At 49.7% G+C, this 71401-nt stretch overlaps 1 protein-coding gene across 1 annotated transcript; it reads left to right on the plus strand.

Annotated features, from left to right (window-relative positions):
* Positions 1-17477: 17477 nt before the first annotated feature.
* Positions 17478-51004, plus strand: TMEM88B (transmembrane protein 88B). The gene is made up of 2 exons (XM_065421177.1): positions 17478-17747; positions 50735-51004. Exons 1-2 carry the CDS (start codon positions 17478-17480, stop codon positions 51002-51004), a joined length of 540 nt encoding a protein of 179 aa, XP_065277249.1.
* Positions 51005-71401: the final 20397 nt, after the last annotated feature.

A 71401-nucleotide genomic window follows, 5' to 3' on the forward strand; every position in this document is an offset into this window, starting at 1 on the left:
CCGTAGAGAGGAAAAATAAGTGTTTTATCGCAAGCCAACGGCTCATACATTATTCATGGCCCCAGTGCTATTATAGACAGATTGAAGTTAGATTTAGAGCCCTGATGCTGTCCTGGGCTATGTGACAAAGTTGCAGATTGTGGGCAGGCTCATAAGCAACAACTGACACCTACAAACCAAGCCTGGGTCGCGTTCACAGCTCGAACTGGGTCTCGGCAAACACGTGGCCAGCTGGAGATCACTGATTTTAAACACCTTCACTTACGGCCCCTCAGTCCAGCCTGGCCACCTGGACGGCAGTGCTAGCAGACAGCCAACAGAAGCAGATAGTCTCCATGTATTGGAAAGGAAGGAATACAGCAAAACTTTCCCCGGCCATTGCTGCGTTCCTACAGGTTCTGGGAAGGCAGCTGAACTGACCTTGATCCCCAGAGCCGCATGTGCTAAATGGGTCTGTTCACTGAGCAGTCAATCGCTCCTGCCCTCTTTGCGCCGTGACCGCAGGAGCAGAAATGGCCATCGCGATGCGTCTGATGCGCTGGGCAATGCACGCATTTCCTTTCACCAGCACTAGAGCAGCTGCCTTTCAGGTTAACAGGACGTCCCCTTGGTTTTTGTGTGATGGGAAACTAAACAGGGCTGGAAAACTGGGTTGGGAATCTGAGAAGAGCTTCCTCTGCCTGGTCAGGTCAGAACTGCCCGATGGGATGGCACTGCTTCTGCCTCGGTGCCGGCAGGAATCAGTACAGGCAGAGACTGCTGAAAATCAGAACCAAAGGGACAATGCTTGGCCCCTGATCAGCGCATCTGTGCACCGCTCTAGTGGCACAAAGGGGCCATAAAGCTGCCCTAACTGCACATGCTGCCGAAGGGAATCCTTAGGTGGTATACAGCTGGGATAGCCAGCTATATGCCGTTCCCTCCTAGGCTCCCCAGATTTGGGATGTCAAGGGCATGGTCAGGGGAAGGCGGCATTACCTGAGCACAGGGCCGGCGCAACCCATTAGGCGACCTAGGCGGTCGCCTAGGGCGCTAACATTTGGGGGGTGGAGACCGCGGCGGCCGGATCTTCGGCCGCCCCGGTCGTCGGCGGTATTTCGGGGGCGGGACCTTCCGCCGCCTAGGGCACCAAAAAAGCTGGCGGCGCTCCTGCCTGAGCACTACCATGCTCTGGCCCCTTAAGGCTGCTCTGTGTTGTGCTGGGGGGATCACACTCCAGAGATCAGGGAAGCATAAAGGAGGTGCACAGTGACCTTCGACCCCATCCTAAGCCCAGAGAGCTAACCAAACCTTGGAGACCTCAGAGCACCGATTCAGTGAGAATTTGGGAAAGAGGTTAAGGGGATCCTTGCTTTAGCCAAACCTGCCCACCTGGGCCTGGGTGTCTCGTCTGGGGATGGTGTCTGAGGTCAACATGTGAGATTCAATGGGGTGGTTTTTTCTCTTTGAATCCTTTCCAGGCATTGCATTTCTCTGCCTTCGGGAGCTCCTGGGCTGCATTGTAAACACAAATAAAGTCACACTTGAACTCGTCCATTACAAATGTAATTCCATTTCCTAACGATATCGATGGCATATATTTCCTTTCCCATCAAATAACATCCAGACGCCCTCCACTCCTAGATCTTAACTGAATTCAATACAACTAAATGCAGTTCTCTCTCCACAGAGCACTCTCATATTTTGTATATTAACCAATCCTCTCATTTATCGTGGGCCATTAAATCTCCCAGACTTTAATTACCACCCAATTGTCAAAGTCTTTGGAATTGTCTTTGAAACAGAGGATCCTCTTGGCTCTGAGTTTGAAGGTGTCCACAGTTCGGACCTGCATATTTGGCACAAACTGGGCTGAAAACTGGGCTGTAAATTTGGACCCACTTGATTGACTTCAGCGGAGTTACTCAGGATTTTCACTAGTGTGTGAGAGCAGAATGCGGCCCAATAAAGGCAAATTTCTCCTCCCTCATGAGCCTGAGGTATCTGTGCTACATATTCTGCTCTGCTGATGGTATGGCATTCTCACTAATGACAATGGAATTGCTTTAGCCGACCACTGCATGATACAATGTGCAAGAGAGAGTTGGAGTGGGGGTATCTATCTATCTATCTATCTATCTATCCTCTCATGATCTCCACATTCTGATCTCTCTTCCCTCCATTTCTACCTTCCTTAGTCTTCTCTACTTCCCCTCTTTGACCCTCTCCTTCCGTCCATTTCTTTCCAACCATGCTGTCGTCCCCTTCCGGTTAAGGCTGGATATGGGACGAGTGTGCTTGGGAGGGTGGTTAATTTATGGCTGTCACCCTCCAAATGTGGGTGATTTGTCATTCTGCACCTTAGCTGTTCTGAGGGTTGCTTTAGGGAAAACATACAATAAATACGTCCAAAAGTAAAGCCAGACACAGACACATGTGCAGACAACACCGACATATAATATACTGGTTAGTAAAGCAGTTCCTCCCACAAACTGAACCCGTCAATCCCTTTTGCAGTCAGTTTCCAAACTGCAGACGTGACCAGTTTCTTGAGTTCTAAGCAGTTTCAGGATCAGCGTCGATAGCAACGGTTACTTCCCCTCCTTGGAAAGTTAATTCTCGGCAGCAAAGCAAGCGTCTGGGTCAGACATTTGGGGTGAAAAATGAGATGGCAGCTCTGCATGGAATGCTGTAAAACTGCTGTGAACCAGGACCACCAGCAATGTATATTAATAATTCTCAGAGCCGGCATATATTAATGGCTCACGATCCCTGAGAGGTGGATTACTGTTCATTAACCAATATTGACTTGCTGGCCAGTGGACATAGGCTCAGAGCAGAGATCTTTCTGGGCAAGAGAGGAAGTTCTCTGTGTGTCAGTCTATGCATAACCTTGATTTATAAAGAGTCTCTCTCAATTTCAGCCCTTCCCAACTCTCTGGGCTATAAAATTCTTCATGTTCTTATACAAGCAAAGCTGCCTGCAAAGGAAGTGGACAATCAGGGAGCTCTTTAGTGAGACAAACTGCAGAGAACCTGGTTTTCTATCCTGTCCTGTGACCATCACCAAGGTATCTGAGCATCGTCTAGAGGGAATGAACTGAGTTGTCGAGACCTATTTTTTTCACTGGTTAAGTAATGGTGAGAGAAAGTTTGTGTGAATGGGACGGCATCTTAATCAAGACAAATTTGAATTCACCAAGGCATTCTAGTCAAGTGGCTTCTCCTTTCTATGGCAGAGAGCAACCATCCGCAGTTCCCCATTCCTCTTTGCTTCCCTAACTCCCTTTGCCCCTGCTCCAGACAGGCTAGCTTTGCATTATAGGCACCAGACCTGTTCAAATCAGTGCTCCAAAACTGAACAGCTACTTCCCATCTTTACTGAATAATCCATTGTGTCCATAGTTACTGCTGTCCTATCACCCCGGAGATGTGTAGAGAAATTTATACCAGCAGTGGCAGCAGCGCTCTGGGTTACCTATAAGATAGTTGTTGAATGCAGCCATGCGTTGGCATTTTTTGAGCCCATGAGTCCCTGTCTTTGGGTTCATTTTATAGCTCTCTGTGGCTTTTTGAGCCACCAATGTCTGAAAACAAAGAATATCAAACATTTCCTTGCTAGGCTGGTATCAAAGCCGCCAGAACAGTATGTATCCACGAGGAGTCACAACGCTAGAATGTATTCAGAGTGATTGTTGGCTTGCAGTTATACAAAGGAGCATCCAATCAGTGGCTGTTGGCTTAGAGACAGGAGTGGAGCTTTGATGAGCTGTTTCAGGCTAGCCGATCGGGCATCATTGCTAGAGGTGCCACTTTGCGGTGTGGTATTTACATTGCCAAGGACTTGAAACAATAAATTAAGGAGACCAAATAGAAGCTTTTAGCTCTACGGGGTCCTCGGTGCTGGCCACACACGAGGACGTCAGATAAGCACGATTGCACCAGTGACCGTCCACTTCCCGCCTTGAATTGTAGCTGCAATACGTTATTATCAATAAAAGAGACATTGGAGGGAACCAACTGTCTTTCTGCTGTGCTTGCTCATGCTGGACTTCCCAAGGCCCTCTCTCAGGACATGGTTGCCGGTTGCTATGGGAAAGATTATGATGTCACAAACACTCACAGGTTCCAGCCCCTTAGCATTAAAACAGCAAGGGAGGGGAATGGGAGCTCGGTACCTGGCAGATTCTATGCTCAGATACCACCTGGAAACCTCATTAGACAGAGAGATCCAAAAAATAGAGGGGTAAGGCAGGTTTGATTTAAGAATCCCGTAGTGGATACCTCTGAGTGGCTCTGCTGAATCTACCTGAAGAGGATGGGTAAGGTTTGGGGCCCTGGAAGAGAATGAAATTTTAAGCCAAGTTCTACAACTGCTGGGGGGAATGTGGATGTTAAGGAGGGAGATAGGTGGTCAGTTGAGATGGACCTAAACCTGGGGGAAGGAAACACACCTCACCCCCCTCCCCAAGGGGGAGTGAACACGGGAGCAGCTTTTCATGTTGTCATGAAGCTGTGTTTTGGTACGATCATTGGCACTGTTCACCGACTGAATGAGCGTCTGAAGCTCACGTTCATAAGCAATAACAGCAGATGCTCTGTCTGGAATTGGGATGCCCGAATATCCCTGGGGTACTTGTCGGGTGTCCCTGCACTGTTCTTTTTCTGAAAGGGGGAGCAATGTGATGATTTGAGGGTTCTAGCTGTACCATGTCTGAATTCCATGAAATTGTCTCATGGAATTACTGTGTCATAGAAAGCCCACATGGCATGTATGTGGATCCCCCAGGAGTTAGCAGGGGTCTGTCATGCCTTCACCAGGCCAGAGACAATGGTGAGTGATCAGTGATGCTCTGTTCAAAACAAAACACTTTGGGGCAATGGGTTTGCTCTAGCGGGGAGAAGACACTTCCCCTTGTCTGAAGGGAGGGCAGGTTGGGAATAATGGAAAGTTACCGGGAGCAGAACAGAAGAAGCAGGTGGCCCCAGCAGGAGTCTATAAAGGGACTGATAAGAGAGAGCTGGGGGTGGGGGGGAAAGAGCCATTTTGCACCGAGGCTGCAGGGGCAGGGTAGACAAGGAGGTGGAGGACCCGCCTGCCTGATCTTCCAGGTGAGAGAGCTAGTGAGAGACATTGCGTTTTATTTTGTATGATCTGTGCTCTCCTGGGCTTTACATGAGTAAGGATAAAAGAGCATAAGGATGTTAGACTGGGCAAAATGTGTGAGTGTGTGAGTGTGTGTGTGTGTTGTCTGCTTCACAACTGCTGTGTGCCCCTGAGAGAGTTGAACTATACACCAGACGCTTTACGCCATTGAGGTGGAGTTCTGGGAGAGGTGTGTGTTCAAGTATGGGAGAGTCTGAAGGGTCAGCGCTGCGCCCAGAGGGGCTAGGCAGCTGGACAGCGGGTTCCAGAGAGAAGGTCTGTGCCCCGAGAATGTGCCTAGGGATCTTGAGATTGGAGCGGTGGCTGGACTTTGTTCAGGCTCCTGAAGCTTGAAACCCCCCAGGGATCCACAGCACAGAGGCTTGGATTCCCTTCGCAGCAGTCCTAGCGGGTGGCCAGGCCAGGGTTAGGATCTGCGACAGAACGCTGGATTCCAGTTCATCCTCAAAAGCCGATGTTACTCATGTTGTTCTGACCTTCCTAGCCACCTAAATCACCCCAAAGGGAGATTTTGTAATGAGCTTGCACAAGCACCTGGCAGAATCTGATGGAAACAAAGGCTCCTCTTTCCTGGGGCTCCCTGGCTGACAGCTGGCCAATAAATCAACCCAGGAGTCTAGATTTTGTTGTTGTTTTTCCTTCCTTCCCCAGCCGGCTGCCAGGGGAGCTGATTGCATCACCGTGCGCATGCAGAGAGCTCAGTGGAACCTTTAGACACTGTATGGGCCATCCCAGCAGAAGTGCGACACAGCACTGCTAAGATAGTCTCTCTTTTTTAAATTGAAGCCAGTTGTCCGATGGGGTAACCGATCTAGGACTGGCGCCCTCTGTGTATGTGCAGAGCAGGTTCAGTACTAGCAATGGCAAGGCCGCCTTTTCCCGCGCCATTTCACACCCCTCGCACCTGCCAAAGTGCCACCCTCACCCCTGCCCTGGAGTGCCCCCACCCCCAGCGAAAAGTGAGAGTCTAATTCGTCTCCAGGGCTCCTTCAATCCACTCTGCTGAGACTACCAGCAAGGATGCCAACTAGTGGCAACCGCAGCAATTGATTTACCTGTTCCAGGATGCGGAACTCATTGCCATAAGGTGTTGTTGAGGCCAAGTGCTTTAGGGTGACCAGATGTCCCGATATCTAGGCATTTGTCCCGCGTGCCGACCAATGTTTGGTCGGGATGCAATTGGTCCCGATATTTCGCGGTACTCCGTTTTTTGGTTTTGGTTTTTTTTGCTCCGCCGGTGACCCTCCCATCCCGTGTCCCGATATTTTCTTCCTCTCATCTGGTCACCCTAAAGTGCTTAGAAGGCTTTACACCAGGTTCAGACACTGATATGACTAACAAGAATAACCCATTGGAATATTACAGATGAAAAACCAGCCAACCAAGACACAAGTTGTGGAAGGGATTTAGGCCCAGTCCTAAATGGTGTTTCGGACCCTAACTCCTATTGATGTCAATCCCTTTGAGGATCTGCATCTTAAACCCTCATGCTTCAGGGCTTCAGCCAACCTCTAACCATTGGGGTTTAGGAAGAAACTGTGTCTGTGGGCTGGTTATCCCAGAACAGCCAACCCAAAGTTTCTTATACCGGGCTATGAAGCATCTGATACTGGTCACAGGATGCTGGGCTAGATGAACCACGGGTCTGATCCGGTCTGGCAGTGCCTAGGAAGGGGAAGGATGCTGAGGAGAGCAGGTGACCACTCTCCGGAGCTCCCAGGCAGACGGGCTGGGGGAGAGCCCTGCAGGGAGCAGGGGTAAGTCTCATTTGAGGGCTGTGCAGACAGCGGTGAGAAGCTCCAGCGAGGGGGGCTGCAAAGGACTGTGATCCGGGAGGGAGGGCTATGCACAAAGGAAAGCCCCACTACACTGGACCGCGGCGCTGCAATACCACAGCACAGCAGAGGTGGTTTATAGACACAGTCCGAGCCACTGCGCTCTGCGTTTCCAGCCTTTCTTTGATTTAAGCCCGAGCCTTCACTGGTTCCCCGTAGTTTTTGCCAGTGTGCATATGAGCCTTTTCCACTAAACAGTTGTCCTGGTTAGAGGTCACAACTCAGCCCCAAACACTATTACACACTTAAATCACAGAGGGGTGTTACACAGGCACAGTAAACGCTCGGCCTATGCAATTCATCCTGTTTATTGCCCCTAACACCGTCTCGTTTTATGCTCTGATTCAGGGCAATATTAACGCTGTGCTGCTGTGCTCTGACTCTGAGCAGAATGTCTCGGATAGTCATTTCCCCCTGGAGGGCTGGATTGATCCGGGGAGATATTTTAGAGCCCTGCGGGTGAAAGAGCATGCAGCTGTGTTGTGCGAGTTTATGCTTCTCTCCACCCACCCATTCTGCAGGGCTGGGGGGTGAAGGGGGAGGGGGGAGCTGATTGCATCACAAGTGTACATACCTCGCTCCCTGCTTTAAAAGCTTCCTTTTCTCCAGTCTTTATAGTCCTGAGCCAAAACCCCTGGAAGTCAGAGGGAGGCTTTCCATTGACTTCAAGGGGCTTCGAACCAGGCCCCGGGAGAAGGAAGTGTATGACCCTTGTGGCTTGGAGATTGGTGCTCAAATCTTTCCCGATGCTGCGTGGAACAGAGTACAGCCGAGCCCGCCTTTAATATGAAGGGGTTCCCACCGAAGGTACCCGCATGCAGTGCTCCATGCGCTGGGAGCTGCAGGCTTTGCAGGCCGCTGCGCTGTACGTGGGCTGGATTGCAGAACGCCATGGGCAGGGTGCGCTTGATTAACTCCCGCAGCCTCTCCCTCTCTGTGGGGCTCCTGCCCAGGGGAGAGATGCCTGGAGGCAGCTCAGGTAGGCTGCAGTCAGTGCTCTGTTTCAATGCCCGATGCCAGACAAGGCTGGAAAACTGCTGCCTTTCCCTGGACTCAGCTCTGCCGTAACCAGCCCCGTCTCCCCCTGGCACGGCACACCGGAGGACGGCCCGCCATTGGGCTCAGGTCACCTGAGGGGACTCTCGCTCTGGCTCTGACTCAGTCCCGGGTGCGCTGGCCAAGAAGGTGCAGCAGGCACGGGGTTAACTCCCAGCTCCGATCACTCACAGGGCTAGGGACGATGGCCCAGCCCGGCCCTAGATGGGACAGAACACCACACCCAGGAGGTGTGGGGGTTACATGGGCTGCCGGCTGAGTGCGAGGGGGGGCGTGTTAGAGCCTCTGCTTCTGTAAAAACGCTGCTTATTTCATTACACCCCCTGCACACGGTGGATTTTAGGCGCCTGGCGGGGCTGGGATTCCGCGGGGGAATTCTGGCTCAGCCACAGGTCCTAGGAGGGGTGCGTCCGGCTGGCTGGAGCATGATCCGACCCCTCTCGGGAGGTTCCCAGGGGGAGTAACTGGGTGTTGTGTCTCTGTTGCCCAAGCGGGTTGTGTCGAGCCCACTGGCTCCCCTTGTGCATGTGGACGGGGCTGGGCAAAACCCAGGTCCCTGAAGGCTCAGGAATAGAGCCTTGGCATAAGTCTGGCTGGGTGGGAGACCTGTCTGAGCTGTAACCCTGAATAGCCTCCCTCCAAGGGCAGAGGTTGTCTGGCTCCAGAGGGACTGTCCTCACTTCCGCGCTCACTCCAGCCAGATGGGCTGGATACACGCTGGTTGTGCAGCTCTTCACAGCTCTGCTTCATTAACCTGTAAGCTAAAGGGCCTTTGGGAATTCAGCTGTAGATGTTCTTTGACGCTGTCAGTCAGCTGCGGTGACGGAGAAGAGCTGATTCAATTAAGGCACCAAACCTTCGGGGGCGGAACCAGTGGCTGAGCCCAGGCGGGAGCACTCCCCATGGCAGGGTGGCAATGAGCCCTGGGGTGCTGGGAGGCCTGTGTGCGCGGGACAGGGACGGGCGTGCTGGGACGGGGGTCCCAGTTAGAGCCGTGCAATCAGCAGTAATACAGGTTTCAGTGCAGGTGGGGATCCACTTGCCGGAAGTTTTCCTGTAAGTTTCAGGTTCAGAAAACCAGGACAATTGGCCAACTCCCCGTCCCCTACGGTTTGACTCCTAGAAAGAACCATGCCCCCTGGAGCCAGTGGTGAGGGAGATGGTCCATGGCTGCCAACTTCAGCAAATCATGGGTTGGGGCTTCAAGTTTTGCCTGGTTTCAAGACCTGCTAGGAAAGTTTCACCCGGCTCTAGGCCTCAGCAGCTTTGCAAAGGGCTCCAAATCATTCCCCCGCTGTGTGCTGCATTACAGGGGTTCCTCTGCCCCCCTGTGTCCCCAACTCAGCCCTGCCCTGCAGCATTATGGCAGCACCTCTGCGCTCCCCTTCTCCCTCTGAGCCCTGCCTCCAAGCAGGGTGGGTAAGTATCATTTCTGTTAGCATTTCACCTCATTTTCTGTTGATCAGTTCCTGCTGATTCCATTAGCAGCTTGGCTGGATAAAAGCCGAGTTATTAACGCATGGAGACTGTCACTCTACCCGGGGGCCTGTCCTAAAGACAAAGAGGATGAACTGAGAATTAACCAGTACCCTGAATTAAGGCAATTAGGAGCGCTTGACATATAATAGCAGGATTGTTCTGAATCATTTCTCTCTCCAAACCTTGAATTACTCCTCACTGCTAAGAGATGTGAGATTTTGTTTCAAAATGAATTCCCTGCTAAAGAAATCGACTACCCACCCCTATGCTCTATGTGTTTAACGGATTTGTACCTCTGGCACTTTGGCAAAAGCTATGGAAATGATTTCCTAGGTCAGCCAATGCAGTTGACTCCTCTGCTCACTTAGGAGCCAGCGGTTACCAAGCCTTTGTGCAATTTTCTCTCCGTCTCCTGGTAAAGTGACTGGCTAAGCAGAGCTGGTCCAAGGTTCGCAGTTAGATTAAAACAAAAATGTGTCTTCCAGTCGAGCTGCTGGTTTGAATCCATTAAAAAAACGTGGCCTGGTTCTGGCTGAAACGTTTTGATATTTCAATGTTAAAAATGATAACTGGGAAACAGGCTGATGACATTTGGGGGACATTTTCCCTTTGGTTTTCAACCAACAAGGCAGAGCTGGGTTTAAGTTTTAAAAAGATTCCAGGGTTGGTTGTTGTTGTTTTTTTAATGTTTCATTTTGAAAAATATGGGAAGCCAATTTTTAAAAATGATGAAATGTTCTCCTGGGGTTTTGAGCAGTGCTAGTGAGGTCTTGGTTGGACGGTGTGAGGAAAGGGGCCCACGTGACAGACCCAGAGACCCGTGTCCTCTGATTATCCAGCCAGGCAAGTTTCCCGCACACTTGGTCTGCCCCTTCAGTGTGGCTCGGCCTGGGAGAACCCATCGATGGACGATGGAGGGAGTTCAGTCACCCAATCCTTGGCCTCGCAGCGGAGACTCCTAACAGCTACCACCAATTGTAACAGTAGTTTCTGTGATGTCACTGAATATGCTGACTCATCTACAGAGGCCACCAAACGGCAGTCGGATGATAGTGATTTTGGTCACTACTCCCTCTCTCTCTCTTTCAGTCTGTCTCCAGGCACGCCTGCCTATCTATCTGTCACTGTTCATGCACAGGGCTGCACTCGTACCATGCGCAGCGTGTCATCTGACGGCCTAGGTTTAAACTGAAGACCCTGACGTCAATTGCTCTTGCTTTGCGTTTGAATACCCATCAACCTCTCAAGGACGGAGCCTCGCACAGGGTAATCGGTCACCCTCCAGGTGTCAGGCAGTCCTGATGGACGTATTCCCTCGGCTGTGTGCATAGTCAAGGCTTGTGTGTGCCTATTTCATTCAGCAGGCGGCAGATCTGTGTCTCTGGACATAAAACGCAGGCTGGCTCTGAAGCGGTGAGGAACGCTAGCCTGGAAAGGGCCCAAGTGAATACGGGCTCAGCAGGAAAATGACAAGTCAGTGAAAATACAAATACGACACGTTCAGCTGTTGGTAACATACTAGCCCAGCCAAACTCAGTTATTGCTAACGTGCTTCACCTGACTTCTTTTAAGGGGGCTCAGAAGCTGGTCAGATCTCACAGGGGTGCACCTTAGAAAATTAAGCCTCGTATCATCCCCATGAGCAGGGCCGGCGCAACCCATTAGGCGACCGCCTTCGCCTAGGGCACTAACATTTGGGGGGCGGCGACCATGGCGGACGGATCTTCGGCTGCCCCGGTCGTCGGCGGTATTTCGGGGGCGGGACCTTCCGCTGCCTCTGTCGGGGGCGGCATTTCGGGGGTGGGACCTTCCGCCGCCTCTGTCAGGGGCGGCATTTCGGGGGTGGGACCTTCCGCCGCCTAGGGCAGCAAAAAAGCTGGCGGCGCTCCTGCCTGTGAGGCGTTGTAGGCTTTACAAATGGAAAAGACCTTTTAGGGCTCCTAGCCCATCTCTGCCGCACAGTATTGTTCCCTATGGCACTTTTACACTTATTGTACGTATACAGGCAAGTAAATACTTCACCTCCATTTTGCAGATGACTGAACTAAGCACTTTGGGGCAGGGGCAGGGCCCATCTTTTTGGTTTGGGTTTGTACAGCGCCTGGATGGTAAGCTCTTTGGGGGACTGTAGTTTTGGCCTGTGTCTGTACAGCACCAAGGAGAGGGAGGACCTGGTCCATGACTGGCGCTCCTAGACACCACTGCAATACAAATAATAAATGATAATCACTAGGGAGGTTTGACTAAGGACACAAAAGCCAGGACTGGGACACAGGAGGCCCGGCTCACAGGCTTGGGCCCCTGCCAGGCAGTGCTGTAAGTAATGTGAGCAGAGCTGCTCGTTTTATGATGTCTTTAATATTTACAACATTTATTGACTCATAAAAATCTATCTGCATTTTTTGCAGAGCAGTCAATCTAAGCTGTTAGATCCGAGCTGCTCTTGTCAGGGGGCACCAGGCTACCGCTCTGGGTTTAGTCAATGAGACGCCACAGCCCTTGAGGAAGGTCTTTTAGCTCAGGAAGTAGCTTTTAGACCCACAGGTCCTGAGTCTGATCCCCGCAGCTGATGTTTCTCTGTCTTAGGTACTTGTATGGTCTCTGTAGTATCTGAACTCCTCACAATCTTTACTGTATTTATCCTCACAAGAGCCCGATGAGCCAGGGCAGTGCTGTTGTCCCCATTGTCCAGAGGGGGATCTGAGGCACAGGGAGGCTAAGTGACTTGCCCAAGGGCCACACAGGAAGTCAGTGGTGGAGCAGAGAATTTAATCTGGGTCTCCGGTTAGTGCCCTAACCATGAACAGTCCTTCCTCAGGCAGGGGCATCGCATTATGGTTGCTGTTCAAAGAAACGCTTTCTTAATTCCCCTTTATTTTCACTCTCCCATTCCTCTCCGGACAGCTGGGCACTGTTCAGACTGATAGTTCGGAACGTGTGGCCGGCTGGCTTAATCCACTGCTAGCAATGCGTGTTTTATCTTATTCGCCATTAGACTCCGGCTGGAACAAATCGAGTCTCAGGCTGGTGTCAGCGCTGCTAGTCTGAGCGTCTGCTTTTAAACCATCCCTTGAGAGGTTGCACCTGTTTTATCTGAAGAGAACTTGACACCGAAGATAAATAATAACAAGCAAAACAGCTGAATTAGCTGCAGTGTCACCTGCAGGGCTGAGGTGAGGGGAAACTGAAAGAATCAGGGATTGTCTGTGGAAAGAGGACTAGCCTGGCCCATTAGCTACAGCCCTAAGCAAGGGGAGCTGCATAAACAGCACCACTGCAGGATCGGCCCCAGGAGGCACCGGGCTTCAGTCACCCCGCCAAGGTACAATGGCTCCTCTGCTCACCTCTTGTTCTGGGGAGGAAAGCAGGTTACTGCAGCCTTTGAAACTACCTTCCCCCACTGCTCCTTTGGGATTGGGGGATGGAGCCCTGTAGTCTGGATGTGGCTGGTTCGTATATCTGGGAAGCCCTAATAACCACATTTGATCCTGCATCACCTTTGCCAAAGCATGGTCTAGTAGTAAGAGCCTCTGCAACTGCTCACAAGAGACCTGCCTCTCGAAAACCATCCAACAAAGAGAAGAAGAAGCTGAGAAGTCAGCTCTGTGCTCTTGGTAAACGTTAACATCCTTCCCTCCACATGCACAATTAACTCCACAGCAAAGCCATTAACTGAAGACACTGCAGAAGACTAGCTCAGCTTTGTAACTTTCCCAGGCACTTATGCAGATCACTGCACAGTAATTAGATATTGACATATCCCCTCCCACACCTCTGCATGCCTTCAAGCTCATTAAAAGCAATTATATGGTGTGGCTCCCCAGGGAGCTGGCTGGCAGTGGCTTGTGAAAGAGAGAGATGCTTTCTGTAGCACAAACAATCTCACCAACATCTGGACTTCTAGACAGATAACGAGATCCTCTACCATGGCTCTTTCCAAAAGGAACTGAAAGATGGACCAATGGCATGATCTGGCATAGTAAGTCCAATGGATTTCCCAGTGACCTGCCCTGGTGGGGGCGGGATCAAACAGAGAGATCCACACCCAGGTGATCCGCTCCGCCAATATGGGCATTGCTGGGATGTGTTCAAAAAAGGTTATTTATATTGTCACCATAGAAAGTGAGGTGGCTCAAAAGGTTCACAGCTCAATGGAGTTACGCCGGATTTACACCCATGTCCTAAAGCAGAATCAGGCTCAGCATTTTCCTAAAAAGCCCTGAAAGCTTTTTTTTTTTTTTAAGGACTCCATAATGATATAATTAAATCTGATCTGCTGTAAACAGTTGCAGTAGGCTGGGTGGGCCTCCTTGTATGTGTGCGTCCCAGCGTCCCCCCGGGCACAGGAAAAGAAGCTTCTTTCTGAAGCAATACATCAGTCTCTGACAGGGTTTCTGAGTGAGTTGCCGGTCCCTTTAGAGCACTCACAGGGCCAGCGCAGCTGCTCGGCTCCGTTACCTGCTGTCGATTCGCAAAGGCGCCATTATGGAATTGTAGCGCCCTTTCCCTTTGCTGCCATTTACGCCAGCCCCTGGAAGGCTGGGTATGAAATCTGCTCCCTGTCATGGGCTCAGAACTTCCCCACAGCCTGAATCCAGCTCCAGATCGAAACTTCCCATCCAGGGCCCTTCTCTAGCAAAAGAGCCAGGAGCTTGGAGTAGCAGAGTTCACCCACAATAGCCTCAATAGAGCAGCACAGATTTGTGCCATCTGGAAATGGCTAGTGAAGATGCATTAGCTAGGTCAGTTTGCTCTGCACCCAGACAGTCAGATCCCCATCACCACTGTAATATGATTTCTGAAACAGAGCTGCTGCAAGCAGATGAGCCGGAGGCCTCCTGGGTGCAGTATATGTTATGGTCTACTTAGCAGTTAACAATCGCATCCATCACAGGATGTGAGGGGGTCTTTGAATCATTCAGTGTCTTCAGCACCAACAACTGAAATGAGCAGTGAGAAAAAATCATCCTCTCTTCTAAATAACCCACTTATTGCCTTAATGGTAGCAGAGTGGGAGCCAGACGGTCATTCGCAGTAACGTCCAAAGGCCCCCGTCGGAATCGGGGCAGGATTGTGTTAGGAGCTGTACAAACACAGTGGGAATAACCGAGGCCTTTTCCTGGCTGCACAGGGTGGAAGGGTGTTACACACATTTGGCCCTGTAACTACAACATTTTATGGGGGAACTCTATGGCCTTGTGATCCAGGCACTCGACTAGGAGATCGGGGCTCAATGCTTAGCTCTGCGTGGCTTTGGGCAAGTCACTTATCTCTCCGCACCTCTGTCCCCCATCTGTAAAAGGGGGATAATGATCCTTCCTTTGGCTGACTTGTCTATTTAGGATGCAAGTTCTTTGGGGCGGGGCCTGTCCCACTACGTGTATGTACAGCACCTAGCACAGTGGGCCCCTGATTTTCATTAATACAAATAATGAAGAGTACCACAGACCACACGTAAGTGGTGAGAATGCAAAGCCTGCACTTTGCATTGGTGTGGCGCAAACCCTGCCTCTCTCTAGCAGCCCTGCCTTTGGGATAACCCAGCTGTTGCAACTTAGCTGCTCTCTGTGTGTGCTGCTGGTCCCTGGAACTCTCTAGTCAGGAGCCTGGGTGCGCAGAAACCTTTCAGAGCCCCGTGGCAGGGCGCTTCTCTTTGTGAGAGTGGCTCCTACTTGCTCTCATGCAGTCCTCGTCTGGCATGGATTTCAAGCACGGAGCCGTTCAAAGGGAGCCTCACAGGAACACAAGATGCTTTCCTGTAAGAATCATGCCCAAGACAAGTCCTCAGAACCACCAATTATATAATGAAGAGCAAGGAGAGTCAATGGTGTGCTGCTGCTGGGGAGACAGCGCTGGTTCCGAGAACCTGATATCATGTCCTTCGTCTGTGCCGTGCAGACACGGATTGATTTGAACAACGTTCACACACGTGAGCGCCAAAAAGACTCTAGGAAGTCAAGACAGAAGGCTACACACTTCTCTGCTCCCACAGCTCAGCTGTGTGAGGCAAAACCCATTTCTGAGCCCACGCACACTACAGCCTGGTTTCCCTTTGCTCCCCCGTGCAAATCAAACTTATTCCCCATTTCCTCCCTGATCTTTCCAGTGTCCCCGTCCCCAAAGGGTCCTGCAGCCACTTCTCAGGCTTCCAGCTGGCTGATAAGACTCTCTAGCCAGCATCTCCCAGCAAACTCTGGCTACTCTATCCAATCCTAATATGTGACACTCCTCACCATGGCAGCTGGACATGCCACAGGGGCTCAGAGTACCAACGAAAAGACGAAGAGAGTTGAGAGGGTCAAAGATTTGTCATCAGAATATTTATTTCCAACAGAAAAAGGCTTTTTTTTTGCCAGCATGGAAATTTCCACGCAAAACATTTGTTTTTACTGAAAAATGTTTGAGTTTATATCAAAGGCTGGAAATCGCCCCAGGAATTTAGACATTTTTCCTGAAGGAAAAATAATCATTTCCTGGCGAACTTTAGTCTGTATCTTAGAAACCACTTTTATTTTTTAAGCATTGTATGCAATGGTTGATCTCCCACAAGGTTTGTTTTGTATGTTCAGTCCAGGGCAAAGTGGTTCGAAGGAACAAGCATCGAGCTGCACTGCTGAGTTCCCTGCTATGCTACTGATTAGCAGTTCACCTTGGGCCAGACACGCAACCGGTGTTTGCCTCAGTTTTCCCATCTGTTCAGTGGGGATGTTTCCTTACTCCCGGGGTGCTGAGAGCATGTATGTAAAGTGCTATACAAGTGCTAAAGATCATCGGGAGAGACTTAATCTCCATTTCTTTACATGGGTTTGATCACGAGTCAAGCAAAAAAACCTCCATTCATTGCAGTTCTTGTTGCCTTAAAAAAGAGTGACTGTTTGCAGAGCATGCTGAGATCCCTGTCTAGGAGGTGCAATGATTATCGTCTGTTACAGTATCATAGTCTTCTAGCTGCAAAGAAATTGTCGCCGGAGAGTTGAGGACAGAACGATTTCAATGTCAAAAAAGACCATCCTGACCTGGGAAGGTGGGGAGAGCGTGGTACTCAGGGGCTCTGTGCTAAGTGGCTGGGGTGGAGAAACAAGCTGCAAAGGATTGGCTAGCACAGGAAGGAAATCTGATAAAACCGCTCGAGAGCCAGCACTGTGAACAGTGCAGTATTGCACAGCTCCAGAGCCAGCTCAGAAGAGAAGACGCTGCTCCTGTCTGGTGCCTGTGAGTGCAGACAGCTGTGTGCACCGAAACCACACACGCTGCTCCAGTCAGCGTGTGTCTCTTTGCTTTCAGCACTGCACAGCGCGGGCAGGGTTTCCAACAGGACGAGGGAGAAGCAGCTCCCGTTTGTTCTTTTAACCAGGCACGCCAATTGGAAGAAAGTTGGGTAATTACTTGGGTCTGGGATACTGGCCAAAAATAGATGATTCAAAGTCAAGGAACAGTCTCTGAAAGGGCCTGAGCCCGATACTCTTAGCCAGCAGGACATGCTGAAAGCTGTAAGAGGATGCTAAAAGTAGGCAATCTCCGGAGCTGTGCAGCATATCAAGGCTAGGACAGAAACTGTTGGGAACTCTTTGGGACCGTATTCCCATAAGGAAGAGCCCCAGAAGACAGAGAGAGCGTGCAAAGGAAAATAAGGAAATACTGGATCCAAAAGCAAAGCGATAGCCTGTAGCTGGTTCAGGACCAAACTTCCAGCAGGTGCAGCTCTGTTCTAAGACTAGAGGAGAGGCAGTGCTGGGGAATGTACTGCGGGGCATGATCCTGCCCTGGCCGGGCTGGAGTGCAGCAGGTGGCCCAGTAGGGCCATTCCATCTCTAGGGTCCTTGATGCTGTCTGGCTAGCCCTTCTCTGCTGGCTTCTGGCTGAGGAAGGAAAGCCCCAGAGCTCCACACTTGGGTTCGTGGCCAACAGCAAAGGCAGGAAAAAAGAACAAGGGAAGGAGGGATAAAGAAACTCCTCTGAGAATGTCCGACCAGGAGATTGAGGACTTTGAAGTGGACAATTTGTCTGACACGTCCCGGATGATCCCCGGCCTCCCTCCTTACGACATGGACGACCAGCTTCTTCCCCTGGAGCCCCGGAGCACCTGCTGCTGCTGGGTTTGGACCCTGCTGATCGTCGCCACGAACTCTCTGGTCTTCCTCGTGAACTTGCTCCTGGTGGTCACCATCTTTGCCGTCGTGCTGCTGCCGACGATCGTGGTGGTGTACTTCGGCTTCCAGTGCCACTCCCGGGTAAGTGAGCGTGGCCCGGCCCCCACGTGGGCCTGGGCACCCCGGCCCAGGACAGGGCCCTGGCTTCCCTGGGATTCTTAACTGAGCTCCTTTGAGAAAAGAGGGCGGGGACAGTGGCTTTAAAAACCAGATTGGGATTTCTGAGCTTTAGCTGAATTTTCAAAAGACGTGGGTGGGGAGACGGAGAGGGGGTGTGTGTGTCTGAGTCAGTGGAGATGAGGGACAAATGGACAGACAGAATGTGCTCTGGGGTGTGACGCTTTTGCACACCAGCTATTGCAACTGCTTCCAAGTCCCCCAGGAGAACTGACTTTAGCAACAAGTCCCCTGTAGGGCCTGATCCAAAGCCCATCCAAATCGCTGGGAGTCTGTCCTTTGACTTCGCTGGGTGTTGGATCGGGTCCTTATTTGAACCCTTGCCAGGTGCTCCTGGCCTTCTCCTCTGAGCAGAGGCCACTAAGGTGGGATTCACAGGTGGGAGCAATGGGGTTGGTAAGAACCTAAGGAACAAAAAAAGCTGGAGACCAACTTTCTAGAATAACCAGTCCCTGCCCAGACAGAGACCTGGCTTGAGCCGGCTTGGTTTTAAGTCCATTCCTGGGGTAGAAACAACAGATTTTTTCCCCACTAGTAAAATATTTCCTAGGAAAAAAACAAAACGATTGTACTGTTGGGCCAGGCCACTCCGAGCCTGGCATGGGGGGTGGGATTAGATAAACCCCGTGCACTGGGGCAAGCAAACATCCCCTCTCCTGCATGCAGAGTTTAGATCCAGCCTCCCCGGCTTGAGATTTCAAGTTTCCTCTACACCGCTACTTGAATCTCGACAAAGAAATCTCATCTTTAGCCCTGTCCCTCCCCAGCTGCAGGATTTTGTTCCCTGGACAGCGGGCTGATAAGCGGGCCGTACTGATCATAAAGAGATTTTACAGCAAAGCACTTCGCACTCGGGCTAAGCTCCCATAGAAGATCATGGGAGTTTGGGGCACACAGCTGATGCAGGGGTGGACCTTTGGGGTTTACATTGCCCTGCAGCTGGTTGTGCATTCAAGGGGGTCCCCTCCTTGCTGGATGCATGTGGAGTGACTCCCATTCACAGGGCATGATAGAGGAACATAGTGCACCAGACTTCTATACGTCCTTTGATCTAAGGCTCTCCAAGCCCTTGACAGACATCCCATGCACCCACCTTCCAGGTCAGGCAGCACCCGGCTCTTATCTTCATTCCAGAGCCGTGGAGACTCAGGCACAGCAAAGTTACACGTGTCACCCAGTGAGCCAGCGAAGAGCCAAGATGCGAACGTAGAGCTCCGAGCCTCTGTGACTTTTCCTCTTGTGTCATCATTGGTGCAGGTGCAAAGGGGTCTGAAGGGCAGTGTTTGACACCCAGTGTGCACTGGTGTAAAAGGGCCAGGCCAAGGGGTATGCATGACGCTCCTCACCATTTATTCAGCATGCATAATCGTTGCTTCTTTCAGTGCTGATTTCTTCTGTGACATGGAGCTTTAACAGAGGGTGTGGGTGCAGTTTGCATGCTGAGGCAGTCCTGGGCACGCATACACGGTACATGTCCTCCTGTGAATTCCTTTGTCTGGCCATCTGCAAAGTGCCCTCAGTGAAAGGGTTACAGCAGTTCTGTGGGATGCTCTCTCCTATTAGGGCTCAGTTATGTTGTAGCTCAGCTAATGGGACTTCCCCCTCAGTGCCACAGGGGGTCTCACCCCTGCCTCAGTGGTTGGGCTCCTACCCAGCCCTGGCACTCGGTGCAGGATTAGACGGCTGTTAGTCTTTGGATGAGATGTTAACACGGCGGTCCCTTTGGGGCTGGAAAGGAGGAAGTGAAAGATCCCCTCTCTGTGGCATTTTAGGAGAGGTTTGCAATAGCCCCGGACACAGGCCTTTCCCTAGAGCTGTGTGAAGCTTCCCATCTCTGAGGCCAGATGTGTTTGCAAACTTCAGCCCCTGCTTGGGGAATGGGAATGCGGCTGGACTGAGGTTTGTTCACCCAGAGAAGAAGCCGGCAAGCAGCCCATCCCCCATGGTACGCCCTCATCCCCACCCCAACAACAGCATCCCCCTCCTCCCGAGTCCCGACCATCACAAGAGCCTTCCCCCCGGCAGCCTCCAGGATAATAAGGGGATTCCCTGGAGCTTGTGGGGAGATCTCCTGGCAAGTCTGTTTGTCCCCCTCAAACCTCCAAGGGAACCAGGAAGTCTCCAGCCTCTGTGAACTGAACGGCAAGGCTCAGCTTGTCCTTCCTGGCGTGAGCTGACCCCTGCACAGCTCCCATGGCCCTCAGGTGCTGGGGGGAGGGGGCCGCTCATGTGGGCAAACCACACATGCCCCCCCATACAGTGTTCTCCCCTCCTGGGACACTGGCAGGTTGCGAGCTGAGCTCTTGCTGAGCACATTACAGCTACATCTGCTGCACTTCCCATCTCATCTCATCTCCCCTTGATACACGGATCTACAGCAAACCAATCCTATTCCACGCGGACATTCTTTTTACCCAGCCTAGTCCTGTTTTTTATGGGAAAACTCCAACTCGCCTACCTAGAGCAGGTTACATCGATGTGCCCCCTGTGAAATACATTGGAGACCAGAACTCCAGATCGGAAATTCTGAAGTTCAGCTTCCGATGCAAATCCAGAGCCAGATTCAAAGCTTGGGTCTGTCTTGTCTTTAAGCGTGTGGGGGTTTTATATAGTGAGAAGAAATCGGTTCAGCTTCCAATCTGTCTCGTATATTTGATGTGTGTCTGCAGTACTTGGGCAGGTCTGGAGGCAAGGCAGGGTTCAGTATTGCTGATTTCTCTGAGGGCCCAAATCTGAAGACTTCAGTTAATGTCTAGTCTCCGCTTGCTTAGGCAAAATTCCCTTTGAAGTCAGTGGGAATTTTGCTCAAGGAGTGAGAAAGCCCTCCAAGATTTGGCCCCTTGTTATTCAAGGAGCTTTTGCACCAGTTTTACCCCAGTGTAACTCCATTGACTTCACTGGAGTTCCTCCTGATTGACACCAGTGTGAGATCAGAATCAGGCTCAGCAAGATGCCAATCATAGGGGACGTGTGCTTTGCTCCACATAGGAAGGGTTTAACCCCGTGAGTGCTGGCAGGAGCGCTCTGGATTCATTCTGACACTCCCCTGTAAGTTCGGGAGCTGTAGCTCTGTCAGGCGTCATTTTTTATTCCTGTTTTAATTAACAAGCAGCTGTGACACAGATCGAGTAAATACACTGCCTGGGTCGACAGAGAATTCTGTGCAGCTTCAGTTACTCACTGCAGTTTGCATTTTAATGTCACAATATTTCTCTGTAACTCCCCTGCAGCATCTACACTACAGAGGCAGCCAGAGCAGACGGCTCACCGCCCTCCCCTGTGATTTGCAGCCTCCCCCCATGGACTTTAATTTGTTTTGTTAATTTCATTTTAACGAAGCCCTCTTCCTGCAAGTGTCATTCTCTGTGATCTACCTAATGATAAGAACAAGATCTAATAAAAGATACACACACACACACACACACACTCCCGTCCTGCAGATCTGGGCCAGCTTCCCAGATGCACGGGCTCCAGTTTTTGATTTATTCCCATTGAAAAATTCATTTTGTTCCCATTTAGTATTCTGTCTCTGTGCGTGTTGGTTTCACTTGGATGCTCTGCTCTGAGTTATTGGGGGGATTTTTAAAGAATGTTTATGGATTTTCATTTCTCGTCATTTTCCCCTGTTTTGCTCCGCCATCATTTGTCCGATGTGGGAATATGATATGAACATCTCTGTCCTTGTGCCATCATAAATTTGTTTTCCTGTCTGGGTGAAAGGAGACAAAAGAATATCTTGGCAAATACAGACTAAGGCCCAAATCTTCAAAGGTAGTTAGGGAGCTAATTCCTGTTAAAATTAATGGCACGTAGGCACCCAAGTACATTTGAGGATCTGGGGCTAAAGCCCTGATCCTGCTTTGAGAAGTGGCAGGGCGCAGTCTGGAGTCCATGCAGAGCTCCCCTGATATGAATGGGGTACCATGTGGGCAGAGGGGTTCAAAAATGCCAATCTCAAAGCAGGATCAGGGCTGTGTATGGCTTACATTTTTAAGTCACTCATGATTCTGGGTGTCTCCATTCTTGGTGTGCCCATCTTAAAACACCTGAAAAGGAGCTGGACTTCAGTCAGGACTCAGCACCCATCTTCTGAGAAGGTTTCCATCCAAATACTGATCCAGCCTGATGACTAAAGTAAACCTCAAATCAGAGGACAAAATCTAATGATGCTGCAAGCCCAGGCTGCGTCACACTGTAGTGTGGAAGGGATTAGCTGATAAAAAGTCAGAACCTACCAAACGCTGCTCTGGTTTTTGCTACTAGCCTGAACTCCACAATTCCTCAAATGCTTAAAGATAGCAATAAATGTAATAACGATTCAAGATACACAAACAAGCTGAAGTCATTTGTGTGACCAGTATCCCTGGATACGTCCACTGCGGAAAACTGCAACTTCCAGTGTTTTCTCTCTCTATGATCCTGACCCAACACACTCTGAAATCAATGGCAAGACTCTCGTTTGACTTCAGTAGAGCTGGATTAGGGGCTAAGTTATTAAATATATTGTAGTTCATAAAGAGCCTTATCCGGCTCCCAAAGACAAAGTCTTTCCATTCATTTGACCAGTAATTGGATCAGTCTGTAGAATGTGCTCACTTCAGGATCCAGTCTCGGGGGTCCGATTCTGCACATATGCACTACCTAATATAGTGCTTATTACCGTGACTAATCTATTGAAACCACCTGGGAATATTGTGTTTGCAAGCCTGGGCTGTAATTACCAATCCGTCATTGTTAGAAATAAGCTGTGTAGGAACCCATTTCTTCTCTCTCTCTCTCTCTCAATATTAGGGATGGATCCTGAACTGCTTACTCAGGGAAAATGCCCATTGACTCCACTGTGAGTTTTCCCTGCAGGACTGGGCCCTTAGGTACTGTCAATTTCAAGTATGTCCCAGCTGTCATTTGCCTCCCTGCCCAACAGATCCTATGCTAAGAGCACCCGCCTCAGCCTGATTTACTCAGCTCATTGCACTGAAAAATATTGAAAATAAGTTTTTTCCCTTTTAATAACACAAACTGCATCTCCTACTTGATCTGCCGCCTCCCATTGCATCCCATCTCGGTCCAGTTTCACAAGGCACCTGGCCCGGGAGTAGGCCATGAGTAGGCCAATCTGTGCAGCAGGGTGACTTTATAGGAGGGCTTAAATAACAAGAGAGAATTAGAAGCTCTTATTATAAAATAAAAAGACAACCCTGGGCCAGATAGCTGGTGTAAATCAGTACAGTTTTATAGACCTCAGTGGAGGATGCAGATTAACACCAGCCGAGACTTGGCCCAAGATTTACCTTCAGAAACACTGAGCTTGGGAGTTTACCTGATCACCTATTATCCTCAGACGCACCTCTACGAAATGCCTAGTGTGGTCAGAAACATCGGCTAGCCAGAAGTGAGGGCTGGATGGGGTTAGTGCTGGTAAAATCCAGGCAATCTCAACGTGGAAATAAATCACCTTCCAAAGATTAAATTTGCCCTTATTTAAAATACGGCATTGAGTTAAATCCCCGCTGCTCTGTGCCCAAAAAGCCTGTGCCTGGTTCGCCTCCCGTTTACACCAGCATAACTCCATTGAAATGAACAGAGTTACTCCTGATTTACACCAAGGCTAGTGAGAGGGGAGTTACCTGCCCACTTCTCTCTGGTCTGACCATTGTGCTTGGGCCTCTGCTACACATATTTCCCCCTTAGCATACAGCGGGCGGGAGGATACAAGGTGATGCGCTTCTCTCCGGGCTCTGGACATTTGCTTTGCTCCTTCCTATTACTTAGCCCACGGCAAAGAGTTGGGAGTGAAGGGATATTTCACCCTAGAAAGATAGAAGCCGGCTGTGAATGTTAAGAGTCTGTTCCAATACCATTTAACAGTGTGAGCGTAGGTAGAACTGCACAGGTGTAAGAAATAGCAGAGCAATCATGAGAGAGAAAGAAAGAGAAAAGATGAAGTAACTAAAAGTCTAGAAAGGCGGTTTGAACTGACACTAAACCTGTACTGACAGGGGGGAGAGTTAACATGGAAATGAGAGGCTAATACATAGGAATAAGAAGAGATAACAAAAAGTTATCAGTAAGTTTGTGTAACAAAGGGAGGTCGAAGCTGTACTGTCCGGTGCTGGAGGTGACTGTGATAGGATCGTCCTTATGAGCTTCCCACTTGCAAGTAATTGATCACTACTTGCTGAGACTATTGCCTTAATAGAGATTTGTTGGTCCCATCTACTGAGTAAGTGAATCTTAATCCAACACAAAGTACTCTCAATCCGTTGCTCTGAACACAAAGGTTCGGGACCCCTGATGCAGACTGACAGGGCCTGAAAGACAGGAGCTACCTTCGGCCCTGGGGAAGCCACTGCTGTTCCTAACGGGAGCCGTTGGTCAGTAACACTCATTTTAGTAAACAAACGGTTGAGAATCTATTGCCGAAATAATAACCCCTCCCACCCGCAAGAATCAATGCTATTGCTCACCGCCAGCGGAAGCTGATCTGGCTAAAGAATCTAAAGCTTTGGCTGTAAATACATCTAACACAGGGGTACTCAACCTGGGGTCCGCGGACCATGTCTAAGGAGTCTGCAAAAGGTTGTTGTTACTATAGAAGAATGGCTTTCAACCTGTGGTCCGTGGTCCCCTGGGGATCCACAGACTATGTCTGAAGATTTCCAAAGGGGTCCGCATCTCCATTCGAAATTTTTTAGGGGTTTGCAAATGAGAAAAGGTTGAGACCCAGTGATCTAACAGATCTCCGCCACCACCCTAGGGTCAACCCTGGCTAGGGGTCGGTACTACCATGTTGCGTGATGGACACATGACAAAATTACTGTACTTAGTGACGGACATGGGGGGGGGGCAGGTCAATGTCATTCAGTCATTCAATTTTCTGAAAAATTTCCACGGACCTCAAAATGTTTACCATGCCGTGTGCAGACACGTTGCTGACCCCTGACCCTGGCCAGCTACCATAGGGTAAAAGGTGTTAAACTGTGTCTGTGCTAGGGGCAAAGCCCGGTTTAATTCAGAGGGGTTAGTGAACAGGATTGTAAATAATGCCTTTCCCCTGAGTCTAGACAAAGCCTCAGGGTTTTGCACATGTCATGTAGCCAGTCAGCCGGCCTTCCCTCCTTAGTGTATGGGCCTGGGAATCAGAACTCCTGGTTCTCGGTTCTGCCACTGCGTGACCTTGGGCAAGTCACATAATTCCATCCTACCTTATCTTCCCTATTTAGTCCCGTACCTCACTGGCATGCTGTGAAGCTTAGCTAAGGTCTCTATAATGCGCCTGACCTCCTGGAGGATGGGGGTGGGCGGGGAAGGGCTGAGGCCATTGTTGGGGCTTAGCAAAGCAAGAAAGGTGGACTTTGTGGTTCGGGCACTGGGATGGGACTCAAGAGATTGGGGGTTCCCAGCTCTGCTACAGGCTCCCGGTGTGACCCCAGGGAAGTCACTCAATCCACAAAGCACACCTGTAAAACAAGGATCAAAGTACTTCCTCTCTCCTCTCCTTGTCTATTCAGACAAACTCTTTGGGGCAGGGACTGCCTCTTACTAGGTGTGTGTCCAGCACCTAACACAATATGGCCCTGATCTTGGTTGGAGCTTCCAGGTGCTGTTGTAATAATAGTATATGCCCCATACCACATGCTGTCCTTAAAGCCCCAAGAGGATCCCCTGTGGGCATTGAAACAGTAGAAGTCCTGCCCCTGAATCCACCATCCCAGGTTTTCCCCAAGTCCCAGGCTATGCTACGACAGGATGCCTTTCCAGTGTTCAGTGAGTGCCACGCAGACATCCAGCCAGAGCAGATGTATGTTCAGTGAAGCAGCTAGTTCGTCACGCAGAGCCTTGGTGCATTCATTCGACGCTCTTCTAGCAGCGAGCACACTGCTGACTGCAGGCATTTATCACCGCACCGGAGGGACGATAAAGCCTCACGGTGTATTATGCAGCTAATGCACCAACGGCAAGGCCTCAAAGTGGCCGGCTCCCCCTGCCTCCCTGAGATGGTTTTGCTCTTTCAGTAGCTGACATATGCGGGGTTCCAGGCGTATTAGCTCCCTCGCGTTTACAGCCCTGGAATGTTATGACAAAGCGGTGAGCTGCTGTTATTACACAACGCGTCCGTAGATCTTGCTAGCTCATGAACAGAGAGGCCTTTGTCATGGTAATCACTGTTTAGACGTCGCTGCTGCTAAGAGACATAAAACTAATAGCCAGCTCTGGCACAAGACAGCCAGATATGCCATTGAATTGTCCAGCTGCTCCCCAATCTCTCATCTGTCTCCATACCCCTCCTGCTAGAACGCTTCATCCTGCAGGAGACAAGCAGTATTCCCGAGTGTGTCTGGGGCTGGGGAGGCAATCCAGCCCTAGATTTCTTGACCTCTGTAGTGAGCAGTCTCAGATTCACTAGCCTTCATGGCTGCTCCGTTGTATAAAAAATACACCACCGAGGGCCGCGCTGCAGTACCCTGCCTCGTACCGAATAGCCCCTGGCATTGTGAGTTTCCATCGGGAATGCCCGTGGAGCAAGGCATTACTAGCTGTGCGTAAAGCTACCACAATCTGGCCCCAAACGGGCTGAATGGCCAAACCCAGCCTTCTATAGCTTTTCCCGAAGCCTCTGCCACTGGAGACATGAGTTACAAACTGATTTCCTACCACTCCCTGCCTGGGATTGTTGGAGTTATTTTCTTTCTGCCACTCAGTAGCTCCTTAGAGGAGATAAATTGCTAAACTGGGCATCCAAGGGTAGCGCTACCTAGTAACGAAATGAACAAATCACCCAGGCTTTGTCAGAATGAGTCTCTGCAGAACAGCGATTGCGATCGGATGCATCATATTTTCTTTGGTGCAGTGTGCATTTGCCTTGTAAACACGGAGGCGTCTGACTAGTGACATTGATTTTCCTGCAGAGATATGGAAGTTTATCCTTATTCCCCTGACGTTACTTTCCTTTGGTGACTTTTTAAAGGAAGAGAATCTTATTGGCCTAGATGTTGATCCCCATTAGAGATGGGCCAGTGGGTTCGGATCAGATAAAAACTCTGCCCTGCCCTGAACCATTGTCCCTTTCTAGAATCAAACCTTTTCTGGAGGCTCTGAAAAGGTTGCTCCTCTTTCACTTCTGCATGCCCTGGCACTGCCCAGATCCAGATAAATCTGGAAGAGACTGGCTGCCATGAGAAAACCTATTCCCTATCATGCTTTCCGAATATCAGTCCAGGACTCAAAGCAGAAGTGCTGTCAATCTCACTAGCAAGCCTGTTCTCCTGAGGTTTGCAGCCCAGTTTAGCGAACTGAAGAGCTCCTGATAGCTGGGCAGGGCCGGCTCCAGGCACCAGCCCACCAAGCTGGTGCTTGGGGCGGCACCTGGAGGGGGGCGGCGCGGCGCTCCGGCCCAAGAGCGGGGCCGCGACCGGGCTCGCCGCCCTCCCCCCGGCGCTGCCTCTGGCCGCCGCGGAGAGCGGAGCCCCGGTGGGGCTCTCCGCCCTCCCCCCGGCGCAGCCTCTGGCCCCCGGGGAGAGCGGAGCCCCGGCAGGGCTCTCCGCCCTCCCCCCGGCGCAGCCTCTGGCCGCCGGGGAGAGCGGAGCCCCGGCGGGGCTTGCCGCCCTCCCCCCGGCGCTCTGGCCGCCGGGGCTCCGCTCTCCCCGGCGGGGCTCGCCGCCCTCCCCTGCGGGGGGAGGGGGGGGAACAGCGGGAGGCTTTTTTGCCTGGGGCGGCAAAAAAGCCAGAGCCGGCCCTGTAGCTGGGACAGGATGCTTTATGGATAAAGCAGCCCCTGAATTTTATTGATCTTGACTGAAAATGCTCCATAACATCCATCAGACCAAACTCACCGCTGGCACGAGCATTTGCAGCTCCACTGAAGAGAATGGAGTTGCAGTTGCTCACATCAGCATTCAGTATGTCTCAGAAACTTCTGCAGTCATAACTGTCACAGTCTGTACATGCACCGTCCCTCTCTTCCCTAACTCCACACAACCCTCCCATACTCCCATGGCTCTCTCGCCACCCCAGACCGTCAATGTCTCTGGCCCTTCCTTGTGCCCCAGGACCCTTTTGAAATAGATGAATCTCCGCTATTGTCTGACACGTAGTGCGACGGCTGAGAGGTCCAGAAACTCAGAGTCCAGAGATGGGCAGGATCTCTTTGGTGACCCAGTCCATCCCACTGCCAGTGCAGGGTGGTTCAGAGCCCTCCCTGCCCAAGAACTGGAATGCCCAAGGAAACTGCTTTTATGACTTGTTAGCCAAAAACAGGAGTTTACTTTTGTTGCTGGTTTGGTATATCCTATGGGGGATTAGCCACCAGCCTTGGGGGGTGTATCTGCCCTATTTCTCAGCAGTTCGTCCTGAATTTGGCATCCTGAGTTGTGACCCACTGAGGCCTGGTTACACCTTGGGCATCCCAGTCCTTGTATTACCACCGAAAACACTGGGTTTAAAGGTTAGTGGTTCTTTACAACCAGTCTCATCAAATAAAGGGTTCTTCTGATCCCAAAGGACCAGCCACACACCCAAGTCAATATATACTTAGATCTTACCCAAAAATCACGCTGATGCCAATCCTTTAGTATCTAAAATCTAAAGGTTTATTCATAAAAAGAAAGAAAGAAAGGTGAGAGTTAAAATTGGTTAAAGGAATCAAATACATACAGTAATTGCGAAGTTCTTGGTCCAAGCTTGTAGCAGTGATGGAATAAGCTGTAGGCTTGATAAGTCTCTGGTTGCTTCCAAATCATTGGAAGGTCCTCAGTCGCTTGGTTAGAATGCTCCCATTAGTATAAGTTCATAGTCCAGAGGTTTGGGAAGGCTAGAGGCTGGAGCAGGATGGAGGAGTTTCCTTTCCAGGGCCTTTTAGCTTTTCCCCCATTGTTCTTACTGTGGAAAATTACAGCAACAAGATGGAGTTTGGAGTTCCACGGGCAAGTCCCATGTCCATGCATTTCACCTAGTCACAGCAGGAAATTTCATTAAGTGTAGATGGACGTTTCCCATGGTTCATTGTCAGTTAAATGTCCTCTCGATGGGCCACTCAATTTGCATAGTCCCTTCAAGTTGTGCTGGCTAGCTACCTTGTGGGCTGTATCCCAGGAGCAAACATTTGAAACCCAAGTATAGAGCCAATACTTATACTTCAAATACAAAAGTGATACATGCATACAGATGGCATAATCATAACCAGCAAATCATAACCTTTTCACAGACACCTCACTTGACAACCTTTGTACAAGATTTGCTGCAAATACATAACAGCGGTTGCAACAATGATCTATATGGTCATATTTTAATCAGAGAACGTCACACTTGCCTCTTCAAAGGCCTGGCACATCAGGCATGCCAGGTACCCGTGACTTCTTGCCAGGATTGGCTCCAGCTCCAAGCGGCGAAGAAAAAAACAAAACAAAAAAAGCCGCGATCGGCGGCACTTTGGCAGCGGCTCTACCGCCGCTGCTTCATTCTTCGGTGGCAATCAGCGGCAGGTCCTTCCCTCTGAGAGGGACTGAGGGACCCGCCGCCGAATTGCCACCCAAGACCCGGACGTGCCGCCCCTTCCCATTGGCCGCCCCAAGCACCTGCTTCCTGTGCTGGTGCTTGGAGCTGGCCCTGCTTCTTGCAGGCAGCTTGAGTCCTACATGGAGGAGTCTATTGACATCAGACACAGACAGGAGATTCTCTGTGGAAATAGCCTGGATGGGGATCTGTCCCTGCCCCCTCAGGAGGTTTCATTGGCAAGCATTCCTTTGCGCTGGCATTTTCCTAATGCAGGTGGCTGCGGATGCTCCCAGGCTCTGTTTACCAGGAGCAATCCAAATAAGGTGCGAGCTCCCTAGTCAGTTACAGCCCCTAATTACCTGTCATGCTTTCCAAATAGCAGTAAAGTCTCCCACGCTGCGTCTTGACAGCCTCTTGCATCGACTCTAGCATTTTGCTGGGCTAATCAAGCCCCGTGACTGCTAGCTTGGGGATTTGGATCCGGTCAGGAGAGGTGGAGTGAGAGGTGGAGCGAGTGATTTGCAGCATGTTTACTGCATCCAGCCAGTTCCCTGACGCCTGAGCTGAGATCCCGCCTCGCAGCACAGGGCCCCTGCACTGACAGCCCATTAAACCTCCCGTTACATGTCCAATCACATTGGTGAGCTTCCAGTTGATGGTTCCCTCTAGGCCTGACCTGCCTCCCATCTGATCCTTTGTTGCCTCGTCATTACCCACAGGTTCTGCTCTCCACACTCAACCCTTATTGTTTAAAAACGGAAACCATTTGGAGAAGGCATTTTTCAGTTAGCTGCAGCCCGTGGGGACGATCCATCTCCCAGCTGGTGTTGGGGCCCCTCCACTTGCCAGCCAATCCCGAAAGCTCCTCGCTTTACCTGCAAAGTGCCTTGGCGTGTTTGTCTCAGGGAATTCCTTGTGGGGAAAAGCGTTCCCAGATGTCACGCTCCAGCCCATTCACCGCTGGCTTTTTTCATATTAAATTATTACAATAGAACCCAGGGGCCACCGTCTTGTACCAGGACCCCTTTGTGGTAGTGCTGTGCACTCAGAACAAAAAGTCTGTGCACCAATTGTTCTTATCTTACCCCATTTGCTAAGAGCAGAGGCTATTTGTGTTCAAACAAGGGCTTCCCCCCATCTCAGCCAATAGGCTCCCTCATTCCCAGCCAACTGGCTTCCTTCACGTCATTCCACTGGGAGGCCACATGACTGAACGTGTCAGGAGAATGACTCAGATTCAGCTCCCACATACCCTGGACCACTCAAGTCAATAGATTGTTTGTGGGTGTTGTTGTAGTCGTGTTGGTGCCAGGACATTAGAGAGACAAGGTGGGTGAGGTAAGATCTTACCTCCAGACCTGAAGAAGAGCTCTGTGTAAGCTTGAAAGCTTGTGTCTTTCTCCAACAGAAGTGGGTCCAATGAAAGATATGACCTCACCCACCTTGTCTCTCTAAGGTCAATAGAGTTACCCTGAATTCTCATTGGTGTAACGAAGCAAAATTAAGCCCCTTATTCCAAGCACTAACATCTTCCAAAAGAGCACAGGGAACACTGGCTGCTCATACTTCTGTTGGCCCAAACATTGTCTAACCTCCAGTTTGCTCCCCTGTGAAAGTCCATCTTTAAGGAACGTGCTTTAAGGCACAGAGGTGGAATGGCTTTGGAGAGCTATCAAGAATCGAGCTGGGCGGCTGAGTTGTGGTGGCTGCTCTAGAGGTGAAATGATTAACTGCGCTTCAGTGGTGCCTTTCACGCAGTGATCGTGAAGAGCTCACGACAACTGAGCTCACACCCTTTGCACATTGGGGTGTCACCACGGACGTCAGAGTCACTCCTGATTTGCACTGGATTTCATTCTAAGATCCAGCATTGCCAATCAGTTCAACAAAGCTGGAAACAGAACTTGTTCCTTAGAGGAGCCACAGAATGGCTGTGTGACCTGGGGCAAGTCACTAACCACCTCTATGCCTCAGTTTTCCCATCAGTGCAATGGGGATAATACATAATCAGATTCAGTTATGTTACAGGGATGTGGTGGGGCTTAATTCATGCTTGTGAAATGCTTTGAAAGCTGAGGAGCTGTAGGAGTGCAAAGAATTAATATTTTTATTTGCAGAATCATTAGGAGTGGGACAGAGCCTGCTTTTCTTAGCAAGTCCTTACTCAGGGAAGATTCCTTTGAGAATGAAAGGGTCCGGCCTTTTATTATTGTTGTATCTTCATAAATACAGGCTGTTTTGTCCTAAGCCTGAGAAAAGCTGCTAGATCGAAGCCGTGAACCAGCCTCTGTGAAGCCTCACTTCAAAGGGAGTTTCTCTTGTAGCCAGTATGGCAGGAGCGATTTCTGAAAGCTCCAAGGCAGATGAAGTCCCTGCTCTGTATTGGTTCCTCTCCTGCTAATAGACACAATGTTGGATGATTAACACTCTGACGTTTTGACCTCAATTATAAAAAGAAAAGAACAGAATTCGATGTGAAATTCAGCCGGGTAGAAATGCAAAGCAGTTTTCTGTGGCTGCTGCAGGCATCAGAAAATGGGCTTGATGTTCATACAAAGGGTAATTTTGTTACAGATGGCAAAGTAGGAACTGCCACCCCAGATCAGACTCGTGGTCCATTTGGTCCACTGTCCTGTTTCCAACAGCCACCAGTACCAGCCCAAACCCTTTCCCCATGGCCTCAGCCCCTTTCCCGGGTTTAGACAAGGATCCTCTTCCCAGGATGGATGGGCAAAACTGGGGTTACGGCTCCCCTCCCACCCTGTCCAGAACTGAACCTAGAGGATGGTTCTGAGATGCTAAGCCAACCCCGCAATCATTCATTCGAACTGTTGCTGCTGCCTCTTCATTGTGGACTTCTGGCCCTGACAGGAACCCAAATACCCTGAGGTTGCCCAGGAATTGGGAGCTGCTGCCAAGACTTGCTGCCCCCCTCTTTCCTCCTGCATCCTGTGTGGGGCTATTGCTGCTGGTGGTGTGTGCCTGTGTCTTCCCCCACCCGGTCCCACAGCGAGTCAATGGCATAGGCAAGAATACAACCTACGGGTCCTGAATAGACCACCTTGCCTCTCTGGAATGGCAATGTGGGGAATAGAATCTGAATTCACCCGCTTTAGATCTTTCGTGGCATATTTGTCCATCAAGAGATGGATTCAATTGCTCTCCAGACATGGCTATTGTGGGCCTGGTTCTCTGATGCCCTGCACCTTGTGTTCCTATGTAACATGAGTGCAGCAAAGGATGTGAAGTGCTGCCAAAGCAGAACCACAGAGTTTTGCACGCACTTGACACTGGTGCAAATGAGTACACGGGGGGCAGGGTGATTCAGAATCGGGCCCTGCGTGCACGAGATATAATCGATATATATTTGGAACTGAGGCCTTTTTTACGTAATGCAACACGCCAGCCTTCTTTAAAGTGTTGCTAAATGATCCCAGGTGGTTTTAGCTCTTTGAGTTGCCTTGATAAGAACCAGATTGATGGCAATGACTTTAAAGCAGCTCTTCCCAGCAATTTGTGGTGATTAGGGGATTGTCTCTAAAACTTCACTGGAAGTTTAAAGGCCTCTCTGTGAATTTGTTCTGAGTTAACAGAGGATGATGGGCAGATTTCCACTGATGGCTCTCTAGGGGTTGGAGAATACAGCCTCTCCGAATAAACCACAAAGCAACTTTCTATGGCTTATCGCTCTTGCCTTTAACAGCCAAGAAAGGATATTTACCAAGTGCCACAGTCATTTAATGAATTTGCATCTGAACCAGCTAAATGAAACCAATGAGACAAGAATCACTTTCTTAATGTGGCTTCAATCTTCAAACGTAAGCACCCAAAGGCAGAGTTTATCTGTAGAGATATCTCAGGAGGAGACCGACATATGTACAGGGTTGCGATATAGCAGGCCAGGACTGGTGTTTGGGAGGTTGTGGAATCTCCATCACTGGAGATTTTTAAGAGCAGGTTATACAAACACCTGTCAGGGATGGTCTAGATCAGTGGTTCTCAAAGCCGGTCCGCCGCTTGTTCAGGGAAAGCCCCTGGTGGGCCAGGCCAGTTTGTTTACCTGCTGCGTCCGCAGGTTCGGCCGATCGCAGCTCCCACTGGCCATGGTTCGCTGCTCCGGGCAAATGGGGGCTGCGGGAAGCAGCGCGGGCTGAGGGATGTAAGGTAAATAAACCGGCCCAGCCCACCAGGGGCTTTCTCTGAACAAGCGGCTTTGAGAACCTCTGGTCTAGATAATCCTTAGTCCTGCCTTGAGTGCAGGGGACTGGACTGGATGACTTCTTGAGGTCCCTTCCAGTCCTATGATTCTATAAACCATGCAGGCATCTGCTTCAGCGTTCCATGCTCTTTGGAGCTCCGAAGCAACCACTTTGAGGCCCTCTGCACACATCTGGCAACTCCCATGCTATCTTGATCTGATCTTCCTTCTGGTGGTAGGACCACTATAATCACAGTAGTGCCTGCTATCACACAGATTGAAGAGAGAGAGAGAAAGGAAGGAGGAAGTTCTGAATCTTTGCCCGGTGGTAGGGCAGAAAGAGGACATGCGATGAGAAGGAAAAGCCATGTGCTGGAGAAGAACGCTCTTGTGAGTTACACATTAATAATCACCAATTATTGTTGATCCCACTCTGGAATCAGAGGCAAAGCCCCCAGGGTTTGAAATAATGAGAGAGGAGCATCTTCCCCGATTGCTGTCTCAGCAGGAGATAATAAAAGTACAACACGCTGAATTAATTAAAAGATTTTTTGCTCCTCTGTTTCCGAATTATATGTATAAAATGATCTCTCTATCTCAGAGGCGTCTTTCAGGAATTCGTTATTACTGATTGTTTGGTTCTAGCTTTGCCTACATATGCAAAGACGTGTAAGTCACAAAGCCAGCTACAACCAAACATGTTTTCAGCCGTCTTCCTTAAATTCAGGCAGTATCCATAGCTGTAAAGTCTTTACATGGGAAGAGCCGAGCTCATGAAAGATTTGTCTGATCCCATTTATTCAGTGCTAATATCTGTGCTCTTGTTTATTTCCTCACAAGCCTCTGGCTAGTCCACCAGAGAAGATAAAACTACACAATGTGTGGACATTGTCTAATTAAATGATAGCAGGAGTCCTTTAGAAACACTTATACTGTCCACAACAATGTAAACAAAGAACACTTTTTAACAAGATGAATAGTAATCCAGGGACTGAACAGCTATAATGAAATGCCACTCACCTACTACAAATGGCGGTTAGGAAAGCAAGAGTAAAATGAAACACATAAAACAGCATTTTGTGCTGGCTGTTCACTTGAATAGTTTAGTAGAGAAAAACACTAGGACAGTCTTTAGATCTGAGTAATAAGGATGTGTTTAGTAGATAAATGGATCTACAGTTAGCTAGCTATAGCTATTTGAAAATAACTGTCCCAAAGAGTTCAGAGATGAAGATCGAACTGTCCGTCTATTGTGTGTCTTGATTGGCACAAGTTGAAGTGGTAACTGTATCTGTAGAGCTTAACAAAAACCAGACAAGCCTGAAGCAAACCCTGGCTCAACTTCAACTGGAAGACCACAAAGACCGCGCCCAGCTGCTGGGAAGGTTCAGATTCAGATTTCAAATCCCTCTGTTCAGTTCCTGGATTTTGGTGCTGCCCATTACAGAGTTATATTGTAGCCAGTTCCAAATCTGGAGTTTGGAACCCAGCTTCTGGCTTGGGGCCAGCTCTTAAAAGAGCTGTAATATTGCACTTCCAGTAAAATTGCTAGATGGATGTGAGTCTAGAGATCTAGTAACAGCACTGTAGTCCCCCAGCTGTTTCTATAGGGCTGAAGCTCACTGGGAAGTCTCCTTTTAACCATTTGAGGTTTAGTTGGAACCTCAGGAGATGTTTGCTTGTCCTTGCAATGGTGGGAGTCTCATAACAAGCCGTGCCACGTGCCATGCCTGTCCGGCATGAGATCCAGGAAGAGAGCGCTTGATGCCACTGACTATTTTAGGAACAAACTTGCCAACACAGGGGTAAAAAGAAGCAGGCGACAAACACATAGGGAGGAAAACAATGGAAGTGGAAACAGAGAAGGAAGGCGAGCGCAGGCATTCCTCCCTCTTCCCCAAGCCCAGAAGGGAGAACACACAGCGGAAATGCCCATTACCCCAGAACTGAGCCTCAGGAGTGCATGAAGCAGCTGGGATGCTCTCTGCAGCTTTGCAACCTATTTCAGAGCATCCTGTTTAAATAGCCCCTTACAGAGATAGGCCACAATAGCTCCCTATGGCACCCGTGCAGCCCCGTTACCATGGTACCTCACAACCTTCTCCCTAGCCACGGAGGGAGGGAAGGACCTCATTTTACAAATCAGGGAGTGAAGCTGAGAGAGAATATGTGACTTGCTCAGTGCCCCATAGGTAGTCCATGGCCAAGCAATGAATTGCCCTAACCACTGGGCTATCCTTCCGGGGACCATGGCAGCCATTCTGTGAAGGGTGTTGTCTATTGGGTGACCGTCACCCCTGTTCGGAGAACCAGCCCAAGGCCTCTGCACCACATAGGGCCCCACTCATTGTCTGCAAAGGGATTTTGAACATCTCATTGAGCAGATTGCAAAAAAATTGCTCTTTGCAGCAATAGCTGCTGCTTGTCCTTGAATATTCTGTGTTAGGGGAAATTTCTGTCGGTCCTTAACTAGACAACCCCCCCCACCCCCATGCTTTAAATAGCAAGGAAGTAAAACCTGGTGGCTAAGGGCATTGGACCATGGCTCATGAGACCTAGATCTGCCTCTGAGCTACTGGGTGACTTCAGGCAAGTCAGTTCCTCTCCCATCCTTTGTCCTGTCTATTTAGCTATAAGCTCTCCGGGCAGGGCCTGTATCTCATGATGGGTATGTACAGAGCCTAGCGCATTGGGGCTTCACTCTTGGTTGGGTCCTGAACATGCAACTGTAATACAAATAATAATAGGAGCTTTGGCTGATTAACAAGCACAGAATTTGGCCCTTAGGCCAGGAGGATGTTGAGAAAGGACAAAAGGCTGGTCTGGAATTTGATGCAAAAGCTACCGAAAGTTTTTGGAAGTTTAGACTTAGTTATTCCTTCCAGCCCTTGGAAATACCAAACAGATCAGGTGCTAGAGAGCTGCAGGAGAAAGAAGAAAGATGGTTGAGAGGGAAGTGGCCTGTACTGGCAGGAGACAGGTGAAGTGGGCTATTATTTATTATTATTTATATTGCCACAGAGCTTAGAAGTACCAGTTATGGAGCAGGACGCCATTGAGGCACTGTACAAATACAGAGCAAAGAGAGGTCCCTTCTCCCATAGACCTGACAATCGAAGAAGAAGAGACAACAGATGGTCACAACACACAGACGGGCAAGTACAAGGGAACAATGAGACAGTGTTGGTCAGTATGACAGGCCGTGGTCTCAGCACACCGGCAGCCTAACCATTGTGAAGCTTTTCGTAGGGATCCTGGAGAAGGAAAGTCTTAAGATGGGTTTTGAAGGAGGGTAATGCATTAATTTTGTGGATGTTTATGGGGCGCTCCATGGGAGAGGTAGCCTGGGAGAAAGCAAGAAGGTGCTTGTTTGAAAATTTAATAATTGAGCGATGGAGGCTGGGGTCATGTCTGAGGCGATGGGGAAGGGAGAGGGAAGAAAAGCGAGGGGTCACATGGTCAAAATGTCAGGCTAGGAAAGTTACTTTTGCAACGGCAGCATTCTGAATAGGGCAAAACTGCATTTGTCAGGTGCCACAAGGACGCCTCTTTTTTTTTTTTTTTTTTAAGAGAAAAGACTATTGCAGTAATTGAGACCACGAGCACCTGGACAAGAGGTGTAGCTGCGTGGAAGGACAGGAAAGGCTGTACCTTAGAGACGTTCTGCCGAAAGAATCTGCCAGACTTAGCTATAGCCTAGATGGGAAGACCTAGAGAGGCCTGAGTCAAAGATGATGGGCAGGTTATAGGCATGTTGGTGGTATTGTCCACAGTGAGGAGAAAGGAGGTAGCAGGGAAGACTTGGGGGAGGGGGGATTAAGAGCTCTATTAGAAAGAGAGGGCTGGGATAGCAGGGGAGGGAACATGAACATCAGAAACAGAGAGGCTGAGCTAACAGCCCCGCAGCTGCTATAAATTGACATAGCTCTAATGAAATCAACAGGGCAGATCCCCAGCTAATGCAAAGTAGCATCACATCAGCTGGGGATCTGGCCCTTTCCTTTTCAGTGGCTGAATACCGTCTGTTAATTGATCAAGGTCACTCTTTGAACTGCCATCACAGCCACAAAGACTGGAGGTTAAGTGCCCCTGGGAATTACTGCTGTTCCTGGCCTTTCCCATCTTGGCTTTGGCTTTTGATCCAGCCTAATGGTAATTAGTGTAAATAGTTTTGACCCAAAGGCTTTAAAAGAATCATGAAATGGCTTCAGAGGCTCTCAGCCCCTTTCTTTTATAGAGCGCTGCATGAAGCTAACAACAGGGCACTTGCCGCTGGGAAAGGCTCCCCTGCTGTCTGGAGTGAGTGGCATAGAATTGACAGCATCGGGCAGGGGTGAATGAGGAGAGCACATAAGGCGATAGCTTCGCAATCAATGGTTCTCTCTCCCAGTCTCAGAGGCCATGGGCAGAGTACTGCTGGCTTTGGGGGAAAAAGCCACAGAAAAAGTTATCGGAAACCAAGGTTCTAACAACAACAAAAAACCCTCCCTACTTTTTCTGTGCTTTAAATTGCAGGATCAAACAGTGGCAAATTAATCTGGTTTTAAAAAAATCAAGGTTAAAAGCCCGCATGAGAAATAAAGATCCGGGCTCGGAAATTAGGAGCGGAGTGGCTGGTTATTGCAGGAAACTAATGAGGGTCAATGTGATACTCACACTGAGGGAAATGACTGGATACATTTCAGAGCAAACTAGATCCTCTGGCAGTGAGCTGACAGCCTGCAGCAAAATGGTCTGGGTCCTGCACTCCTCACCACTGAGGGGACAGATGTGTGTGGCAGGAATGAATGAACCAAACACAGCACGAGCTGGAACCCAGCTGTTGGGAAAGGGGAGGACAAGGGCTGGTGGGAAAAACAGATTTTTTTAAAAATGGCCTTTTTAAAAAAAAGAACAAAAGTTTTTGCAGAAAATTTTAGTTTCTTTCAACAATTTCGCTTTTTTCAACAAAAAAAGCAAATCATTTTTGAGCTTTAGTTGGCTTTTATGTTCAAAACCCAGAAAGTTTGGGGGTTTCATGGAAAAACTAGAGAATTGCACCACCACCACCGATTGATAAAAATGCTTATCTTTCTTTGACCAGCTGTAGTTCAGAACCATCCTAGCTAGGGTGACCAGATGTCCCGATTTTATAGGGACAGTCCCGATTTTTGGGTCTTTTTCTTATATAGGCTCCTATTACTCCCCACCCACTGTCCCGATTTTTCACACTTTCTGTCTGGTCACCCTAATCCTAGCCCCTTTGGATTCAGTGGGAGTGGGGTGCTTACCTCTTTTAGGCGCCTTTACAAAACTCAGCCATAATAATTATCTTGCTTCCATAGCACCTTCCATCCAATAGACTTGTCTTCTGTTCCTAGCTCTGCTACTGACCTGCATGACCTTGGCCCAATCACTTAGCCTCTCTGGCCTTGTCTGCACTAGGAAAGAAGGTGTGTGGTTTTTAACATGTGTTAGTTAACTCGTGGTAACTAATGTGTTAAAATTAGTGCAGACAAGGCAAGTTGCAATTGTCACTCATTAGCTGGTGTGTATGAATCCCCCTAGTAGTGTAAAGTGCCATATACATGCTATTGTCTTTGTTATTCAGCCCCTGCACTCCGCAGAAGAGACCAACCCTATCCACAGGCTGGGATGTGCTCGTGTATTTAAAACAACCCTGGGCCACACAGCAGCTTTGTAGAAAACGCTGAGAACCTGGTGCTCCACAAGGCTAGACTAGCTGAGGGCATTATTGGAAGGGTGTCTGTGAATGCACCTTTCAGGGGAATATGGAGAAGTGCCTCTAGATGGACTCAGGTGTTCATCAGGGACCAAATCATGCCCACCTTATTCAGGGCTTGGTGCACACTCTGAATACCCAGTCTGTGTACTGCGGAGATCCATGGGGGTCCATGCCCCAGGGCACAGAGAACCACCCCCCAAAGGGACCAGGGAAGCCATAGGAGGAATGGTTACTTAGGAAATCTTTGCTACGCTGGAGTCAGAGGGGACTGGGGGCGGGGGGGGGGGGGGGGAGACTGGGTATGATGCTCCAAAGGGCAGTTGTGCATGTGTGTGTGGTAACATCTTTTTCCTGGCTGGGGCATTGGCAACAGGGATTAAACCTGGGATTTCTGGATCTTAAAGCAGGAGTTGCTACTGCCTGAGCTACCAGGTACAACTCTCTTAGGTGAGCCTGTAGCAGGCTCCTCAACTGCTCTGTGGCCCAGCCACCACTAGAGGGGGATAGAGTGCCACATCGAGTAGGTGTGGCTTACATTAGTTTTGGTGACGTGGACACCAAAACCAAAAGGAACCAATGTCAAGTCCCCACGAGAGCGCACAGTGTGCGTCTCTCCTCTGGAGCACACTGAACTGAACAGAACACAGCGGGTATGCCTGCACTGCAGGTAGGAGATGTGATTCCCAGCCTGGGTAGACAGATGCCTGCTAGCGCTGCTTTAGTTAGAGCGCTTAAAAACAGTAGCGTGGACATTGTGGCATGGGCAGCAGCTTAGGCTAGCCGCTCGAGCTCGGACTCAGGAGATTGGGCGGGCTTGGACTTGGGTGACTAGCTCAAGGTCTCTATTGAGCATAGCAAGAGTGGTGGGAAGTGTAAAGAAAGATGGGTCTCTGGGGTAACTGGGACTATTCAGAGCTTTGGTTCAGTAATGTCTACAAAACGGACTCCAAAGCTCTGGCAAGGTGCTGCAGGGGAGCTAGAGCGCCGTACTTAGCAGCCACATGTGCACGGAAAGCTTTCTAACCATGCTGGCGGTGGCTGGGGCTTCTGCTGCTAATGCGTAAGCCAGCCGGGCTTTTGGGTTGCAATGGGATTTTCCCAACAGAATGCTGGGCCTTTGTTATTCATTGCTTTATTTCTGCCAGGAAATATTCTGAGCCCGGGCCCTTTCAAGGGAATGACATTTAATCATGCACACACAAACACGTACAAAACCAATGAATTGGCAACTTCGATGAAAGGATGAGAAACGATTGCTGGCGAAGCCCAACCGGGAGCTGCATGAGCTAAGGTGCCTGTGAAGTGGAACCTGCTTTTCCTTGGGGTCCACGGTCTTTGTTTGGTTGCCCGGCTAGTTTCCCTGCTCTTCTGAAGATCTTGCTGGTGTTTTGCTACTAAAGCGAAAGGTACCAGCAATTTTATTTATTGGGCACCAATGCTCACAGTCCTCTGGGGACATAATATAGTAGGGGCGGGCATGCACCGCCCAAGTAATCACTTCATGGGCATAACAACAGCAGGCAAACAGTCGTTTTCCTTCAACATTCAATCCAATGAACTATAAGCTGCAATATTACATAAAGTGTCATGGGGGGGAAGCAAGGATCTGATTGGAGATGTGGACCATTACAGGGGGCAGGCACTATCCAAACGTCACTGCACCCACAGCCTTCCCAGTGTGCTACAGGAATGACCACTGAGCTGCAGCACGGCCTAGTTTTTCTGTGCCGCCCCCTCACATAGCCCTGCTGACACCCCTCAGTCCTGACCTGCACCCCCCACTAATCCAGCCCTGCGCTCCCCACAAACAGCCCTACCGATGCCCCTCTGTCCTGACCTGCGCTCCCCACGATTCCAGCCCTGCGCTCCCCACAAACAGCCCTACCGATGCCCCTCAGTCCTGACCTGCACCCCCCACTAATCCAGCCCTGCGTTCCCCACAAACAGCCGTACCGATGTCCCTCAGTCCTGACCTCCACCCCCCACTAATTCAGCCCTGCGTTCCCCACAAATGGCCCTGCTGATGCCCCTCAGTCCTGACCTGCAGGCCCCACTAATCCAGCCCTGCGCTCCCCACAAACAGCCCTGCCGACACCCCTCAGTCCTGACCTGCAGCCCCCCACTATTCTAGCCGTGCGCTCCCCACAAACAGCTGTACCGATGCCCCTCAGTCCTGACCTCCACCCCCCACTATTCCAGCCCTGCGCTCCCCACAAACAGCCCTGCTAGCATCCCTCAGTCCTGACCTGCACCCCCCACTATTCCAGCCCTGCGTTCCCCACAAACGGCCCTGCTGACGCCCCTCAGTCCTGACCTGCAGCCCCCACTAATCCAGCCCTGCGCTCCCCACAAACAGCCCTGCCGACACCCCTCAGTCCTGACCTGCAGCCCCCACTATTCCAGCCCTGCGCTCCCCACAAATGGCTTTGCCAGCTCTCCATGTGTGACAGCGCGCAAAGGTGCCCAGACCTTCGTATGGTCACACTCAGAGCCTTTCCCTCTGCACCGCAGGGCAAGTAGCTCCTGAGCTGGTGAGCTCATGTGGGTAGGGGTGCAGGCTGAGCTGCGACCCGCCCCCTACTCACCCACTTTGCAGCCGGATGATAGCAAAGGTGTGGGTCAAGCCTGGCCTTCGCTGCCATTCCCACAATTCCCTGCACACATCCCTGTGAACCTACATCTAAACTTCTCACTTGCCCTCCATGCACTGGAAGCTACCTCAAAGACTAGGCTGGAAACATCAGGACTGTTCCCCATATTGTGATCCACAAGGCAGGATTTGAATCCAGGTCACCAGCGGTGAAGGAGTGGGGCACTGACCTACTCTGCTGTTCAGACCCTAGATCTCAGCAATAGGGAATCACTGAGCTACAATAAAAAGTATCCAGGAAGCATTGTCCATATCTTTCCCTGTTTCTTCTGCAGAGGGAATTAATACAGAGACATTAAAAGGCAATTCCTATTAGACCTACAGACCCTAAGATGAATCAGCTGAAAATATTCTGCAGTAGGAGTCAGAGAATGATCATTTGCATATTCATCACTTACATTCAAATAGGATAATCAGACTGTACTTGGGCTGTGAAGCAAGTACATTACACTAGCTGATGAGGGAGATGAGAGAAGAGTTAAAAAAAAACGGAGAGGAAAATTGCGGAGGAGGGCTGTCTAACGGGGATACTATTATATCCTCCAGCTCGGCGGGAGAAGCCAGTGCGGTCAGCTGTTCTCACCAAGTAAGAGTCATTGCCCATTCATGTCAGTGGCAATACTGCACATTTCCAGCACTCCTTCCGCCCCTCATGATAGCGACGCTCTTTGAAATGCTGCTGCAGTGCTGGGGGGATTATGCTGAAGTTTTGTTGTGGGTCTGGCTTGGTCTCTCGGCCTGTTTTCCTAGCGGAGATCACGTATGTGTGGGAAGGGCTAAGGAGGCCCAGCCGGATGTGACTGTAGTTCCCAGCGCTGCAATTTTGTTCAATTTCACACGGTTAAGGAGACTTGAGGTAGGTCAATGATTTGCATGCAAGACCTTCATGTAGATCTCGGTCCGCAGCACATGCTCTTGGTGCCTTATTGGTGGCACTTTTTCAGCCATGACGTGTCACGAAAGACTCCAGGACACTTTGTTTTGGCAAGACCAGGGGTGTTAGTCCCATGTGTCTCAATTATCATAGGGTTGGGTGATCTTTTAGAAACCCAGATAGATAGTCTTGAGCAAATTCCATGCTGGGTGATTCCATTCTGCTCATCCCCTGACCGTTCCAATTTGATACAATGTCCTTCTTTGCTTCCTCTCCTAAATGGCTGTGTAACATTCCAGCTCACTTTCTGAACAGCTTCCACGGTCCACTCCAGCGGTGGCTCCTATTTCTGCTTGACAAGCATTTTTTGCATCATTTGGCAGGAAAAGCACAATGTGAATGTGCCAAAACCTCCATCATCCCCACCACTGGCCTGGCGAATAGTATCTGATTAACATGCTATTGTTTTTTATTGAAGAATATAAAGTACCAGCATGCTCCTCATTTGTAGCAGGCCGCCTATCGTGGGGTGTATTTAATCTCCAGGCTGCCAGATGAGCCTGTTTTATTGCCAAAAGTATATAACACTTGTCAGATTACAGGTTTAATTAGACCATTATGTCCATGTCCCTCACTTATAATTCTGCAGACCTGTCTACTGCTTCGGTAAACACATATTTTTGCCATCTGACAGGTTGGGTCATTTTACAAGGCCCTTGTGAAAGGAGGTTGGTTGGATGGAGGGGTGGGTAAGAAGGGATCTCAGTCCAGCTCCTGAGGGAGAAGCTTCCAGGGTTTCCCACAGCACAGCCAGTTCCCACATAGCGGGAAGTGGGCAATGTCACTTAGCGCCTGATCCAAACTCCTCTGCAGGCAACAGAAAGACGCCTCCTTGGATCAATAGTACAGCATCATAGAATCACAGAAATGTAGGGCTGGAAGAGACCCCAAGAAGTCATCAAGTCCAGTCCCCGGTGCTGTGGCAGGACCAAGTAAACCTCGACCATCCCTGACGGGTTTGTCCAGCCTGTTCTTAAAAGCCTCCAGAAATAACCAGGAATAATCAGGAATAAACCGAAGATCTCACGTTCTAGGGCTCTCTGTTTAGCATCAACCATGAGAACTACCGTCACTTGGCGGGGTCGGGGTGGGAGGAGAGGGCTGAAAAGAAAACTGACATGCCTACGGCCTTAACAAAGTAATAACCACTGGTTTAGGTGCCCTCTCTCCCAACACACATGCTTATTCCACCCCCGCTCGTGTACACATTAGGAACTGAGTCAGACTTTAATCAAAATGACATGAAGCCACACAGTTTGTTCACAGCCCAACACTACAAAACAAACCCTAGTTCTGGTGTCTAATGACACGAGAGACAAAGAAATAAAATAACGTAAGAGAGACGCAGCTTTAGGACTCAGATGCGACAAAGGCAGCCCCTCTGCTGCGTGGCAGGCACTGAACAGCGAGTGGGAAGGTGGGAAGAACTGACATTTTCACAGAAAGTTCTGCTTGAGCTGCCTGAACCCAAAGAGCTCTTCAGGGTGTCTTTGCTGCTGAGTTCACTTGGGTCATTGGTACTCAGGTGTGAGCACTGGAGGTGGCTAAGACCAGTGGAGAACAGTTACACCACAAAGTCAGACTTGAGGTTGTCCAATTGACTGCATCCACATTGGGGTGACAATCAATAGTGTGAGGCACTTTAGACCTCCTGGCTCCGTAGTCCATGGTTCCTAATGCTGCCCTGGAAGAATTCCACCCTGTCCAGCTCCTCACAGAGTGGGCGCAATCTCAGGGCATTACCAGACTAGGCATTGTGGTCCATGGTCTGCCAGTATAGATTCTTCAGAGGTTAATTTTCTCCTCACACTAACATCCCATCCAGTGGGTCCCTTCCTCTGTCAGCTTCTTGGAGATGGCCTCACAGCATTATAGATTTGGGGGCCTGGTCCCAAAATCTGAGGTTTTACTGGCCTCGCTGCAAAGATCATTCAGCACCCTAGTTACAGCTTCAAGCCAGCTGGCAGCATGCTGGGAGGATGGTGCCCCAGATGCCTTCTGTTCACCACCAGTTGTACCAGTGCTAGAAACGTTGCACGTACAGCAGGGCACATGTGAATGTGGGGTGCAAAGGCCAAACCAGACTTTGGGAACTGGCAGGTGACTTCTGGTTGAATGGGAGGCAAAGAGTAAGTAGATGGCTAGAAAATAGTTCCCAGGTGGAATTGTGGGAAAGAGGACTGTCAGCACTCAAGTGGCTTAGGTCCGCATCCACATTGCAGAGTTGTTGGGTTACCAGCTCAAGCGTTGGTAGCACTCAGGTGTTAGCCTCTACCCTTGGACCAACCAGTGAGTGAGAGGTTTTGGGGTGTAGACGGGAATCAGGGTAGGGCCAACAGTAAGAACCCGAGTTAACCTTGCAGTGAAGACAAGTTCTTAGAACACGTTATCAGATCAGAATGCAAACTTTACAGCTGGCTTGTGTCTGTAAAGGGCTGAACCAAAACCAGGGATCGGAATACATTATTGTCATCTTGTTTGCATTGCGATAGCATCTAGAGACCCTAGGCAGATACCACGCCCCCATTGTGGGAGGTGCCATACCCACGTACAAGGAAAAGATGGTCTTTGCTCCAAAGATCTCACAGTCTAAGTAGGGCTCAAATTCCTTGAAAGCTCAGAGTCAGGCCAGGTCTGCGCTAAAAAGTAAGTTTGCCCCAGCAGTGTTGCTCAGGGGTGGGAAAAATCCACATCTCTGAGCAACGTAGGTAAGCCGGCCTAACCCCCAGTGTAGATTCTGTTCACCAAGCGCTGCCTCTCCCGTCGCTGTAGTGAGCGTCTGCACTGTAGCGGTTTAAGTGCAGACATAACCACAGAGCCAAACTATGCAGCCCAGACCCATCCAGTTTGCAGGCACTTATGACGGTGGGGTTATTACCAGAAATATTTGCCTATTGTCTTATGTGGTTTGTCTGGCACTGGCTCGTGCAAATAGACTGTTCCTGTTAAACATCCCGCAGTCGGGATTTCAAGCTAGCTACAGAATACAGATGGAGAGGAGAGCTACCTAACTTGCAGGCTACAGTACAAATGCATTGATACCCTTCAAGGTCTCTCCCCTTAAAAGGAAGGGGGGCGGGGGGCCTCTGCATCTGATCTATTGCATGTGCCATGTACTGAGAACCCTTTTTCTTTGTGCTAAAGGAAAAAGGCCCAGTAGGAAGGCAGACAACACAGCAAGTTGCCCGCTGCTGAGAACCTGGCATGAACATTTCTCTGCTTGAAGAGATTTTATTCCAATTTCAAAACAATGAGGTTACAAAGTCGGACAAGGTCATTTGCCTTTTAGCAGCTGGATCCATAGGGGAGCACGGGGGAAATCCAAAGCTGGTGAAATTTGGGAAGAAGGATATTGAATGAGGTTTTTATAAACACTTCTGATTTACATGTGGTGGTGGGAAGCTGCCTGCTTCTAAATAGCTTTTTTGGCTGCCCTAGGAAGTTTTCAGAGGTTTGCTGTTTCCATTTTGCTTCTCCTCATTATGGCTAAAGCTGCCTGAATTTTGCAGTTTAGATTGATCCCAAAGCTATGAACTGGACAAAAAAATAAGTACACTTCTTAGTTCTTAACATTAAGGTTTTATTCTTAATAAACATGCGAGGTTTGTTGGTGAAATCGACAAATTTCTGACAATCAACGTGTCATAAAAGATTCCAAGTTTTAACCTTGTGAAGCAACCAGGTGAAGGCTGGTTAATAATGATCAGAGACAGGCAGAACCAGAGGTGGCTTTGGCCTAGGTTTTGCAAAACCTTACTGGTGGGAGTTTGGTGTTGGCAAAATCAAAAGCAAGGTAGTTTGGACTTGTTCCTGTTTTTTCCAGACACCCACAGCTCATTGGGTTTGGATAAATGGCTCCAGTTTTGTCCCCGTTCTCACAACTTTAGGGACATGGGAGTGCACTTGCCATGGTGGGAAAAACATAGTGGGCAATTCTGTTCCTGGTATAAATGGTTTCAATTCCATTAAGAACAGTGCTCTCCACTGACTCTATTTACACCTGTTGTCTACTCTGTAATGCATTCTCTGACTGGTTATTCCAGGCCACAACTTTGGGAGAGCCTGTGTGTTGACTGTGTTAGTCAGTCTGGGAGCTAAGGAGCCCAAGAGAACCATGGGGGCCGTCAATATCCCGCAGCCCCAATCGCCTTTCTATTCCCCATCACCAAATTCTGGCTTTTCTCTAGCGCAAGAGATACTCTAAAGCCTGGTCAGCCCAGGGCTGAATGGGGTCGAGTGTGAAATTAAATGCAAAGGCCCTGAAGGAGGAATGCGAACCCAGAGGGAAGGTGTGAAAACGGCATCAAAGGCAGCTGGCAGAAAACCAGCCGGCTGGTGAAACAGTTCAGAGCGCTTGACCTTTTTGAGAGACGGCTTCATTTGGCTGGATCAGCTTGGGTTGAGTTTTAATTTCTTGCTTGGCTGGGTTTAAGATCTTTCTTGCGGCCAGTCGCTTTCGAGCTGGGATGGGGAGCTTTCATTTGCTTCCATCACCAGTAATCAATTGACCTTGACATCAACCCCATCAGCTATTCTCAGAAAACATCCTTGCTCCCCTCCTTACCTCCTATTAATTCTGCATTAATTATACAAGAGAATTGCCAGCCGGGGGGGGGGCCGAGATTAAAAACATAAAATCAGCCATTCAGCTCAGTGCCTCGGGGATTAGGGGAGGAAGGAGAGAGAACCATTTTGAAATGGCATGACCTTGAAAATGAGCTCTCAGCTAGGAGAGTGATTGAAAGAGGTCAATGCTGCAGAGGTTGAAACTAAAGGGTCTGCACCAAAGAACGCTTTTCAGACAAAACCCGCAGGTTGTAACTGGCCAGTCAAAACTTCCTCCAGATTGAAACCTCGCTCGTTCTGGGAGCTTTGGAAAATGCTTTTGCTGGGTTTGGATTGCATGGGCTGTTTCTTCCAAAGGTGTTGTGTTTGGCTCAGTTTAGGGGACGAGTGGCAGCACCGTTCCGACTGGCTGCAGCACAGGCAAGGAACGGAGGGATTTGTTCGGCTCCAATTCCACTTCCAGTGCAGGTATTACTTGGTGCTGATGTTGGACTTTGCATTTTCCAAGTTCCTTGAGTTAGTAAGTGCCAAGATGCCCTTGTGAGCTAGGGAAGTGAGTGAGCACGAATGGCAATGCAGCAGGGATGAATTGCACCAACTGTGGGCTACCAACAATGTATACAAAAATCTGATAAAGATGAGCCCGCCTCTCCCCTGTAACTACCTGCTGAAATAATGCTAGGGAGAGAAGGCCACAGAAAGGCTCTCTGTATCTCTCTCTCTATTTCTCCTTCCTATACCCCTCTGTGGGATCTAACAGTCCCTTCTTACAGATGTATGAGTTATAAAGAAATGTCCATTGGCTAAATATGTATGTGCCATGCATTAATTATGCCTAGTTGAAACCATCTATGCTGGAGGGTGTCATGTTTTTTTACATACAAATGGTAATCAGGTAGGTCCAGACCCAAAGGGACTTTTGTTTTAGATTAAAGAAAAATGACAACAAAAATTAGCCATAATAAAGTCTCCATGAGAGAGAGCACAGTATGTGTGTTCCCTCCGTAACAGGGTGCAGCGGCTTTGAGAACAAAATGGCTGCTCTTTCTGCTCATAAGCAGAGCAACATCCCCTTCGGGGTGGTGTGAGTTAGGTTTTATAGAAGAGTCTTTGTGCAGACCTTAAATGTTGGGTCTCCTATGACTTGACAGCCTCCTTGTGAAATCATAAATCTAGCCCACAAACTGAGCCCAAGTCACGAGTGATGAGACAGCAAGGACTGGAACATTAAGCTCCCCCATCAAACTCAGCGGTGCCTGGACCATTAGCTTGGAAGGCCTCGAGTTCCAGTTCGTAAGCAAAGTGAATTGCTTCCAGCTGAGAGAATATCCCTGTATCCCTTTGTGAGTACGTCCGTCAGATCAGAAGAGAAAGCCAGGGGTGGAGAACACAGTCTTTTCTGCCTTTGAACGGGTGCAGGGGGGAGCCGTGCCCTGGCAGGGCAGTAGCAGCTTGGCGAGCGCGTTCCTTCTGTCTTTGGGCTAATGCTTTTCAGAGCCTTTCCTTTACTTATAGGTTGCCTTTTACGCTGCGGGGAGCCAATAAGGATTGTTTAAAACCAGATGGGTTGTGTTTGCTGTGGGGACACTGAGAAAGAAAGAGAAGCCTTGTAAAAGGGAAAGAGACGGGGGAAACTGCTATCATCCGCTTATTAGTGTTATAATGGTGCTTAGAGCCCTTAGCTGAGATGGACGTTCCATTGTATGAGGCACCATACAAATACATGGTGAGAGACGGTCCTTGCCCTGAAGATCTTAGAAGGTGCTGAATAGGAGAAAGGGATCTGATATATGAGCAGAAGATTGAAAGCTAGGATAGCACTGATGTGTGCAGGCAGTGTGTGCCAGGGCTGAGAACTCAACTGATGGCTTGGCTGGGGGTCTCAGACCATTGCCTTAACCACAAGCCCATCTATTTCCCCCATCCTCTTTGTCTGTCATTAGAAGCTAAGTCTAGCTGTATTTTCTTTATTTTTCTATCATTGTCAATGTGCTTTTGCAGCCCGCCTCACTGTAGCACCAGGGATCTTTGTATCCCAAAACTAGCAAATACAAAAGTATATTGTTAGGGGTGAGTCAATAAAATGAACATTTCCTGCTCCATTATCTGCATGCAACGCCCTGGCTTTGTCATGATGGTTGATTAACTAAACGCCTGATTAAAGAGGTTCTGTGAGGCAGCCTGGAAATCGCCAGGCCTGGCTCGGAAGAGAGGAAGGCTGCTCTTGGGGCTGAGGCGCTGGATGGGGACCCAGGAGGAATTCAGTTACTGGTCCGTGGGACCTTGGGCAAGTCCCTTCATCTGTGCATACGTCTTCACTGCAGAATTGGCCCAGGTGATCAGCACCCAGGTTAGCCTAGCTTGGGGATGAGCAGCCACACTGCAAAGCCCTGCTGTGCTACTGTGCCCTCCCTCGTGCTCCACTCACCCATGTGTGTCACTAGGACTTCTGGGGGCATATATCCCATGGGTCTCTGGGCTGCAGTAAGCTGAGCCCCTCTAGGATTCTCTCCCAGTAAATTGCTGAAGAACTTGTTTGCCCTTCCGGACACACGGTGGGATTGTGGGAAGGCACTGGAGGACTATCAGCACTGGAGTGGGTTAGCCTCTGTCCATAATGTGGCACTTGACCTCTAGCCTAGCTGGGCCAGCTAGCTTGGGATGAAAGCACCACAACGTTCAGGGGAAAGCGCTGTGTGTGTGGATAGGAGCAGGCTTAGGGGCAACGCCCAGGCTAACTTGCAATGAGGACACACCTTGGGTCTCAGCTCCCTTCTGGGAACAGAGCTAACTGTACTTCCTTTAGCTATCTAGACTGTGAGGTCTTTGGGGCAGGGATTTTTATTCTGTGTCTACTTAGCACAATGGAACCCTGACCTTGGCCGGGCCTCTTGGAGCCATTACAAATAGTAACAGGATTCTGTTGGAATCTGATGGGCTTTTTGCAGGGAGCATTTTGCCCCTAATACATGCAGACCATAGAGCCCTGATCTCCTGGTTCCCAGCCCTGTGCTTTTCTACCCCTTCAGTTGTGGTATTATTCAGCTTTGGGGCACGGTGCTTGTTTCTGAAGCGCTTTCGTGGATCGTGCTGTCCTGAGGGCCCAACTAAATCATCCCAGCCAGGGCTTTGTCAAGCCGGGCCTTAAAAACCTCTAAGGAAGGAGATTCCACCACCTCCCTAGGTAACCCATTCCAGTGCTTCACCACCCTCCTAGTGAAATAGTTTTCCCTAATATCTGGCACATGAGCGCGATGGCGCTAAGGAAGCCTGTCTCCTGCCCCAGGCCTCTGACCCACTTTGCCCTTTCTCCCGTCTCCTGCAGGTGCTGCACTCCTCTGCCTACTACTGCAAAACCATCCTGGACGACAACAGCTCCTCTGCCCTCATCATCCTCGGCTTCGTCATCATGTCCCCGCTCATCGTGGTGGCCATGGCCGTCTACTGCAGCCTGGCGCGGCGCCTCCGCCTCTTCCTATGCTTCCAGCCCTACGCTCGGGCCGTCTACAAAGGGGTGAAGTGGCGCTGGTATGAGGAAGGAGGGCTGTGCAGCTGTGCCAAGGAGTGGAGCACTCAAGTCAAGGCCTGGGTATGAGCTCGCTGCACCAGCTCCCCCAGCCCCCTCCCCCCAATACATCCCCCCTTGGCACCTGCAAAGTCACTATCTGGAGTCCTGGTAGGCATAGGCTCTCAGGGTCCTTCGGGACAGAGGAATGAGCTGGGTCTGGAATGAACCCCTCTCCTGTAGCTGTTCCTAAACCTGTAACCCTCAGCAGGTTCTCCCCATTGTGATGGAAAGGCACCAAAGCATATGGACAAAAGCGTGTCAAAGGGGCTCGCCCTCCTGCTACTTACGCAGGGCCAGTCATGTCCCTGCTGGTACAGAAGAGACAGGACTCGCTGACTTAGAAATGGGGATGCTTCACTGTGGCTGCTGGACACAGACAGGCCCTGTGGTTCTCCCTGGCTCCCAACTTTGTGCGGCTTGGCATCAGAACACGGGATCTCCTTACGTCATGGACTAGACTGCGCAGTGATGGAAGGGGCTGCTGACGGCACTACAGGCACAAGGGAAAAGTAGCCGTGTGGTTAAAAAGCTGCATCCTTTGTCCCAGAGAAGTGGCCCCCTGTAAAATACACATTCAGCCAGGAGGGGGTCCATTGTGGCCCCCCCTGCCTAGAATCCTATTGTGGCTGCACGGGTCTCTGGCCCTGCAAATGCACCTGTGAGTCTCGGCCTATACGACACTCAGGAGCTGTCACCTTGTTGCACTGTGACTATGTCCGTCCCGCTTTGCACAGCTGCTCTCGTAGCATGTTATAATGGTGACTGTGTTCCTTTTGTGATTAGTGGGGACCGGGTGGCTTGGGGAATCTCTACCGGGCTGTGGGTACCTTCCCCCCAGGGTGCTGGCCTGAACCCTGCCTGCTTTGATGCTGGTTATTGAAATCTGATGGCCACGCAATGGCCTGCTAGACATTGGGTATTGTCCAGTGAAGTGTTTCCCAGACAGTGAGTCCCAACCTGCCACCAGATGGGTTATGGACCTGATGCAGAGGGAGGGCTTGGGGGTGGGGATGGGGAGGTGGAAAGCAAGCTCACCTCACACTCACCCCACAGTGCCTGGGACTGGCTCCCCGCTCTGGGCATTGATGGCGGGGCAGCTGTATCAAACCTGAGTGGCGCTGCGACCTGGCAGATAGGGTTGCAGTGCCCGGAGCAGGGAGCTGGGCCCAGCCCTGCAGGGTAGCAGCCGTTGCTGCAGGGTGAGGGCAGGCAGGGCTCACTCTCTGCCCCCGACCAGCCTGGGGCCTCCCCTCCGCATCCAGCCGGGATTCGGTTTGGGAGACTGAGGGACAGGGGTTGCTGCGGGTGGTCTGTGCCCCCTTTGGGGGGGGGGAGACAGCGGCAGTGGAGGAGGACCCTGGCCTGTGATTTTGGGCCCCTCCCATGAATCTGGGCCTTTTGTAAACATAATGGTGGGTCTGAAAAACAGACAAAACGCAGTTGGCGGGTCACCGTAGTAAAACGTTTGGGAACCACTTGTCTAGTGGACAGGGCTTGGCAGTCAAAAGCCACTCCAGCAACTGGCACTCGCTGACCCATCTTGTGCCCGGTCTCCACAGACAGGCCAAGGGTTGAATGGGCCACAGAGACGACATTCCCCGCCCCAGCGCAGAGCTGAGGCACATCCGCAGGGCAGTGCAAGGGACGCGGCCCTCACTGCTATCCAGGATGCACCTATAGACACAAGGGGTTTCATTCTTCGGGGCTCTCCGGCCAGCACCTTTCTCCGGTAGTTTGGAGGGGTTTGTTTCTGGGGGAGGGAGCCACACAATCTAAACCTATCGAAGCAAGAGATCCAGCCTGGGTTCCCATCCTCACCTGGCACCGTAGAACTCACACAGGGCCTGCTCCGTTGCCCAGCAACGTCAATGAGAGTCTCTCCCTTGGCTTCAGCTGGCTTTGGACCAGGCCTGAGGAGGGCCTTTCCGAGCTGGATGCCATTGACCACTGGAAGCTGTGTATCCCCAGTCGCCGTTGTTCTTCTGTCCACTGTAACCGCTTCAATTGCTGATGTGTAAATAAACCCCATGGGGGCCGCTCTGCATTCGCTGTCTGAGCACCGGCAGTCCACCCTGTTCATGTGTGATGCCCATTGTAATGTGACCGGGCCATTGGAGCCCCTCGCTGTATATTAAAGACTAATTTGTGTATTTTCCCTGGGGTTTGGTTTTCATTCTAAGGGCGTAAGGCCCTGGGGCCATCCCTGCAAATGACATGGGAGCAAAGTGACCATGGGAAGCTGAGGGGGGTGGCAGCTGAACACTGGACAGCAGGAGAAGGCTAACGCCATTGGAAATTCCATGGCAAGCTCAGGCTTAGCTCCCCAAATGTGTGCGGTCAGCAGATGGGCAGCAACCGGGCCCAGTCCCGCCTGAGGAGTGCACTGCAGGAGAATGGCTCGGGGCCTGGAACAACTGTCAGGTGAAGAGTGATCGCTGACTATCTTAGGAGACGAATAAGAGGGGACATGATCAAAGTATTGTTGCGAGAGCTACGGGGAGGCTGCGAGGTCTGTTCTGTGAAGTGTTTTGAGATTTTTAAGCTTTCAAAATTCTCCGTGAAGGCAAATTCCCCCAAAACACCCGCTCCGGGTCAGCTGAAGTGTTGTGTTTTCAGTTTTGTCCGTTTTGTTTTGTAGATCAGACAACATTTTTACAAATTTGAAATGAAAATTGTTGCAAAACAAACAAAACGGTACATTGAGAAAATGTCAAAACATTTCCCCCTGTTTTTTCCCCAAACACAATGCCGGTAAAATTGACCCGATTTTGTGAAGTGGTTTGATTTCAATGGAACTGCGTATTCTGACGGAATATGGGTCCGTTGAAGTTTCTTTGGCCAACTTTAATTGTCGCTCCTTTGGCCCCAGAGGTTAGACAAAGGGGGGCCTTGCAGGGTTGCTTCCATTATAGGATGAGAAATTGATGCTCTGAGGCAGGTCTGTTCTTGGGGCGATCTTGTTTATTTACCCAAGATGCACACAAAGTCCTGTTTCCCCGAACACAGTAGGAACAACCAACAGCAGCAGTTTCCTTGCTCAGAATCCCCACGTCTGCTACACCAGTAAGCTCTGTGCTCAAGAAACAATGTCTCTCCACTTCCTCTCAGGATCACACTCACAACTGCTTCTCCTAGCACTAGAAAAGGTTCAGAAAAGAGCAACTAAAATGATTAAGGGTTTAGAGAGGGTCCCATATGAGGAAAGATTAAAGAGGCTAGGACTCTTCAGTTTGGAAAAGAGAAGACTAAGGGGGGACATGATAGAGGTATATAAAATCATGAGTGATGTTGAGAAAGTGGATAAGGAAAAGTTATTTACTTATTCCCATAATACAAGAACTAGGGGTCATCAAATGAAATTAATAGGCAGCAGGTTTAAAACAAATAAAAGGAAGTTCTTCTTCACGCAGCGCACAGTCAACTTGTGGAACTCCTTACCTGAGGAGGTTGTGAAGGCCAGGACTATAACAATGTTTAAAAGGGGACTGGATAAATTCATGGTGGCTAAGTCCATAAATGGCTATTAGCCAGGATGGGTAAGAATGGTGTCCCTAGCCTCTGTTCGTCAGAGGATGGAGATGGATGGCAGGAGAGAGATCACTTGATCATTGCCTGTTAGGTTCACTCCCTCTGGGGCACCTGGCATTGGCCACTGTCGGTAGTCAGATACTGGGCTAGATGGACCTTTGGTCTGACCCAGTACGGCCTTTCTTATGTCTTATGTCTTATGTCCTGGCTTTCTGCCCTTCATGCACACCGGCTGCAGAACCAATATCCTATCCCCTGTGTCAGGCCTATCAGGGTGACCTTCTCAGTCCACACAGCTTAGCTGCATCCTGCCATGTGCCTTGAGTGATCACTCCATTGTTTGTAGCTGTCTCTAGTACATAAAGGGGCTTAATTTTTCCTTCTATGGAGTCTGAAAGAGTGCTTGGCGCAGCCATTACAATTGTTTTTGGATCAGAGACCCAACGGATGGCAGCCATTAGCAGCTTTCAACATAACAGTACAAATAGTGAATGGGATCAAGAAGGTGGATCATGATTTTCCATTCAGTCCTGTCTCATAGTATGAAAACAAGGGGACATTCAATTAGATTGAGAAGAGAAAAGGAAATACTTTTTCTTACCATTGGCCTGTGCAACTCATTTAGGACAAGAGTTTAGCAGGATTCAAAATGGAATTGGACATTGATATGGGAACCAAGAAGAGCCATAGTTAGAATAATAAACACTACAAATAAACAAGAGGTTTAAAAGGGCTACGAACGCTCATGCTCCAGGGCATAAACCAGCCTTTAACTATTGGTGGTCAGGAAGAAATTTTCACTGAGTTTAGGTCATCCTATAATTGCCTACTGTAGGGTTTCTTGAACACACTCTGAAACAGCCAGTGCTGGCCACTGTCAGAGACAGGACACTGGACCATGGCTGAATCAGTCTGGCAATTCCTGTGCGAGTCAGGCCCGCCCAGAGGATTCAGGGAGCCCCTGCCGCCGAATTGCCGCCGAAGACCCGGAGCGGAAGAAGCTCCGGGGGCCCGGGCCCTGCGAGAGTTTTCCGGGGGCCCCGGAGCGAGTGAAGGACCCCGCTCCAGGGGCCCCGAAAAACTCTCGTGGGGGCCCCTGCGGGGCCCGGGGCCTGGGGCAAATTGCCCCACTTCCCCCCCCCCCCCCCGGGCGGCCCTGGTGCCAGTCAGTGCTTCAGTGATGCTTCTCCCCATCACCCAGGTGGCAGGGTCCTCAGTGAGCAAAGGTTAATCTCAGCTCAGCTGCCTCCTGCTTTTGCTCGGGGAAAGGCTGGAGGAGGGGTTGGGTCCCTGGTAAGTTTATGCTCCTCACATACGGAGAGAAAACTCTGAGGAGCCCCTACCTGGGAGGGGGGGAGGAGTTTTCTGCTTTCCTTTTTGTAGCATGAATTTATTTTGCTGAGGGATGTAATGCAAAGCAACTTCCTCTGCTGAGTCATTCCACCAGCCTTTCTTGTGATTCCTCCCACCCTGGCAGCTGCATTAAACCAGGTTACCTCCATAATCCTGACCCCTCTACACAGCATGGGCTCCAGTATTATAGCTATTAACCCAGCTTCCAATTTACTTGCCTGACTCCAAAGAGATGCACCCAGCAGAGCTCACTGGCTACTGTACCGGACACATCACAGCCAGATTGCTGCAGGCAGCTGAGCGTAAATCCAGCAGCCCCGGTGTAATCCTGTAATCCATGCCTCATTGCATCAACAGAGATGGGCCGGCTCCGGGATTTCTAGGACACCTGATCCAATCAAAACACCCACTGAGTAATTGGGCAATCTAGCCCAGATGGTACCAGACAGAGGGCAGATCAAAGGGTTCGCCTCTGCAGGATTGCTGGCCCTTCTGTTGGCTTGGCTGCATCTAGAACTGGTCCACAGCATGGAACAGAATTAAATGGCAGAGAAAGATGGGAAGAGAGAGAACTACACTCAGTGCGGCTGATGCCCGGCCGGAGCAAGAGCATTCGCCCCGGGGAAGGAAGGGCTAAAAGCAGCATAGAACTTCGGGGGGGGGGGGGTAGCAGCCGTTGCGGATGAGAGAGGATCTACACCATGAGAGGGTGCCAGGGAGGGACTGGCAAAAAGGCTGTGGACGGTGTGGGGTGTGGTTTGGACACAGCCAGACTGGGGCACACTCAGAGCAGGTAGAAGACAATGTGATAAACTGGGTAACACCCTGTCGGGTGGGTCAGTCTCATTCATGGCAGCGGAACGCAAGGCAAGACCCCGTTAGCCACTGCACCATGATAGGCCAGGCTGGCCGGGTGAGCCCGTGCTGCTGGGCTGACCTAGGAGTGAGCATTGGTATAAAAGAGACATCGATCAGCGTCTATCCAAACCTGTTACTGCGATTGCTGAGTCCCAGCCACCCCACATACTGCACATCCTCAGAGGCAGGGCCCGCTCCAGGGTTTTGGCCGCCCCAAGCAGCCAAAAAAAAAAAAAAAAAAAGCCGCGATCGCGATCTGCGGCGGCAATTCGGCGGGAGGTCCTTCACTCCGAGCAGGAGTGAGGGACCGTCCGCAGAATTGCCGCCGAACAGCTGAACGTGCCGCCCCTCTCCAAAGTGGCCGCCCCAAGCACCTGCTTGGTAAGCTGGTGCCTGGAGCTGGCCCTGCTCAGAGGCAGACTCTAGGACAGGGGTTCTCAAACTGGGGGTCAGGACCCCTCAAGGGGTCGGGAGGTTATTACACATAGGGGGTCGCGAGCTGTCAACCTCCACCCCAAACCCTGCTTTGCCTCCAGCATTTATAATGGTGTTAAATATATAAAAAAGTGTTTTTAATTGATAAGGGGGGTTGCACTCAGAGGCTTGCTATGTGAAAGGGGTCACAGTACAAAAGTTTGAGAGCCACTCCTCTAGGATCTGTAGTTTGTGCTGAAAGGGACAATTAAAAATGTTCACGCTAGGTGGGCGGTGCATGTTTCAGAACCTATTTGCAGGTGCTAACTGCACTAGGCCTGCCCTCAGCACAAGCCCACATGCCAGTTAGACAGCCGAGTGCAATTCACACCCCTCCAGGTGCTCTCAGGACACCTGGGGCAAGTTCAAATTTGCCTCATTCCACCATTTCCGAGGCATCACCCTGCCCGTCCCCAGAAATCTTGCAACACTGCTTTTGACTGTGGCCCTTAAACAAACCCCGGCTACATGGCTTAAGGCTGCATTTTCTATCCAGCGTTTCTGATGACAAACCACAAGAGTCTCCTGCCTCCCTGAGTGAAATGCCCAGCCGAATCGTGGCGTGAAGCTTTTTCTCCAAAATTCTTGGGAACCAACGACCATGAAAAAACCCCGTAGATACACAGCACCAAATCCTGCCTCGACTCACGCCCGGTGCAAGCCCCTTGACTTAGGGCAGAGTTTGTTTCAGAACGACCAGTGTGGCATCACCAGTCACTTTTCCAGTCACCTCAGTATGCCAGAGAACAGCGTCACGGCGGGGAGGGGCAGCCTGCAAGGCTGTGTGGTTTAGTCCTTGACCAACATTTCCCCAGGGACGCACACCGCAGGAGTTTGGAAGGCTCAACAACAGCTCTGTCCATGGGTGGGTGTCTCTAATGTGCACAGCAGCGTAGTCTGTGTGTATCTTCTCCTCCAGGGAGAGGATGTTAATAACAATATACTGGTCATCAATAGCAACAAGGCTAATGAGAAATTGGCGAGAAGTCGTGAGACTGATTAAAAAATAAATCAATCAATATATGGGGATATACCTATCTCACAGAACTGGAAGGGACCTTGAAAAGTCATCAAGTCCAGTCCCCTGCCTTCACTAGCAGGACCAAGTACTGATTTTGCCCCAGATCCCTAAGTGGCCCCCTCAAGGATTGAACTCACAACCCTGGGTTTAGCAGGCTCAAACCACAAGCTCAGTCAGTTTAGTTTGCTAGGGAGAAGGTTCTGGGGTGACTTGATCACAGTCTATAAGCATCTATATGGGGAACAGATCTTTGATAATAGAAGGCTCTCCATACTAGCAGACAAAGGGGTAACAGACCCAGTCGCTGGAAGCTTGAAGCTAGATAAACTCAGACTAGAAATAAGGCACAATTTTTTAACTGTGAGAATGAATTTACCAAGGGTCATGGCTTCTCCATCACTGGAAATCTTTAATCAAGATTAGATGCGTTTCTGAAAGAACTGCTCTGCTTCAAACAGGAGTGACTTCAGAAGTTCCATGGCTTGGACTATACAGGAGGTCAGACTCATAATCACACTAGTTCCTGCTGGTCTTAGAATCTGTGAATCTACCAATCTGGCAGGGGATGGATGCCCTTCTGTCTGAATCAAACGGGGTTAGCACCTCAGCAGGGCAGTATGAGGCACGGCTGCAGGAAATGCTGTCTATTGTATGCAATGTAAAATCTATATCCTGACCACTTGTGGTCACTAATGTTTCCATGACACGTTCTTCACAAGTAAGGACTTTAATGCCAGCATCCTGTCTGGGTATTTAAATTCTGCCACCCTAAAGACCTCCCTCAGGCTCAGCTGTCTACGGTATTTGTCACTTCCTGGCCTAACTGTTGTTTAATGCTGCTGGGTAATGTTAAAGAGCAGTTATGTTCCACTCCAGAGATGGGTGCATTTCAGTGATGGGTAAAGTGATTCTTTGACATGATCAAGGACTTGGGTGTATAAGAGATGAAGGATCAGGCCTCTAGTTTGTAAAGAATTTTCCAAATGCTTTTCAGGGACATTGGGAAGGATCTGCCAGGGTGAAAGGAGCTGATTTAATATTTCTCATGATATTCAGCAGCACCAGAGTTTGCGCAGGACCATTAAGCCTGGGTGGTGGACACCCTGACTCAAAAAGGAAAACAAATCCAGAGTTGCTGAAGGGAGAATTGCCTTAGGCCTGTTTCCTTTGAACTAGAGACATCCTGTCCTTGCATAATAGCATGTTTGTTCCAAAACTCCCAGGATTAGATGTTATTATTATATCCTTAGGCTCTCAGTAGCAACAAGAGGGGAAGATTTCTGTTCCTTAACTCCTTGGAGGCTGGCAGATTTATTAAGCATGGCTGCAAACCTCAGCAGAGCACAACAGTTGTAGAGCTGCTGCTTTTGCACAGAAGCAATGTTCATAAGGATTGGGAATCATAGAATCATAGAATCTCAGGGTTGGAAGGGACCTCAGGAGGTCATCTAGTCCAACCCCCTGCTCAAAGCAGGACCAATTCCCAACTAAATCATCCCAGCCAGGGCTTTGTCAAGCCGGGCCTTAAAAACCTCCAAGGAAGGAGACTCCACCACCTCCCTAGGTAACGCATTCCAGTGCTTCACCACCCTCCTAGTGAAATAGTGTTTCCTAATATCCAACCTAGACCTCCCCCACTGCAACTTGAGACCATTGCTCCTTGTTCTGTCATCTGCCACCATTGAGAACAGCCGAGTTCCATCCTCTTTGGAACCCCCCTTCAGGTAGTTGAAGGCTGCTATCAAATCCCCTTTGATTCCTCTCTTCTGGAGACTAAACAATCCCAGTTCCCTCAGCCTCTCCTCATAAGTCATGCACTCCAGACCCCTAATCATTTTTGTTGCCCTCCGCTGGACTCTTTCCAATTTTTCCACATCCTTCTTGTAGTGTGGGGCCCAAAACTGGACACAGTACTCCAGATGAGGCCTCACCAATGCCAGCTTTCTATCCACCTTACAGTCCATTCATCCAGCCCATACTTCTTTAACTTGGCAGCAAGAATACTGTGGGAGACCGTATCAAAAGCTTTGCTAAAGTCAAGGAATAACACATCCACTGCTTTCCCCTCATCCACAGAGCCAGTTATCTCATCATAGAAGGCAATTAGGTTAGTCAGGCACGACTTCCCCTTGGTGAATCCATGCTGACTGTTCCTGATCACTTTCCTCTCCTCTAAGTGTTTCATAATTGATTCCTTGAGGACCTGCTCCATGATTTTTCCAGGGACTGAGGTGAGGCTGACTGGCCTGTAGTTCCCCGGATCCTCCTTCTTCCCTTTTTTAAAGATGGGCACTACATTAGCCTTTTTCCAGTCATCCGGGACCTCCCCCGATCGCCATGAGTTTTCAAAAATAATGGCTAATGGCTCTGCAATCTCATCCGCCAACTCCTTTAGCACCCTCGGATGCAGCGCATCTGGCCCCATGGACTTGTGCACGTCCAGTTTTTCTAAATAGTCCTGAACCACTTATTTCTCCACAGAGGGCTGGTCACCTTCTCCCCATATTGTGCTGCCCAGTGCAGCAGTCTGGGAGCTGACCTTGTTTGTGAAGACAGAGGCAAAAAAGTCATTGAGTACATTAGCTTTTTCCACATCCTCGGTCACTAGGTTGCCTCCCTCATTCAGTAAGGGGCCCACACTTTCCTTGACTTTCTTCTTGTTGCTAACATACCTGAAGAAACCCTTCTTGTTACTCTTAACATCTCTTGCTAGCTGCAACTCCAAGTGTGATTTGGCCTTCCTGATTTCACTCCTGCATGCCTGAGCAGTATTTTTATACTCCTCCCATGTCATTTGTCCAATCTTCCACTTCTTGTAAGCTTCTTTTTTGCGTTTAAGATCAGCAAGGATTTCACTGTTTAGCCAAGCTGGTCGCCTGCCATATTTACTATTCTTTCTACACATCGGGATGGTTTGTTTCTGCAACCGCAATAAGGATTCTTTAAAATACAGCCAGCTCTCCTGGACCCCTTTGCCCTTCATGTTATTCTCCCAGGGGATCCTGCCCATCTGTTCCCTGAGGGAGTCAAAGTCTGCTTTTCTGAAGTCCAGGGTCCGTATTCTGCTGCTCTCCTTTCTTCCTTGTGTCAGGATCCTGAACTCGACCATCTCATGGTCACTGCCTCCCAGGTTCCCATCCACTTTTGCTTCCCCTACTAATTCTTCCCTGTTTGTGAGCAGCAGGGATTAGCCCATTGTTGTGCCTATTTGCTGTTCACGTAGCAAAAATAACATGAAAAATAACAAGACCGCAGTTGGGTCCCAAATAACCGTGTTTGCTAAATACACACGAACACGCCAGACCTAGCTACATACCTGCTGCCATATGGGCTGCTTTCTAGAGGCTTCTAAAAGCACAGAACATGGTAATGGCCACTAGGGGGCTCACAGACTATCCAAAGGAATCCTACCCTATCCCAAAGGAATCCTACCCTATCCCACATCATTGATGGATGGGTCTGGAGTCCCACACCTGGCCAGAGTCTCCTCTTTGCCTTTTCTTTGGTTGGATGTTTATAGTGATTTCCAGCATCACTAGCCTGGGAAGAGTTTAAGTAAAATCTATAGTGAAACATCCTAACTCCTTCCATCCTCCTTGAAGTCCGTGATGTGGTATTTGTAGGGTAGGCTCACATAGCTTTCCCCTGCTCTGGTTCCTGACTGACGTCCCACTCTCTGGGGCTGGAATAAAAGGCCAGCAATTTGACCCAATGGCCAAATGTAAATGTCGCTTTGAAACTGGTTGTTCCTGATAAATCACTCAGGTGAATATCCAGCAAAGGGTTTGCTAACACCATCTGGGCAGACTGTAGAGAAAGGACCCAACCTGACCCCAAGCTGACCTACATGGTTCTGAAATCTGGGATGTCTGAAATCCAGCTCCGGAGCTGAATTTTCCATTTCTGGCCGGTTTCTAATTTAAACACAGGCTCCAGCCTGGAAGAAGCATAACTGACTGTTCTGTTTGCTACAGCACACCTGGCAGATGTGCCCCCATTTGCGGGGGTTCTCCTTCCTGTTATTTCGCATTCCCAGAGCAACAGGAAGGGTTTTTTGGCAGCAGCACTTTCCTGCGTTCATACACTGATTGCAGCCTTGCTCTCGACTCTATTATACATGTCTGTAGCAACCTGCATGGAACTTGGAGGGAGGAGCACAGGTTGCAGGAGGGGTGAGTTTGGAGGAGGTACCATGAAGCCAGTCTGTGTGCACATGGCTGGAATGTTGGCTGCAGTTGCATCATCTCTGTAAATAGTTCATAAAGAGTCAGTTTAGTTTTAGGAACATGGAGCCCTCTCTTGTTATTATCCACGTGGTACATGAAACAACATCTAACACATGCAAGATGTCATGGCTTGTTTTCCCATGAATTCTCCGCTGGCAGCCATTCTACCAGGCAACTGAAGCCTGTCGCCAGCTGTTTTTTTGGCTCCCTGCCCACGGTGTCCCTCTAGTCTCCCAGTGCAGACCTTCCATCACACACAGACTGATTGCTAACACAACAGATGCTGTTAGATACAGAAAGGCAGGAAAGAGTTACTAACCAGGAGAACAAAAGGAAGTTGCTTTGCATGACAGGTAATATTACATCCCTGGACACTAACATTGTGCCTCATGATGTACACTTACTAATTCACCCCTAGGGCCAAGCAGGGCTTTGGAGAGCCTCAGGATATGGGGATGGCAAAGGTGGCTTCACTTACCCCCTCCACTCCTAACCCAAGCACAGGTCCTGAGTAACTGCGAATCAGACCCATCGACGTCGGCGAGGGAGCAGGATCCTCAGAGCACCTGTGTAGTTTCAGACATTGTAGTGAGTTCTCTGCTCTAACCCGGCGTGTTCCATGGCCCTGTGACTGAGACACATATGTGATCAATGACTGCAACTAACACATGCTTATTGAGTCAGTTGCTTGCCTGCCACTTAATCAAATTGGATTTATAAAACAATATTCTTTAATCTAGTTAGGCGGTAAGCAATCTGGCGCGCCCTTCCTACCATTCGCGATGCAGAAGTCACTTGGCAAATAGCCTTGTTCATAAAAAAGACTGATTTAATTTACTGTTTTATTTTAAAGAGCGTTTTAATATCAATGCGGAAATGAATCCATCAGAAACCACGAGCCATCTCTCTGCAGCATGGGAGGGATGTTGTTAAGTGAAATAAATTGTATTCCTTCATAGACGGGAGAGCTGGATTCTCCTGGCACTAGTATAAATCAGGAATGATTCCACTGAAGTCAGAAAGAGTTACACTGGGGTAAAATTGGTGTAATGACGGGAGAGCCACACCCAGCACTAGATACTCCTCACTGGGACTTGTGAACAATTAGACATTACTTAGATTGTAAACTCCCTGGGGCAGGGCCCGTTCCTGTGTTTCGTGTTTGTACAGCACCTAGCACATTGTGTCCAGTTCTGGGTGCCACATTTCAGGAAAGATGTGGACAAATTGGAGAAAGTCCAGAGAAGAGCAACCAAAATGATTAAGGGTCTAGAAAACATGACGTCTGAAAAAATGGAGTTTGTTTAGTCTGGAGAAGAGAAGACTGAGAAAAGGGACATGATAACAGTTTTCAAGTACATAAAAGGTTGTTATAAGGAGGAGGAAGAAAAATTATTCTCCTTAGCTTCTGAGGATAGGACAAGAAGAAATGGGCTTAAACTGCAGCAAGGGAGGTTTAGGTTGGACATTAGGAAAAACTTCCTAACTGTCAGGGTGGTTAAGCACTGGAATAAATTGCCTAGGGAGGTTGTGGAATCTCCATCACTGGAGATTTTTAAGAGCAAGTTAGACAAAGACCTGTCAGGAATGGTCTAGATAATACTTAGTCCTGCCGTGAGTGCAGGGGACTTGACTTAATGACCTCTCGAGGTCCCTTCCAGACCTACAGTTCTATGATTCTGTGATTAGGGTCCTGGCCAAAAACTGGGCCTCCTAGGTGCTACTGCAATACAAATAAATAAAAATAACCTCTTCTGGTAGTGTTGTTGCCTGATGGATAGTGCAGTGGACTGGGACTCAGGAGTACTGGATTCTATTCCCAGATCTTCCACTAGCCTGATGGGTGATCTTGGGCAGGTCACGTCACCACTCTGTGCCTCAGTTTCTCCATCTGTAAAATGGGGACAATGATACTGACCTCCTTTGGAAAGCACTTTGAGTTCTACTGATGAAATGTTCTATGCAAGAGCCAGGTATTATTATCAATTTGCTCATTTAAGGGCTATTGGCACAGCATCCAGTTTGATTACACGATTTTTCATTAGTACCTTTATTCACAAGGCCCACAACTAGGGAAAATCTGGAAGCACCTTCATGCCATTTCTAAGCCATAAAAAAAAGGTTGCTTGGAGTTTTCAGGAAAAATGTCCCCTGTGCAAACTCTGTGGTAATTAATAATAATGATTTGCTCCACCTCCTGCCAAGGTTCTAAGCAGACAATTAAATTACAGTCACTATTCCTTTAAAATGCAGAAAAGAAGTCATTCTCTGTGTAGGCAATGCAGTGAATTGGGAGTCTGTACTCCTCCTGGCTTCTGTTTCCAGCTGGGTCACTGTCTAGCCATCTATTGAAGGTGCCATTACTGTAGTATGTAAACACTTCTCCGCTCTTTAATGCATTTATTCTCACAGCAGCCCTGTGAGGTAGGGAAGTCCTATTATCCCCATTTACTGATGGGGAAACTGAGGCATGGGGAAACTGAGGCATGGACCCTCAGAGATATTTAGGCGCCTAACTCTCTTTGTGGATCTGTGTCCCCTTTGGCAAATCGCTTGGTACCTGAGCTTCCCAGTCTGTAAAATGTGGACGGTGAGGCCTTGGTGGCTCACAGGTGTTATCTTAGGGTTAACTGTGCTTTACAGACATTTTGGGGGCTCAGATGAAAGGTACTAGATAGTAAGTGGCAACCATATTTATCATTGTATGTTTAAGTGCCAACCCAGTGATGGTTATAAATCTCTTAGGCAGCAGATACACATAAAGCAAACAGGAACTGCTGTCACTGCAGCCACCTCACGTCCCGGAGATGAATGGACGAAGTTAAGATGAATTGCAGACCCTGTTGCTTTCAGAATGCAAGCGTGGAGGTTGATGGGAGCTGTCAAGCTCCTCACAGCCACGCTTCATTTGACCCACTCAGCCCCCAGCTCTGCAGGCTGCAATCCGCTGCCTAGCAGGTACAACGCAGACAGCGGCAAGGCAGGCTGCTCTCACTCCACCTCTGCCCAGATGCCAGCCCTCTGAGTGAGAGGAGAGCCCCTGGCCTATTCTGCCCTTGGTCTCTCTGCGCAGGCTGTGAACCAGGGTGTCAGTCAGAAGAGGGGGGAGGCGCACCCAGCTAATTTCACACAGGGTGTCGAAGCCCATCAGACAGCCAAACGGGGGTTCACCAGACTGGTTCCAAAGACAACAGAGGTGGGTGAAATTCACTCCCGAGCACCCAGCTGTCTCAGCCAGCCTGGTGAGCCCCCTTACCAGCAGGGAGGGTATCTTTACAACCTGCCCAACCTCGAGCTGCCACCTACTGGCGGATACTGTGCAGCCTTCCCCCTTAGTTCCCCACCCCAGGGAAACCGAGTCACTGTCTGGTGAGCTCCCACCAGACTGCCCCCACCTCGCTGGCTGTGGGCGATGGAGCGAGACAGGCTGGCATTGGGCACAAGAGAACCACACAAACATGCAGAAAACCTCTGAGTATCTCTGGGCCTGACTGAGGCAAAGCCCCCGGGAGTCTCACCATTGACAGAAGGGGGCCTAGACTCAGGCCGTGTATAAAGAAACTGTGACCGAGGGACGGTTCAGTGGCCTTTGAGGAAAGTCTTGGGGGAGGGCGCAGCCCAGGTCGTAGTGGGAAAAACGTCACCACAAAGCCACCGCCACAGTCTGCCCCAGCTGGCCTCTGCGCAGCAGTCTCAACAGAAAGGCCAGTGACTGACTAGGCCCTGGAGACTGAGGGGGCCATCCCTGTCAGGGAAGAGCCCTCCCGGTGACTGGTGCGTGAACTGGCTGCTCGTACAAGCGAAGCGCTATTACTACTTACTCACAAGCCAGTGAACAGCTCCTGTGGAAGTGTGCCGGCCGACACGCCCAGGATTGGGCCAGGAACCTCCAGAGCTAAAAGCAGGTGCGGCTACAGATAGAGCTAAGGGGTCAGGGCTTCTCGCTTGGGGGCTGTGATAAACTTTTACCATTGACTTCAATGGGAGCAGAGTTGGGTCAACCATGAGTGCTGTTGGAAATCGCTCCCTACGGACTTAACCCAAAATTCACGGAAGTCAGTGACTCCAGCTAACTCCAGCGGGCTTTGGAGCAGGCTCTAAAAGCACCTGTGTCGGCAGAGCCGTCCCTTGGGTATGACAAATCAGGGTGACCGCTCCGGGCCCCGCGCTTTGGGGCCCCCCGCACTTCAGTGTGTTGTGTGGGGGGTGCTAGGCCGGCCCGGGGGGGTGGGGTTAGGGGTGCCTCTCGCCCCTAGCACAGGTGCCACCCTGTGACTCTCCATCGTCCCTCGCCCCCCAGCACTGCTGTCCCCTCCCCACACTAGATTTCACCTGTATAAAAAAAAGGTTAAGGGGCGCCCATACAGGCTGATTTGTCCCGGGCCCCGCGCCTCCCTAGGGATGGCCCTGTGTGTCAGCCAGCACCCCCGGGCTGGCATGTCTGACGGCGACAGAGCGGGAGATCGGCTGCCTGCACTCAGCTCAGTACTGGCTGCCTTCTCTGCCAGCACTGGGGCAGGGCTTTCTCATTCCTTATGCTGTCATTCCCAATGCATTGCCGTGACTTCAGAGCACCATGCTGCCTGGCAAGGTGCAAAGGAGAAGAGAGAAATCTATTTGGAGGGCTCTTTAGCCACGTTTTTAAAAATCCCATGTAGGCAGCTTGGGCGTGGATTTAATTTCCCTGCAACATTAAAGCGTGTGCGTCATTCAGAGTCACAGCATTAGAGTGACACTGACGAACCATGGAAGACTTTGAAATGCATTCCCCCGCCCCCTCCCCCGAAACGATTCTGCTCACATATCTCAGGTATTTTCTGTATTTTTCCTCTCCTCTTTTGTTCCGATATGGGCCTGAGCCAAAGCTCATTGACGTGATTGGAGAGGCTCCCACTGACTTTAATGGGTTCTGGATCAGGCCCTTGTTTCATAAAAACAGGATTCTAGTTCCTTCAACAGACGCTGTTGATTTAATTCTAGCCCCTAAAAGTTAGATTTTCACCAGGGAAAAAGGGAGTGGCTGAAAGCTAATATGAAGCGAGTATGGTTTGTCCTGGGTTTTGTTTTAAATCAGCTATCCCCTTTTTTGGCCTGCTAAACCCAGGGTTGTGAGTTCAATCCTTGAGGGGGCCATTTAGGGATCTGGGGCAAAAATCTGTCGGGGACAGTACTTGGTCCTGCTGTGAAGGCAGGGGATTGGACTGGATGACCTTTCAAGGTCCCTTCCAGTTCTATGAGATAAGTGTACCTACTTTGGGGAGGGATAGCTCAGTGGTTTGAGCATTGGCCTGCTAAACCCAGGGTTGTGAGTTCAATCCTTGAGAGGGGGAATCTGGGGCAAAAATCTGTCTGGGGATTGGTCTTCCTTTGAGCAGGGGGTTGGACTAAATGACCTCCTGAGGTCCCTTCCAATTCTATGACATGTGAACATTCCCCTGAAGTATGGGAAGCCCAACAATTGCAGGATTGGGATAATGCATGAAAACCCGAAAGTGACTAGAAACAAAAGTGAAATTGCCCAGTCTCTGGTCACTGTCCAGGCCAAGCAAATTGCAAAAATAAAATATACATGTGTATATACACACACAAAGTAAATGAGACTTAAAATGATGTTCACTGTCATTTGTCTCAGGTGTTGCTAATAATAACAAAGATAAGGAGGCTTTGTCTCTCAGTAGGATTTTTATCCAGCAGTGTCCCTTGATATTTTTATTCTTGCAAATTCCATGTTCCCTCTTTGGATTCGTTTTTGCTTGCAGACAAATGGAAGTTTATAAAAAGGCTATTTCCAGGTGCTGATGGCTACTGTGTGGAAAAAACCAAAGTAGCTTCTTCTTTTCAAGTTTGCTTTGTTCACTGTATTATTTATTTATTCTTGTAATTTAAGAAATAAAGCTGAGCGCTGCCGACCTTTCTAATGAGGTTTAGCCCTTTGCATCTTCAAAGATTCGCACCATCATTAGCATAAGACCCTTGTGAGATAGATCCATCTGATCCCCGTTTTACAGGTGGGAAGACTGAGATGCAGAGGTTAAATGACATGCCCAAGGCTACACACTGAGACAGCGTTGGGGCCAAGCTTAAAATTCAGTCACTCCTGATTCACAACCACTTGCAAACACCATTAAACCACACTGAGTTCCCAGCCAACGATGACGAGGATAGACAAGTTTGCAAGGCACTACCCATCCCTGCTGGACTGACTGGACCTTGTAAGGTAGGGTGGGATCTTGTCACAGTGCCATACCTGTTGGAACTCTGATGCCCTGAGCCCAGGGTCTGGGTGGTTTGAATAGCACAGCAGCTATTGTCTCACAAAGAACTAGGGGCCTGATTCAAAGCCGCTGAAGTCAAAGGGAATCTTCGCATTGGTGCTACAAAGGTGACGCCAATGAATACCTGGTGGTAGATGGTCAGCCAATTATTCGCTCATGCTCGCTGGGCTCCACTAGCAAACAAGCCCGAACACTGATACCCAGCTCTCCAACGGGTGTATCATATTTGCAAGTAGGTGATGGTGATGGATATATTAGACATGCCTTCAGTGGAAACAGAGCAGACCCAGTTCATGACAAGTGTCGGTCCAAAGTTAGCCCCGTTGATTATTTTTAGACATAAGAAAATGCTTCCATCAACCTATTGGGTCCTAGGGTGACCAGCTGTCCCGATTTTATAGGGACAGTCCCGATTTTGGGGTCCTTTTCTTATATAGGCTCCTATTACCCCCCACCCCCGTCCCGATTTTTCACACTTGCTGTCTGGTCACCCTTGACTGTCTCAGAATGGTTAGCCTGGCTAGCGGAAGGTAGCTATGGTTACTAGCCATTAGTATTTAGCTCACTGCTCCTCCCTTCCTTTTTTACTGTCAAGTGCCTGCACTACCCCTAAGTGGCTATGCTGTATTTTGTCAGTGCAGAATCAGGCAGCATGCTCATGAGCCACGTTTAATGTAATCAGAGCAGGCACTTGCCTTCCAATTGGAAGGAGCCTTGCACCCGGGGCTGGGTGACACAGGGCTCAGTTGCTATAGTGATGCAGCTTTCCTTATCAACTTGATTGCAAGTCTCTATTGGCCTTTGCCACTTTGATTCAGGTCTGTGTCGAGGCCAGGCTCCTGGGAGACACCCACAAAGCAAGGCGGGGCTCTTAGGAGCAGGTGGGGCAGGGGGCTCGTGCCAGGGGACCAGCCAGAGGGGAAAATACTGCAGGATTCGGTAGGACTAGTTGAAAAGACTGCTCTAACACGATTGGGAGCTGCGGTGTTTGGGGCCATTGTTGTAGAACGCTGTAGCACTTTTCTAAGAAGCAGCCGTTGCAACAGAATACGTTTCGTAAGGGAGAGGTCACTGCTATCCTGTCCCTTAGTATTTTTACAAGAGAGCAGTCATTGCTATAGGATACTGTAGTATTTCCCTTAGGCGAGGTTATTGCTGCCGTATTTTGCTGAAGTATTAGTATAGAATACTGTAGTACTTTTCACAGGGGCAGGCCATTCCTGCCCTCTTGTTATAAGAGGAACTTGACCTTCATGGTCCTCTGCCCTGTTTGCCATCAACTTGAGACTCAGCTCTCAGGCGCAGGGACATTGGTTTATCCTGCCTTGAGGTTTCCCTCCCCTCCTTCCCCTTTGCTCTAACCTCTTATCCCAGCAGCTGCAGCACAAGGATGACAAAATCCATCACTGGCTGTGGAAACCAGCAGAGGCAGCAGAATGGCATGAAGCAGAAGAGAGGTCACTTTCACCCTCTCTCTGAAACCCTGGTGCTCAGAGAGGGATAGAAATTAGAGATGGGAACAGAGCCGGCGCTAGGCATAAGCAATTACTTAGGGTCCCAAGCAGCTCAAGGGGGCCCCCTATTCACTTTTGATTATGTGTTGGTGAGGGGGATATTCCTGTTTAGGGTGCCCAATGGGCTGGCACCGCCACTGGGTGGGAAAGGTCATTTCAACCCTCTTCCTGCAAAAACAGATTCCAGGAACCCTGAATCCCAGTCTCCTGCTCTAACCCCTGGATAACACTCCACTTACAGAGCAGAAGGGAAGAGGAATCTTGGTACGTTGGTCACCAAGCTAGGTAGATGGCATTAGAGCATTCTCCTGGGAGCTGCCAGACCAATGTGACTGGATTTCATTCCTCCTCTTGGTCAGAGACGCTTAAAGGGGACTGCTTGGGGGCGGCTGGTGCCGTATGGTGGTGTATCAATGTAGAGCTCCGAGCTCCCTTCGCACTCCAAGGAGCCACCTGTGTTTTGTTTTTCCTTTAAACTTAAGAGAGAGGGCGAAGCCTGCAACAAGAGCAAAAGGATGGCCAAGTGGGTTCAATTCCCTGCTCTTCAACAGACCACTTGTATGATCCTGGCCAAGTCACTTAGCCTCTCTGTGCCTCAGTTTTCCATCTGTAAAATGGGAGTGACAGCCCTGCCTCGCAGGCAGGTTGTGAAGATAAATACACTCAAGATTATGAGATGCTCAGTAAAAGGGCCAATAAGTACCATAGATTATAGGGGACCATCAGGTCTACTATAGTTAAGGTTTATACCAGCTTTCTGTTTAAAGCTCAACTTTTCTAAGTGCCCTAAAACCTGCATGGTTTTACTCGGCTTGCCTTGAAATTTGGTGTGCATCATGGGGACATGGGGTATGGTTAATGACCCAAATTTGGGGTCATTTGACCTAGAGATTCCCAAATTACAGACCTCAGAAGAAAAAACACTTTTCTTAAAGTTGACATAGTCTACCAATGTATTTTTGCCCAGACCTGGGGATCAAACCATGGCTCTGATCGTGGCACAAGGGAATGCATAACACCCACTGTCCCTCTGGAGGAGCAAAATTCATAGAGAGAGAACAAGTTTGCAAGCTAAATTCAGTCGGCTTGTGGCTGTTGCCCTTCTAAATGTAAGGAGAGGGAAGGTTCAAAGCCAACAAGAACATCATTCTCACAGAACCTTCCCCGAAAGGTCT

This window comes from Emys orbicularis, chromosome 22, assembly GCF_028017835.1.
Source record: "Emys orbicularis isolate rEmyOrb1 chromosome 22, rEmyOrb1.hap1, whole genome shotgun sequence".
Lineage (NCBI taxonomy): Eukaryota > Metazoa > Chordata > Testudines > Emydidae > Emys > Emys orbicularis.

What these genes read in the sequence shown, in the direction of transcription:
- TMEM88B (XM_065421177.1), top strand. Translation starts at nt 17,478, where the DNA reads ATGTCCGACCAGGAGATTGAGGACTTTGAAGTGGACAATTTGTCTGAC. An exon ending in GCTTCCAGTGCCACTCCCGG is followed by an intron (nt 17,748 to 50,734) that starts GTAAGTGAGCGT and finishes CGTCTCCTGCAG; the next exon opens with GTGCTGCACTCCTCTGCCTA.